Raw genomic sequence first — 72089 nt, forward strand, 5'->3', positions numbered from 1 at the left:
AACCAATGAATGTAAAGCACATCTTGAATTCACAATGTCCTGTGTGTGTGTGTGTGTGCGCGCGCGCCTGCGTGTGTGCTCATATATGTTTATCATGCAGGTAGTATCGAATGTTGACTGCACCCAGGAGACGAACGCTTCAACAGAAAGCTGATTGCATCACCATGGCAACTGGGTCCTGTTTTCCCTTTCCCTTGTCTATGTCAGCTTGAGTGGCGGTCGGTTCGATATGAGTATCACCCTCACATGCATAAACATGCTGATTTATGACTCTTTCTCGTCTCTGTCTCTCTCATACACACACACACACACATTCCCATACATATAAAGATTAGACTTTACACTGTGTATGTGCGTGTTTGTGTCACAGACACAAAGCAATCATGAAGTAAACATGAATTCTTACATAATGCCCATTTCACTTTGGCTGCTTTGGTGCTCCATCCACTCATCCATTCACATTTCATTTTAAAAGACTACAACTCTCCCACTGATTACTGTCATTCAGACCACTGATATAAGACCACACATATAAACACATACGCACATAGCAATGAAATACACATATATATAGTGATGGCCATTCATCCACTCTTTTCTCCCAAGACGAGTGACAGGCTGGCGAAGAGTTCCCCAAGCTGTTGCCTTGACAACCCTGAGGAATATTTCTTGGTGGCCATGACAACCGATGATGCACATCCGGTGTGGTTGGCGGGTTTTTATTTAGACGCCTAGCAGGGGGGACGTTTCGTGTGTTTCGGCATTTGCGTGTTTATAGATTTGCACGTTCATGTAAATACCGTGTACTGTATGTGAATTCTTGCAACAGCTGTCACAGTGAAGGCCTGCATATGTCTGTATGTGCAAATGTGTTTATCTTATACACAGGGGAGTTTATGACTGTGAGTAGGGAAAGTGGTTTTGAGCAGTGGTTTTGTTGTTTTTTCTACACTATGGGAGCCCCAGAACCAAGATATAGATGATCAAGGACACAGGAAATAACAGTTGTACTTTCTGTGATTTTCTGTATCGAGATGGTGTCTGCATTAATACATTTTTAAGTGTCCGTGTTCCAATTACACTGACTGTTCCAACTGTTATGTACATGAGCATCCCTTACCTTAGAATCCGGACGTATGAACCCTGCTTCCAGGGTGATGACTGTCAGCCTCTCTCTGTTTTTATTGCCACTATTCATTTTAAAGCGCAGTTTTTAAAACCTTACGATGTAACTATAGCCCAGCACACGCAGCAGTATATTAATGACTAACCTCGTATTGTGGATGGATTATCTCAGTTGTTCTCCTGACTGAAGTTTTGTCCGTTTACAGCATCCTGCCATGAGATTGAATTTGTTCCTAACCATCAGGAACCCTTATGTTAACTTTTATTGAGTGGAAAAAAGTTAGCGTTCATCCTCTCGCTTCACTGTTTATATTATGCTAACATAGCTGTGTCGCTAGCCACCATGTAGCACATTGTTGTATACCAGCTAGCCCAACTTCAGTTACCCTACAAACGTCACTGCTGTTTAGTTTCCTGGCTTTTTGCAGACGATACAAACATTCTTTTTTCTGTGAAATGTATATATAAATTTATACACTTACAAGAAAGCTATAAAAAAATATGCACAATACAAAAAAGAGCAAATAGGTTAATGCATAATGTTTGGAACTGTGAACGCACAAATAAAATTTTTTTTAAATCACAATTATGATTTTTTTGTACCATTTTGTACCATTTTAAACCATACAGGTGATGTTCAAAGCAAGAAATAATATGCGTCTAAGTAATATTCTAAATTTAATTAAGAATAGAGAGGGAAAAATATAGAGGAAGATGCAACTGAAAGCAGCCATGTGTTCTCAGCACTCTTAAAAGCAGGTCCATTTATCGAGTGACTCTGTGGAATGGATCAGAAAAAGAAATTAAACTAAGTAAAAATGTTGCAGAATTTAAGAATAAATATAAGCAATACATATTTGATGGGTATAAAAATGAAATATATATATATATATATATATATATATATATATATATATATATATATATATATATTTATTTATTTATTTATTTATAGGTATACGATTAAGAAATTGTAGGCAAACTTATGGGCAGGACTACATAAGCCACTGCTTCTTCATGCTGTCTGTCAAACACCTTTTCTTGTTGTTGTACAGACTATTTTGTTGGACATTTTTTATTTATCTTTTTTATTTCCAGAAAGAAAGAAGGAAAAGAAAGAAATGCATTTCAGATCCTGCGCTTTCTCACCTTTACTTTTACTTTTTTAACACAAGAAAGTGTTCTTCTACTTAAGCAACACGTGTGAGCTAACTATACTATAGCTGTGTCCCAAAACGTCGGCTGCATCCTCCGGAGGCCGCATTTGAAGGCCGATTACATCACAGCCAGGCGACGAAGGCTGTCCCAATTCGTCGACTCCTTCAAATGCGGCCGACAAATGTGTCCTTCATTTCCCCGAATTTGAAGGATGGGTCATGTCACTACCCGATCTGTACCGGAAACCCGATCGGTACCCCGCATGCGCGAAAGGTGTCTACTTCCGGTCAAAGCGTTTTACGATAGTTACGGGTCAGAGTATCTGTTAAGATGTTAAGAATAATAAGTATCTCTTAAAATGTTTCCAATAATGAAACATTTGAATATAATGTAGACAAAAACGAAAAATAAAAAGATAGTTACGGATCAGGACTCCCGATCCTTACTGCGCATGTGCAAAGTCGGAACCATACAAATCGGGTCTACCCGATCCGTTCCGCGCATGTGCAGGGGTTTTCTTCTTCTGTTCGTTTAATGGCAGTTTACTGCCATTGGTGTCAAAGATCTTGGAAAAAACAGTTGCAGAACAACTTAACAACTTTTTGGAGAAGAACAATGTTCTGGACATTTTCCAGTCTGGTTTCCGCAAATTGCACTCTACTGAAACCACTTTGCTTAAAGTGTCTAGTGACATTCTGATGGCAGCAGACTCTGGAGAGTACACCATTCTGGTTATGTTGGATCTCAGCTCTGCTTTTGATACTGTTGATCACAGCATCATGATGAATAGGCTGAAGGACTTGTTTGGGATTACTGGTGTTGTTTTAAAATGGTTTATGTCGTATCTATCTGAGAGATCCTTTACTGTCTGTATAAATCAGGTGCTGTCGGAAACATCAGTTCTGCCTTCTGGGGTACCTCAAGGATCTGTTTTAGGTCCTATTCTCTTTTTGCTGTATATACTCCCTCTAGGCCACATTATCAGACGTTACAATAATATTTCTTATCATCTCTATGCTGACAGTGTTGGGTAAGTTACTTTAAATTAGTAACTTAGTTACATTACTAGTTACTTCTATCAAAAGTAACTCAGTTACTTCAAGTTACTCGTTACTTTCAGAGTAACTAGTTACTAGGGAAAGTAACTTTGGTTTTACTCAGAATTCTCTTGTTAATGTGTTGCTTCCGTAACTGGATACCCAGCCAGACTGCCAGTCTTCTAGCTTGCTAACTTGCCACAAGTGCACTGTGCCACCTACCAATAGAAAGGAAAAAAATAATGTACACATTTCCACGAGAGAAATCCCACGCCTGGACCGTCGTTGACCGCCGCATGATTCTAGCCTGCTTTTTACATCCAACACAAAAACTGCAGTCGTGGTGCTTTCGATTGTACTCAGAACTCGGAAATTCTGCCTTCTGAATAGGAAGATGTAGGTAACACCAGACTGCAGATGAGCTGCTTACAGGGCTGGACTGGGACAAAAAAAAATCATCCTGGGGAATTTGACCATTATAGGAAAAATCATAAAGCCTTTGAATGAAAACAAACGCTGTTGTGACAGTGATGTACACTGTTCTGATGGTATATATGTATCAATCTATCAATTGTTTGTTGTAAGACTCAGATAATTATTTTTTTTTAAAGCTAGACATTTTAAATGAGAATAAGAAAGAAAAGTATTTCCTTGTGCCCCCCTCTCCCCGTTAATGCCCTACATGGACTCCTGGCAACACTTTGCTAGACCCGCCCCTGCACAGTTACCAGCTGTCAGCTACTTAGAAAAGGATCCTGGTGTTATTTGTCTCTCAGAAACAGTTCATGACTTCCCTTCAACTCATTCATGTCACCTAAAAGGTAAACCTGTTTCTCCATCACAGCTCTGATGATTCAGTAAGGACATCTCCTGGTTTCATCTTCATGTTTCCCTCTCACCGCATATCCAAACCGACATCATGACCAGCAGCTTTACAGCTGTGGCTCCAGCAAACATCAGCTGTACTAGAAATTAATATTAAATAAATTCTAACATCAGCAAGCTTAAACGTGCTGCTGTTGTTTAGCGCGACATCCGCGGTTTCCTCTTTCTGGCGCAAAGTGGGCGATAAATAAACAAGAGAGAAAAGCCGATCAGCTGATCATTGATCAGTTTCATGATTGAAGTAGAAACAGGAGAGGGAGGGGGAAAGAATGAGAGGAGAAGAGGCAGCTGTGCAGCGTAAACACAGAATAACTCCAGCTTTGTGTCTTTTTCATTGTAGCTGAAGTCCGGGACAAAATGTTCCTTTTCACCTCAATACGAAACGCGTAATATTTTCTCTGAATACGAGACGATTCTGTTTTTTACGGGGTGGTTGGCAACTCTAATAATTAAACATATGAACAAAATAAAGTTCAACATCAGTAACATAGCACCCACCCAGCTGTATAGAAACTCCGTCATGCTAGCTAGCACGCAGTACGAAAAAGTCAGCATAACGAAAATAAACTCCACCTAAACTTGGTTTATATCTGACTCAGATACACTGCAGGTCATAACTTCTTACCTGAAGTTCAGTTCACCTGATACTCGGACCACCGGCCGCTTCGGGTCTCTCCTCTTGCCTCCCTTTTCCTTCATCCACCTGCTGGCCTCCACCACTTGCTAATGTTATTGAATCTGTGGAAGCTCCGCGATAGCCACCACACGAAGTAACGAATAACGAGCCTATTTAAATCCCAGTAACGAGTAACGCGTTCCCGGTTTTGGCATAATAACTAGTTACCGTGCTCGTTACCACAATAATAACGTAGTTACTGTAACGCGTTACTTAATAACGCGTTAGTCCCAACACTGTATGCTGATGACATTCAGTTGTACTGTTCTTTCAAAGCTTCTGAGTTGTATAAATTGTCTTGTTTAAAAAATTATCTGTGAGAAATCAAACAATGGTTAAATGACAATTTCCTTCAGTTAAATGCAGATAAAACAGAAACTTTGATTATTGCACCTGATCACATGCTCTCAGAAATTAGGCAGCATATCAGTTTTTTAGACCCTTCATTTCAGTCGAGTCTCAGAAACTTAGGTGTTATATTTGACAGTTCAATGTCTCTTGAGAAACACTCTAAACAACTTGTCCGGAACTGTTTTTATCATCTAAGAAACATTTCTAAACTCAGACTACTGGTGTCAAAGGCAGAACTTGAGATGATTATTCATGCTTTTATCTCTTCTCGTTTGGATTATTGTAACGGTCTTTTTACGTGTCTCAACAAATCAGCTCTGGATCGCCTTCAGTCTGTACAGAATGCAGCGGCAAGACTTTTAACTGGTACAAACAAGAGGTCACACATTACTCCAGTTTTGGCTTCTCTTCAGTGGTTGCCTGTAAATTTTAGGGTTCATTTTAAAATTTTAGTTGTAACTTTTAGAGCTCTGCACGGTGAAGCTCCCCAGTATATCTCTGACCTGTTGAAACCTCATGCTTCATCTCGAGCACTTAGGTCTTCAGGTCAGAGGCTACTGGTGGTTCCACGTACTAGGTTTAAAACACATGGGGATCGGGCTTTTCAGGCACTGGCACCTAAGCTGTGGAACTCTCTGCCATTGTCTTTACGCTGTCTAGACTCTACTGCCTCCTTTAAAAAGCAGCTGAAGACATTTTTATACAAACGGGCTTTTAATTAATTTTAACTTGTATGTCTGATCTTATTGTAAAGCACTTTGTGATTTTTATCTGTGAAATGTGCTATATAAATAAATTTTACTTACTTACTTACTTACTCCCCAGTGTGCGAGGATACTGCCACCTGCTGACTGAGTGAATGAACCCTGTTGTTATTAACCTCTGTCTCTCTTCCACAGCATGTCTTTTATCCTGTCTTCCTTCTCTCACCCCAACCGGTCGCAGGAGATGGCCCCGCCCCTCCCTGAGCCTGGTTCTGCCGGAGGTTTCTTCCTGTTAAAAGGGAGTTTTTCCTTCCCACGGCTTGCTCATAGGGGGTCATATGATTGTTGGTTTTTTTTCTGTATCTATGAAGCGCCTTGAGGCAACTTTTGTTGTGATTTGGCGCTATATAAATAAAATTGAATTGAATTGAATTATTGTAAACTGAATTAGCGTCATTGCAAACGTGTGTTAAATTTGATTTAGTGATAGTCGAGTGTGTTTATGCTTGTCTCTGTGGAGAGGATTGATTAGAATAGTGATGATGATGTCCGCTATCACTGTCAATTGTCAGTAAACACTTCATCTGGCTGATGAATCTTCATGTGACATATTACAAAGTCTGTATTATTAACTCTGTAATTAGGCGCCATTCTTCATACTTTACGGCGCTGTTGTTCAATCGGGGAACGCTCTCTTTTGAGGAGAAAAGCATGAATTTGTTTGTATACGGAGGTATCCATTGTTTAAATGTCCCGGTAGTCGAAAAGGAGGCAGAGCTGTTGAGAAATGCTAGGAGCTAACCGGGCGCTAACCGTATCATTCAAATATATTGAATGTCGCAATGTTGGCAAAGAGAGGAAGTGACGTAAGATTTGCGCATGCGGGGTACCGATCGGGTTTCCGGTACGGATCAAGTAGTGACAGGTCGGGTGTGTCCTTCGTGGCCCACCATATCCCAGAATTCATAGCACGGCCCAGCGAAATTTCAGCTGCCAACAATGGCGGCCGCTACTAAGTTTTAAAATTACTCTTATTAATCTTTCTGGGTCACAAAATAAACTTTTAACATATTTTAAGGCGAGAAAGTAGCTGTGTAAATTACAAATATCTGCTTGGTTTATCAAGACATTGCATATTTGCAAAAGTTTTCGGAGACGTCTGTTACCCACCCGCTCGCTTGATAGCAAGCCGGGGGGGTTCAACTGTCACTCCAGCCAGTGAGACCAGCGGACTCCTGGCTTCATCGTTTTCATCGCTTTTTTGCTACTCAGGTTAAACATGATATATTAGTCACTCGGATAACATAAAAATGTAATTGTTTTCCTTTTTTCGGTGTTTTATTTGTTCCGGAGTAAATCGGTTTGGCTGAGATCAAAGTTATTAGATTATTAGATTAAATAAAACTTTATTAATCCATCGGGTGGGTTCCTCCGGGATTTTCACACAGCTGAATAAACGTTAAACAGAAAACTGATTAAACAGAAGTTTGAGACGGTCGAGAATGTACACCAGTGTCCACTGTTATATTTTAGATAGCAAGGAGCAGACAGCCGAGTTTATTAAACTCCACCGACACAGCGGTGACGCAAATCTGAAGGCTAGACCGTCCCATTTCACAGCCTCGCACTTCCGGCCTTCTCGGTCTTCGAAGGACCCGGCCCACGTAGACCGCGAAGGCCGGGTCCTCCGAAGGATGCAGCCGACGTTTTGGGACACAGCTTATGATTACTATCTATAACTACAAGTTCAGTTAAATCACAACAGAAACTTCCATTAATGTATTGTTGTGGTCAGTGGGTGACTGCTTACAGATGATTGCTGCTATAAAATACCTGCTGACTTTATGCATGAAATCAAAATGCTACTTGCTGTGACATGCCTTGTATTTTCAGAGAAGTCTTTTACTAAAATTTACCCATAAAATAAAGAACTCTGTTTCTTTTCTTATTATTCTTTTTAGAAAACATAAGGAAAATTTGCACAAGTACCCATAGGGCTCCACGGGGTTTTGTGCTTCATTACACATGCTATCCTTGGGCAATAGGGACAGAAAACACAGCAAACATTTTCATTGCTATGCAGATGATATCCAATTATATTTATCTATGAAACCCGATAACACAAAAAACAGGCATACCTTAAATACAAATGTAAATTCTTGTAATTTCCTCATCTATCTCATCCTCATCATCTGTAGCGGGTAGGCTACAGTGCAGGCTCTGCTTAGATTCAAGAAAGAAGTATAAAAAAGGATTTAGGGAGATACTTGTTGCAAAAGTCACACCACTCTCTGTGCACAAGTTTATTATATGAGGTCAAAAAGATGTTTACAAAACCTCTAATACGATGCAGCCAGTAATAGTTCTCTATGTGTTAAAATCCATGCAGGTCATTATTGATGTAAGCGGCAGTAATAGTAAGTGCACCTGTATGTGGAAAAGTCTAATCCTCACAGAGACTTTTATAGTATATTAGTTATAAGAAGACAGTATCTGAGTAAGCAAAATACCTCAGGGTAGACAGACAGAAATCAACACAGAAAAAGCCGACCTTTTCAGAAACACCTGTGTGTGTGTGTTTATGAAGACCACATGTCGTGTCTGGAGGGCTTGTCAGTACACATATTACTTAATGATAAGCTACAGACAGTGCTGGCTGCAAGCAAAGGTGAAGAGACAGGTCCCGAGGAGGAGATTGAACTCCCTTCTTTTCGATGATCACCGTTTCCTCCCATCTCTTTTTCCCCCTCTCTCAAGCTTATGCACACAAACAGACACTCCCCCTACACCCACGACCCCGCTGTGTGTGACACTGAGAGTTCCTGACAGCCATATAAATAATCTATAAGTTCAGACTCCCACTGTCGTGCACATTCTCACTGAAATCTCCTTTAAGCAACTTTACATCAAGTGTCAAGCTCAAACATCTACATGCTGATATGCATTCACACGAGTACCTCACGCTTCAATCCAGCCCCAAAGTATGTCGATGGCTTCTGATGGACGAGAGGGGAAAAGTAAGTCATGGTGATGAAGAAGAGCAGAGCTTTCATGTACCATGCATGCAAAAAGACAAAACAGCAAACTCTAAAGTGGAAGCTGAATTAATGTCAGTTTGAAGGTGTGGGACAAGTGCCTGTAAGATCTGATGAATTGATGGCCACAGGAGTCTTCCAGGTTTCTTTATTAATGGGATGTTTCGTTTAGAATAGAATAGAATAGAATAATCCTTAAATTGTCCCACAAGGGGAAATTTGGTTGTAACAGCAGCCAAAAAGACACATATACAAACAAACAGTACACAGGACACAGAACAGAAACATACACAATTTTTCTTACATATTTATTTATTTGTTTGTCGTTATGAGAGCACATGTGATCCAACCTTAAATTATTTCATTTGAGCTTTTAATTTTCTTCTTGTGGTATTAACCTGATAAGTAGGGATGGGTACCGGTATCCGGTGCCATGATGGCACCGGTTCTGACATAAACGGTAGTAACCAGACCGAAAAGCAGCGCACATTTCAGTGCTTTATTTCGGTGCTTTTTTTTCCTGAGCTGTGATACACTTTAGATTCTAGCCAATCATTTTACGTTTCCGAGGATAGTAGGCGGGTCCAGGTACGTACGTTCTTTTAGAGCAGAGCTACAGATTAAAAATTCCCAAGGCGAAGCGGTCAAAAGTCTGGCTGTACTTCACAGCAAAAGATGCAAACTCAGCAGCAACAAGTGCTTTAAGCTGATACTGTGATACTGTCAAAGGAGGTAACACCTGAAATCCGATGAAACACCTGGCGACGCATAGCGTTTTTTTTAAAAGCCGAGAAATGCGCCGTATTTGATAGCTTGCTGCGAGACCTCACACCGTGCACATCTACTGCGGGTGGGTTGCCAGTTATCGGACCCGGAGCAACATCCCCCAAAAACCCGAAGAATAGAGTCCTGGCCCCTAGCCCTGCCAGTGTAGCAGAAATGATGACGGATGATGATGGCAGCAGCCGCCGTTCTTCTCTGCGTGAGTAGCTTAATGTTGTTCGTGTGTAATTTACGTTGAGTAGGGCTAACCACGTTATTACATTAATGCATGTAAGGTGAACTAGCAAACATCATCATAGCCACATGCGGCTGTCTTCTTGTTTGATGGCAGATACTCCCTTCACCCTGGCCAAAAAGGCTAAAATGACCAAAGAAAAAGTGGAAAACAGTTAAACATGAGAGGTTTTTGGACAAAGTTTGTGTTTTTTCCATTGTTTAAGCACTGCTTCCAGCCAAGAGTGATACCATATATGCCCCATAGCTGCAGAAAAGGCTAACATTGTTATCTTTTTACAAAAAAACAGCTGAACATGAGAGGTTTTTGGACCAATTTTGTGTTCTCCATTCTTTAAGCACCGGTTTGAGCACCGTTTAAGCACCGGCATCGTTTCAAAAGTACCGGTTTGGCACCGGTATCGGATAAAACCTAAACGATACCCATCCCTACTGATAAGGTCATAGCCAGACTCAAACCAGGGCAACCCCCACAATCGACCACTTGTAAGTAGATCAATTTTGCTGTCAATCCAAATGAGGCTTCCTGGTTCCTGTTTACTCGATGCAACTTCATTACATACATGAAGGCTCCCAGAAGTCACTAGGAAAAGCATAATGCAACCCCCACATTCTTCAGAAATCTACAGTATATTGTAAATGTAACATATGAATGAGGTATTTCTTCAATACAGCAGCTGGACATCAGCAGAGCCAACGATTGCTCTGTTGCTATATAGCGCGCTGGTTAACAGCGAATAAATTGTCTATGTTTTTTACTCTTCTGTAGAGGCCAGGAGCCTTGAGCCACATGTGTCTGCCAACGGGGAAAAACTAGCCTTTAGTCAATTTAAAAATGTTATTTATCAATACTTTGATTCTTTATATTCTTCTAGTGCAAAAATGTGTAACCTATACAGTGGTCCCTCGTTTATCGCTGGAGTTACGTTCTAAAAAAACCCCGTGATAGGTGAAAGCCGCGAGGTAGCCAACTTTATTTTTTACAATTATTGTAGATGTTTTAAGGCTGTAAAACAAAAAAATTAAAAGATAGTTACGGATCAGGACTCCCCGATCCTTACTGCGCATGTGCCAAGTCGGACCGTACAAATCGGTTCTACACGATCCGTACCGCGCATGTGCAGGGGTTTTCTTCTTCTTCTGTTCGTTTAATGGCAGTTTACTCCCCTGAGTACGAGGATACTGCCACCTGCTGACCGAGCGAATGAACCCTATTGTAAACTGCGTCATTACAAACGTGTGTTAGCGTCATTACAAACGTGTGTTAAATTTGATTTAGTGATAGTCGAGTGTGTTTATGCTTGTCTCTGTGGAGAGGATTGATTGGAATAGTGATGATGATGTCCGCTATCACTGTCAATTGTCAGTAAACACTTCATCTGGCTGATGAATCTTCATGTGACACATTACAAAGTCTGTATTATTAACTCTGTAATTAGGCGCCATTCTTCTTATTTTACGGCGCTGTTGTTCAATCGGGGAACACTCTGTTGAGGAGAAAAGCATGAATTTGTTTGTATACAGATTATCCATTGTTTAAATGTCCCGGTAGTTGAAAAGGAGGCACAGCTGTTGAGAAATGCTAGGAGCTCACTGGGCGCTAACCGTATCGTTCAAATATATTGAATGTCGCAATGTTGGCAAAGAGAGGAAGTGACGTAACATTTGCGCATGCGGGGTACCGATCGGGTTTCCGGTACAGATCGGGTAGTGACAGACCCAGCCTTCGCGGTCTACGTGGGCCGGCTCCTCAGAAGGTCGGGTAGGCCGGAAGTAAACGGCTGGGGAAACTGGACGGTCTAGCCTTCTGTCTCGGTGGAGTTTAATAAACTCAGCCATCTGCTCCTTGCTATCTAAAATATAACAGGACACTGGCGTAAATTCTCGACCGTCTCATACTTCTGTTTAATCAGAAGGAACCCCCGGGTGGGTTCCTCCTGTGTAAAAACCAAGGAGGAACCCACCCGGGGGATTAATAAAGTTTTATTTTATCTAATCTAATAACTTTAATCTCAGCCAAACCGATTGACTCACGAACAAATAAAACACTGAAAAAAGCCCAACAATAAAATTTTTAGGTTGTCTAAGTGACTTATATATTACGTTTAACCTGAGTAGCGAAAGTCCGCGGTGATCTGAAAATGATGTACCGGGAGTTGTGCCGTTCTCGGCGGCTTCAGTGACCCTCGAGCTCCCGACTAGCTATCGAGCTGGTGGGTAGCAGACGTCTCCGAAAACATCGAAGCACTTTTGCAAATATGCGATATCTTGATAAACCGAGCAGATATTTGATGTTTACACAGCTACTTTCTCGCCTGAAAATATGTTAAAAGTTTATTTTGTGACCCAGAAAGATTAGTAAGAGTAATTTCAAAACTTAGTAGCGGTCGCCATTGTTGGAAACTGGAGTTTGGCTGGGCCGCTCTATGAATTCTGGGATATGGTAGGTCACGAAGGACACACCCGACCCATCCTTCAAATTCGGGGAAAAGGAGGACGCATTTGTCGGCTGCATTCGGAGGAGTCTACGAATTTGGACAGCCTTCGGCGCGTCACTGTGACGTAATCGGTCTACAAATGCGGCCTCAGGAGGATGCAGCCCATGAATTTGGACACGACCATAGTGCTTTAGCCGCGAATGTCTGGTCAGGTTGTCAACATAGAACATGTTTGCAAAAGTGCTCAGATGTTTTCAGAGATTTCACTAGCTCTGCTAACAGTCAGCTGACAGAGTGCACCGAGCTCACAGCTCCGGTGTTCCAGCTTAACTGTTTATTTTGTGTGTATTTGTTTGTTTTGGGGGGGGGGGGATACGTTAACCGGTTTGTTTAGATATTCCACTCTCTGTGTTCCACATGTTGCATTCGCAAATTCTCATTTTCACCGAACGATCGTCTCTTTCCGCCTGGTCTTGTGTCTCTGTGTTTCTGTAACATAAAGAACAAGCTGACGTGTTTCTCACGACACCAGCGATCAGCTCAACAGGCCCTCAGTTTACCTGCATGCATCCTCCTCCTCCTCACCTGTCAGCGGTTGTTTAACACCTGCTGCTAATTCAAGAAACACGCCCACGTTACCTGGTGATAGTCACAGTTTAACTGGGCAGCCGGTGCACAATATAACGCAATGTCAGCACATTTTTCTGCACAAGATAAGTAAATATAGTTTTTCCCCGAGCGCAGAGCTGCTGGAGCTTGTTTCCCAACAGAGCACTTTATAGGCGAACCCACTTTATCAGCGGCTGATGTCCAATCACCGGCACACATCTTTGAAACCTCAGCTGAGTTTTAGCTCTCAGTGGTTAAACGCTGGACTTAATTCACTCAGGTTTTGTCTGTTGGGTCACGTTTACTTCGCTGTTTTATTTACAACTGAGCAAATCGGTTTGGCTGAGGTTAAAGTTACGTTTCATAACTGCATAGTTTTACAGACGTTTAATGATTCACTGGCACATGTGTTAGACTGAACCATTCGCTTTTCTTTATCTGGTGTGTTTTGGATTTAACAGTGAATTTTGAGAGTAAACTGACTTATAAAATGTTTTAAAGAAAGAGAAGAGAAGGCGCATTTCCACCGAGAGGAGCAGAGTTTGCAACAGCGTTTTCATCATGAAGACTGCAACCTGGTCAGAAATATTATATCATCTGTTTTTTAATAGTTATTCAACTGTATTCTAAGCACCAGCTGTCTGTTAGAATTTTTAGAGTTTACTTAACTAAAAATAAATGAGGTTAACATATAATTTGTGATTTTTTTTTTCTTTTTTTTCCTTTTTTTTCTTTTTCGGTCATGTTATGGATAATTGTCAAAGGCTTGTTACAAACTATGAAACACATCGTGCAGACTTCTGGATGTTAGAAGAAAACTAATACTGCTCATGAATAAGACTAAAGACAGGAAGGTGTCCTTTAAAACTAAACATGTTAATAGGACCTCCCTATTTATATCATAGGTATATAGCACGTGTATTTCAGTAATAACCTACTTATTTCAGTGTAGTGGTGAACAGTCACACCACTCACATGGGCGTTATATGTGATACTCCTTAACTATAATTTATCCAAGTTAACTTCAGTTAACCATTCAGACAGTCAGACAGTTCTGACTGTTCATTCAGACAGTTCTTTTGCAATGAAAAACATAAACACCCATGCTCCCGGTAGGTTTCCTCTGTGCCAGCTGTTTACATTACAGCTGCTTATGCAGTAGCCATGGTAACCACGGACTCTGAGCGGCTGGATCGACGCAGGTCAGACAACAATTTTACATATATGATCTTAAGACAGGACATAGCCACTGTACGTGCTGGCCTCATATCAAATGTGAACGCAGACTAAGTCTATGTTTGACGTTTGCTTTATGTCTAATCTTCCTCTCAAACATTTAAACAGCAGCGAGTCTGCAGCTGAGGGAACACAAACTCAAATTGTCGGAACAGGTTTGCTCGTTTCTTGCGTGTATTCATTTGGTGATTTATTAAATGTATAACTGTTATTCTAATCTGCTGCTGAGTCTCTTACGCTGATGAAAATGCAGAAAACACAGATCACGGACACCTGTTCAACCAATCACTTTCATTCCACTTTGATCTGCGACAAACTGACGGTTCATCTGTGTTACAGTGTTGCGTTAGACTGCTATATTTTTTTGTTCTTTATGCTGTAGATTTTCACGTCTCTGGAATAGTTGGCAGTAATAAGGATGATTTTCTGTAAAATTATATTGATATGAGCGGTGACATATTCGTAGATGACCGTTAGATTAGTCAGCTGGGAAACTCTGTGTTAACTCATAGAGCTGAAGATATCGTGGATATGCTGACCTCGCTCTGTGGTGTACAGGTCCGTTTACCCTCATGATTAATATTCACAATAAAAATATTAGCCGAACATCATGAAGTCTGTATGTGTGTCATAGTGTCGAACAACCTTTGTACAGTTAAAGCCAACAGTTACTACATGACAGAAACACCAACGTTATTTCTTTTATGCGTTTATACGCAGGTCACGCTGATTACTGAACAAAGACCCAAAGATCAGCTGTTAATCGAATTTATTTGCTCTCTCTCCTCCTTAAACATGTTTTTAATGTTAGTTATAATTCAGAATTGGCGACTGAAACACGTAGGACACATAAGAACATCAGGAAATAAAACCCCAATAAATATAACCTCAGTAAAAGAAGTCAGTGTCAGCGGGGGTTATTACAGCTGTGTACCGGGGCCTGCGCTTTGTTGGTGGTAATAACAGTTCGATTGCTTGCGAGGCGAAGGGGTCTATCCCACGCTTTGCCGTGAGACTGGGCAGACATCTCCGAAATCATCGAAGCACTTTTGCAAAGAGGCTGTATCTTGACAAACCGACCAGACACATGAAGATTAAACCACTACATTCTTGGCTAAAAAAATATTAAAACGGTATTTGGTGACACACAAACAGGGTTTTTCAAAGTTCAGTTCTGTTAGTTTCCACATGCCGGTTGTTGTGTGCTAAAAACAATGGCCACCAGGCCAAAGCAATGGTTTTGACTCGATCAGCGTTAACCCCGCCCCCTGAGTTTGATGGGTGAGGTTGACAGATAAAATTATTTCATGGTGAGACCTGAAGGAGTCAACTGTGCCAAAATGAATTAATTAAATACACCATTAAATAATTATTTAAATGTGGCAATAATTAATTAAAATGTGAAATAAATAAATAATTAATTAAATGTGTCATTAATTAATTAAATGTGTCAATAATTAATTAAATGTGTCAATAATTAATTAATTACATGTGTCGTAAATATTTATGTAATTAATTATTTCCGATTTTAATTAATTATTGCCACATTTAATTAATTATTTAATGGTGTATTTAATTAATTCATTATGGCAGTCCTGGCGTTCCATACTTCCGGGCCCAAAGTAGTCTGCGTTTAATATGGCTTTTGTGTTGTTAACATGTTTAATATTTTGTATCTTCTTCTATTTAATTTCAACAAGCTGCTAAAAACAGTCAGTGATCACTGTTGGCCTCTCTCGGCTTGTATTACCCCTAATCATTTTAAAGCTCAGTTTTTAAAACCTTCCGATGTAACTACAGCCCAGCCCATGCAGCAGTATGTTAATGACTAACCTCGTATTGTGGATGGATTACCTCAGGTGTTCTCCTGACTGAAGTTTGGTCTGTTTACAGCATCCTGCCATGCGATTACATTTGTTCCTCGCGTTAACTTTTATCGAGTGGAAAAAAGTTAACGTGTTTATATTATGCTCACATAGCTGTGAAGCTAGTGGTCACGTAGCACATCATTATATACCAGCTAGCCCAACTTCAGTAACCTTACAAACGTCACTGCTGTTTAGTTTTCTGTCTTCATTTATGTCGGAAGTGATAACAGAGCCGTACGTTTGAATTTGTTTCCAAAATCCTTCAGTCAGGACATGCTATATTGCATTTAGATGGAAGCTAGCGAGCTAACTTCCTGCTAATTTCTGACTCCGTTAAATGTCATAAATTCTGTTTTCATGGATGCCTGGATGTTCAACTTAATTGTTACACCTGGTAGAGCAGAACACTGATCATTTTATTACAGATGAAAGACTTTAGACAGTTTTTCAGCTCTCAGTGATGCCACAATGACCGTTTGATTTAGGGACCTGCAGTGGAGTTTGAGCCCAGACAAGGCTAGTGACGTCAGACTTAAAGACCGGATAGAGAGCATCTTAGTTTGCTAATAATAATTTTTGGGATAAAACTTTCCATTAAAGAGAAGTGTAACAATATACCATAAATACACAAACATATATTCACATATACTATTTTGCTAAACACGTTCATGGCTAGGGATGGGTATCGTTTAGGTTTTATCTGATACCGGTGCCAAACCGGTACTTTTGAAACGGTGCCGGTGCTTAAACGGTGCTCAAACCGGTGCTTAAAGAATGGAGAACACAAAATTGGTCCAAAAACCTCTCATGTTCAGCTGTTTTTTTGTAAAAAGATAACAATGTTAGCCTTTTCTGCAGCTATGGGGCATATATGGTATCACTCTTGGCTGGAAGCAGTGCTTAATCAATGGAAAAAACACAAACTTTGTCCAAAAACCTCTCATGTTTAACTGTTTTCCACTTTTTCTTTGGTCATTTTAGCCTTTTTGGCCAGGGTGAAGGGAGTATCTGCCATCAAACAAGAAGACAGCTGCATGTAGCTATGATGATGTTTGCTAGTTTACCTTACATGCATTAATGTAATAACGTGGTTAGCCTACTCAACGTAAATTACACACGAACAACATTAAGCTACTCACGCAGAGAAGAACGGCTGCTGCTGCCATCATCATCCGTCATCATTTCTGTTACACTGGCAGGGCTACGGGCCAGGACTGTACTCCTCCGATTTTTGGGGGATGTTGCTAACTCCGGGTCCGATAACAGGCACCACACCCGCAGTAGATGTGCACGGTGTGAGGTCTCGCAGCAAGCTATCAAATACGGCGCATTTTTTGGCTTTTAAAAAAAAAACGCTATGCGTCGCCAGGTGTTTCATCGGATTTCAGGTGTTACCTCCTTTGACAGTATCACAGTGTCACCTAAAGCACTTGTTGCAGGCTGCTGAGTTTGCATCTTTTGCTGTGAAGTACAGCCAGACTTTTGACCGCTTCGCCTTGGGCATTTTTAATCTGTAGCTCTGCTCTAAAAGAACGTACGTACCTGGACCCGCCTACTATCCTCAGAAACGTAAAATGATTGGCTAGAATCTAAAGTGTATCACAGCTCAGGAAAAAAAAGCACCGAAATGTGCGCTGCTTTTCGGTCTGGTTACTACCGTTTATGTCAGAACCGGTGCCATCATGGCACCGGATACCGGTACCCATCCCTATTCATGGCAATAACACCGGATCCCTGAAATCATGGTAGATCAAAGTAGAGAGTTTACCAAAAAAATCTGAGCTGGCCTGATGGGCTCAGAGAAGGCTGTTTTAACTTTAGGTGCTACACTCTTAAAAGTTAGGTCACCTCTTGCTTTACAATATGAACTGGAAAAAGATGGCAGCAGCTCTGCAATTTATATTCTAACCAAAGTGTTCTACGCTTTTGCTGTTTGGAACAAAATTATTTTTGTTCATCTTAAAATATTTATGCAAAACATGTGTGCCTCTGTGCGCCCAGGAAAACTATGCAAAGTACATGGTCACTGGGAAAGATTGGACCCCACATGGTGCTCTGGAAACAGTTTATCATGTTTATCTATATACATATATATTCATAGATACAATGCGGTTCGATGCACAGCTTTCCAGCTTGATATCTTAATCTAATTTGGCATCTTGATATTTTTTTTTATAAACTAGATTCCTGTAATGAGGTGGAGCATTGAAAAATAGAGATAAGCAAGTCTTAATTGTGGCTGAAAGTTATGAAAAAACAAACAAAATGTAGTTTAACCTAAGTTCAGAAATGTAAAATAAAATTCACGACTCGGGACATTTGCCATGGTTTTCCGGGTTTTCCATTAGGTCATAGTACCTGGTACCTAATGTAACCTGGTTACCTGGTACCAGGTACTTTTTTAATATCTGCTCGCCCGGGGTTCCAAGTAATCAGAGTGTCTCGTTCACAAAACACACAGCCTAGGTACTGCCGGAAGGGCACAGCAGTATGTGGGCCTGGCATCCCCTATAATCATGCACTTTTGGTGGAGTTATTCAAGACCACGGGAGTCCCCCTGATGTTAGGTTCATACTCAGGGGTGAGTCATGGTTTCAGTTACACAGTCCTCTTTATAAAGGAGAAAGCCACCTGCTGTCGTTGAAAACCCTCACAGTCTCCTGGGTCCATTCTTTTTTTAACAATACCCAAGTGGGAAACATGGGAAAACTGATGCTGTACTTACACATCAGGTAACAAGGGAAGTGAAAACAGGAGGAAAACTAAACACAGCTGAACAGAATCAAGGTAAACAACACAAAAAGGGGGAAAAAAATCTACAGACAACACACAAGATAGTGTTATTAGCAAAGTGAAACAGGAAATGAATGGAAACGCTGAACATGAGTGAATTTAACCCAGGGAGAGATAAAAAGAGACGCTGGGGGATCAAAATAAACTCTAATATAAATAGAAACTGGGACTAAGAACTACAGACACAAAAGGCTAATGAAATACATGAAGATAAAAATGCAAAAAAATAAACAACTTACTCATATAATTAAACAGAGAACACTTAAACATATATTTAAATATGATGAGCCATTGTTTATATACACTGTATGGTTATCTTTAAGTTATGAATTTAAATATGCTGTAAAAAATATCCAAAATGCATAAAGAAGTTAGAAGCTATTTTTGTTCTACTTTCTTTATATAAAGCCTTTAATGCAAATGTTTTCCCCAATCAGTGGCAGTCTGTTACAGCAGATTTTTTTTTTAAAAAAAAATTAAAAATATCTATCTATCTATATCTATACATATATATCCCTGTCTTGAATATTGAACCTCGAGCTGTGTTATACATTGATTTATTTGAATCAATACACTCTCTGGATTCCTCCATCAGCTGACGCAATTATTTGGATGCAGACATTTGACCATTCACTGTAACCAATGACTGCTATGAATAATATGTGCATCTTTACAATCCTCTGAACCACTTACTGGACATGCAGCTGTACACTTTCTTTCTAACATCTGTTTGAGTTCTGAGGCCACAAGGATAGATATAGAAACTCAACACAATAATACCTGCATTGAATTACTAGATTTTAAGTAAAGCTTCTTCTTTTACATTTTAATTCATTTTATTCTGCTTTTCACTTTTTCCTATTTTCTATTTCACTGAGTGCTTTCCGTCTTTGTAACTATTATCTTTACTTTCTTTACTGTATTCGTTTTATTGGGCTAGTTGTTTTTTAAATGCCTGGGCAGTTTGGTCATTTCCAAACCTTTGGGATAAATAAACCATATATAATATTATTTTAATGTTAGCCAAATGTTATTGGCACTGTTTCCTTTTTCACAGTATTATCCCCAACTTATCACTTAGCCGTTTATACTAAAATGTAATTAATAATCAAAATGCTCCCAGTTATTATAATTAACAGTGTATACCCAGTCGTTGTAATGTAGGTGGTACTGGTGCCAACTGTTTGAATTTTTGGGGATTTTTTTTCCTACAAATTCCCGAGGATTTCAGAGTGTTAAAAAATTTGCTGACTGTTCAGTTCTGAGCGGTGTTAGAACGGCTTTCTCTGTAGACTCCAACCTCTGCTGGCACCTCTGCCTCGGACTACTGAATTAATTTAGAGAGTGTAATTGAGCTCGGCAATTCGATCCAAATGTTTTCCTCTTTCCAGCCACTCAGTGAAAGTATGAGGTGAGATGTGTGAAGTGAGAGTCTGGCCTTCTTTCCGTGAGAAGTGCTGTTGTCTGAGCTGTTTAATTATGGCTGTTTGACAAGCAGCCGCACTCTACTTATGGCGTGGAGAATGCATGGGGGAGGATGAGCAGAGTGGCACAGGAGGCAAGGAAGAACGGAAGAAAGCCAAAAAAAAAAAAAAAGATTAAAGGGAAACAACTTCAAGATTTACGGAAGAGAGGAAAGAGTGAGAGGTGGAGTGATATGAAAGTAGAGAGGCAAAGGAATGGAGTGGCTCTCCGCTCCAGCAAGCGATGCCTCGTTGCCATGGCAGCACCGTTTCTCCAGTCTCCGTGGGAACAACTGAATCCTGTTGCAGCTCGACTTTGCCCCTGGGCGAGTTAGGGAGAGAATAAGAGGGGGGGGGGGGGGGAAGGAGAAGAAAAGCAGTAACAGAACGGCGAGTTTAGCCCGGGGCATTTGGGCTGACCTGGAAAATGTTGGGCGTGTGCTTATTCTCTTTCCATCTTTCCTCTCTCTTTCTCTCTCTGTCTATTTCTCTTTCCCGTCTTTGTCTTTCCTCTCACACCTCTCCTCATCAGTAGACAGTTAGAAGGTGGATGTAAAGCCTTTAATCCTCATTCTCTTTCTCTGTGATCTTGTGTCTCCTTGCACATCCAAGTGTACTTGCACATGCAGACTTTTTATGTTTAAAACTGTGTTTAGCGGCATGCACACACACATATGGTGCTGAAACACATGCCCACTCCAGCCTGCTTGTTTGTCCGTTTGTGGGTTTCTTCCTCGTTTGTTTGCGACCTGGCTCCAGCCCATTCACGACACATAAGTAGCCCTATTAGCAGGCCAACTAGCCAGGAAAACAGATGATCTCTTCTGACAGAGGTCCTATTGTTATGATCAGCTGCAAACAATGCAGCTCTGTCTGTATGCCACAGTGGTCAATTCACCCCCCTGTTCAGTCGCTGGTCACTTCTTTATCAGCACGGACACGGGGGGAACAGGGAGGGTCCTCAGAGTCTATATTGTACATGCAGGATTTGTGGGACATAGTTGATTTACGAGAATGCTATGGGGAGGGTTATGGCACGTTCAAAGGATTGCTTTCATAGAACAGCAACAGTTTCATTACTGAGCGATTTACAGGTTGGTCTATGAAAACATAAAATTCAACTGATGTGACATTTCTTATCTGGTTTTTAGAACGGGGGGATAAATCAGATTCAATCTGATATCGACATTCTTTGTTTTTCATCTCTTTTTTCTTTAATCTCATTGCAGATCTCAATGAGGTTCATTTGTTGTTTGAACTTGAAGTTTTATAGAGGTTAAAAACACACTTGGCTGACAGAACAAGGAACTAGTGTTATTTTTAAAGCCTTTTTTCCTGGAAACCTGGCACCAGTAAAATCTGCAAAAACACTCAGCAATTATATTTTTGGTGTTTCAAAAGCAGTTGTGCATATTTCAGAACATCTTTCTCGTCTCATGTTTTCAGTTATTCGGTGAGTCAATAATTGCTCATGGTGTGATAATATTTGATTATTAAACATTTAACTGTGAAGGACAAAGAAAATATTGATTGTAATTGTAAGACTTACCCAAGTCTAATCTTAAAGTCAGCGAAAATCAAATCCAATGTTTGGTTTATTGTTTGTTTAGGATGATATCAAAATTTTATGTAGGCTATCTGTCAGCACTGATATCTCCAGGTGTTATGAATCTATTATTCAACAATGCTGCACTAACGTTACTGTTGCCATATCCGTTAGAATGGGTAAATCACTTAAAATAATTGAGAATCGCTTCAACTCAACCACAATTATTGTGACTTTGTACAAGCACCTTATTGTCTTGTTGCCTTCAAAATGGTTGCTTCGAATACGGGGAGCAGGTTTGTGACCACTTGCAGTTAGCTGCCATCCTTAAAGCCACTTCAGTGTGTCCAGATGGTGATAAAATGACAGTAGGTTCGTGATTAAAAGGGGTAAGTAGGCAATTACATGCAATCCGATTGAGATAAAATGCAATTAATTTGGATAAATAAGAAAAAATTGCAAATCTATTGCTATATACATATACAAAAATTTGCATTAGGGTAACTATATGTGTGTGAATGACTCGGGCTTTTAGTAAAAAGCACGTTGAGTGCTCAGAGTAGGAAAGCACTATATAAGTAGCGGTCCATTTACTAGAGGTTGGGGGGGATCAGTCCAAATATTGACAGTACTGATACCAACACTGGTACTGGTGTTGGTACTAGTGCGACAGGATGAATACTTTGTTTCTGTTCACTAAGCTCAGAATGTGACACACTGAATCAGGTTAAATAATTTTTCTTAAACGGAAAAACATGCACTATGAAAAATGTCTGAACCTTCTTGTGTTGACTGCCACATCTATTTTATTTATAGCACATTTAAACAAGAGAAACTGACCCAGGATGCTTTGGAGACAGACACATTTACATTCCAGGTCTCCAAAACAAACAAAGGCTGGTTTGTTTTAATTGTTATGGAAAGTAAAAATCACAGTGATTTAGTGATTAAAATGTGTTCAGAATTTGTAAATTCATTAATTAATTAATGATGAGTCATCTCATAAATCATGATGCACTGCTCTCCCATGTATAAGCTGGCTTTATAGGTTAAAAGTGTCTGTATTGGTATCGTGTAGTGGCCCTTTATCGATACCAACATTTGCAGTATTACACACCACTGCTATTTACTCTTTACTTTAACTCCTTCTATTAAGTCGAGCTAGATCCTCACAACTTTAGAAATTCCTCCTCAAATAGTCACGCAGTGGCTGCAGGATGGCAGTGTCAGTACAAATGAACAACCTTGCTTTTATATAGGAATATAACCAAAATCACCATTTGAGTCAGGTCCCCTACTGCAAAGATATGCGTCGCTCATCAGCTCAGACTGATGCAGATTGATTGCAATGTGTTGGCAATCTGTCTGCATTTAAAAATTATATCACACGAACAGATTGTGTGATGTGACTGTTACACTGCCATATTGCAGCAATATTCTGGTTAGTTAAAATAGTAGAAAACGCCAGACTTCTGCATTGCTTTTGGATTAAAAACAAGTAACAATAAAATAAAGCAACAGGCAAACATCATCATTCAGCATTTTACTTTTCAAAGCATGTTGCATTGGATCATGGGAAAGTTTCTCTTTTAAAACCATAGTAACCATTAATATTTTCATGGCTGTGTGAAGTCAGCTCTGATTTTTCTATTCGTATGTATATGTAAATCTTATCCAGGGATTCATATGTTGAAAACCAAGTGCTTGACATGTTTGTTACTGTTTTTTTAAAGGATACAAATTAATAGCATGAGCAAATTTCAGTGTTAAAATATTAGGGTCAGGCTTGTTGTCACAACATCAATGTTCCTGGATACAGGAGAGTTGGCAAGATAGCACGAGAGACGGAGATTATACGTCTGACAGGATCCTAAAGCTGACAAAAGGCTCTGAAATACTGGATCTGTTTCTGGCCTGTGCAGGCAGATTAAAAGGAATTATGAATTCCAAGCACAGAGATAATAGACTGGTAGCTTACGCTGATGAAGAAGGCTCTTTTAAACTTTCAATTTAAAGAGCAGCAACTTGGTAAAGTTAATGGTAAAAAGCACAGTTTCATATTCATATTGCCGTTTGCATTCAAATTCTAATTACAAATCTTAAGACAAGTAAACATAAAATCTCGTGCATGACAGCATGCAAGTTGTGCAAGTTTTGTCTATAAGCATTCATTGTAATCTGGGTGTGTTTTCCTCTCTGTGCTGTCGCTGCATGTGTGAACTCTCTGTGCTGTATGGGTGAAGTCACATCCATTGAATTCATTGTGTCTTTATGCGTGAAATCATCCTGTTAAGATGTCACCCAGCCACATATCAGGGCACATGTTTATCCACCGTCTTATACCTGTAGCCTATGAGATTAAACCCTGATGGTTAATCTTAATTCCCGGTAATCTGAGACCATTCTGCAGCTCATGTGACGTCAGGATTTAATACTGTGCCGATAAATGGCACCAGGCCACTAATAGATTACCTTATTCTCTCATGTCAAATGAAATCCCACAAGTACATAGGCTTTCCTTTTCTCTTAGTCAACCTGTGTCTCACTGAGTCAGGCTGATAAAAAAAAATGCCAGTATTGACATTTTTTAATGTAACAGTAACACCTATTTATGAGACAGGAAAAAGCAATGTTTTTACATGAACAGTGTTGCAGTATTTCATTTCTATGTAACAGTATCATTAGGCAACAAGCGGTTTAGAAAGTAGTGATTATTAATGATTAGTATTATATTACAGATTTATTAATGAGAGGTAGAAAAGGCTACAGAGAACGTCTATGTCTGCAGAGAATACAGTCAGAAAGCCAAGAATACTCACGTGGTTGTAAGCAGCTGGAAGTTGCTGTAAATAATCACTAAAGCCACAGTAAAACACAGCGAGACACTAGTGACCCCCTAGTAACCACTAGTTGCTAGAGAAAAATGGGTATTCCAGGATCAGTTAGCAAGTAGTTGTAGGAGGTTGCTTGCTGTTGCTAGGTGAAACTGGTAGCAAAGAAGTATACGGCACTGCAACAATCCGGTCTTTAAGTGATGACGTGATGAATTGGGCTTCCGGGCCCAAACTACTCTGCGTTTAATAAGGCTGTTGTGTTTTTAACATGTTTTAATGCTTTGTATCTTGTTCTATTTAATCTCAACAAGCCCGTAGAAACAGTCAGTGATCACTGTCGGCCTCTCTCAGTTTTTATTACCGCTAATCATTTTAAAGCTCAGTTTTTAAAACCTTACGATGTAACCACAGCTCAGCCCATGCAGCAGTATATATTTTTTTTTTTTTCTTTTTTGCCTGTCCCGTTTGGCTCTTTTGCCATCAGAATTATTGTCTAAAGGCAAAGAAAGATGCCCAACGGATTTACTTTACCAAATTGACCATCCCAGCCTTGCCGTAATGGTCCATTTGATTCACCTTTTATTGTTTATTTTATTTTCACTTGCTGAATACGGGACAGACTTGACTGGGGGAAAGAAGGGGAGAAAGAAAGAGGGAAAGAGAAACAGCTGAGAAGAGGGACAAGGGCAAAAACCAAAAACCAACAGAATGGGCAGAAAAAAAAAAAGAAAAAAAAATGCATCTATCGATCACCTGGATCACCTGTTGAGAAAGAAAAAAGAAAACAAGCAGAAGAGAACAAGAGTAATAGAATAAACAACATCACAATGATATATGGGAATATGACAGTAAATACTAAATATTAAACATTATTGTGCAGCACATAAGATCAACAGAACACAGTGTGCTTTGAGGTAGGAGCCAAAAAGGGTGTAGTTTGTGGGTGTGATCACCCGTGTGTACACCTGTGAGCATGGACGCGCTTGTTTTTTTAAAAGGTTCCTTCATGTAATGATCTGCTAGAGGGTGTGGGGAGCCACTGCCCCATCCTCCAGGGCATGAAGCAGGTATGGAGGAGATCAAAACTCCAGACATCCAGAGGCCCCCAGAACACAAGAGACCAAGGAAGACCAACAGAGGGGCAGCCTCTTTCTGTCCCAGAAAGAGCTGAGGAGAGTCCCAGATGAGGGCTCACTCAGCAGCCGCGGAGCAGAAGCCAGGGAGGGTTGCAGTGACGCGCCCGTGAGCTCCGCCGGCAGCCAGCTGTGCCTGAGTGACCGAGCCCCAGGCCGAGAGGCCGGGGGCACCCCACCTCCGAAGTGGCCCGAGCGAGCCCCAGGCTCCAGGCCCCGATAAGCGGCCGCCAAGGAGTGAGCCGCAGTATATTAACGACTAACCTCGTATTGTGGATGGATTATCTCAGTTGTTCTCCCGACTGAAGTTCGGTCTGTTTATAGCATCCTGCCATGCGATTGCATTTGTCCCGAACCTTCGGAAACCCTCACATTAACTTTTATCGAGTGGAAAAATGTTAGTGTTCATCGTCCAGATTCACTGTTTATATTATGCGAACATAGCTGTGTCGCTAGCGATCACGTAGCACATTGTTATATACCAGCTAGCCAAACACTACAAAAGTCACTGCTGATTACTTTCCTGTCTTCATTTATGTTGGAAATGATAGTTGAGCTGTACGTCTTAATTTGTCTCAGAAATCTCTCAGTCAGAACACGGTATATTATATTTAGATGGAAACTAGCGACCTAACTCCCTGCTAGCTTCTAACTCCGTTAAATTTCATAAATTCTGTTTTCATGGATGCCTTGGTGGTAAACTTCATTGTTACACCTGGCAGAGCAGCAACACTGATCATTTTATTACAGATGAAAGGATTTAGACAGTTTTTAACTCTCTGGTCATGAAATGCTAAGTTAAAGTAGAATTAGAAAGACAGAAGCATGTAATTTGTGCTTTTTTCTGTGATCACATTTGCTGCCAAACACCTCTGAAGTGATCTTGGAATTAAAAATATTAAACACTAGAACATGCCAAACCACCTATATGCGCTCATAATGTGAATCTAACCCAACTCTAAAGGTAAAAATCTGTATCATTTTGCTCAACTTAAATAAAGTTCAAATAAAGTTACAAGTATATGTGTTTCAACTTGTTTAACTTGATAACTTATAGTCTAAAAATAAGTTTTGTGTTCCTTCCATTCAACGGAATAAATCCAAACTAAATCTGCATGCTGTGTGTGCATGCTGGGAGAGATGTTACGTTTTAAATATCGTGCCTGTCTCATCTATGGATCAGCTGCAAAGAAGGTATTTGAAGTATGAACTGAGAGCCATTTTTCCTTCTCCCTGTCCACTTCATTCTTTATCAGCGAGACTTGGAAAATTCAAATCAGCTCCCTCCTCTCTCTTTTTAACTCGCTCCCCATCCTTCCAGCTCCCTGTCTTCCCTTTTTTCCATCAACCTATTTTCCCGCACTGTCTTTCTGTTTCTTCATTCTGCATGCACACATGCTCTTTCGCAGTGAGCATCGTTTGAGTGTGGAAAAGAAAATACATGAGTCTCTGTCACATGTGAAAGGAGAAATAGGTAGTTTAGCATTGAGTTTTAGCTCTTAGGACCGAGCCTGCACATACTCACGGTAACAGAGACCACTTCAGCTTCCATTTTCAGAGCTGGGAATCTGAATGTTTAATCATTCCCAGCTCTTTGCTTGGAAGATGCATGAATTTTTCACATTGTGGATCGGGGAGGATGACGGGAAGTCTCAGCAAACGCAAGCCAACCCATGCAGACATGACATGGGGCATGCAAAAAGATGGCGTAATCTGATTGTGTAATTAATTTGCTTTTATGGTTTTGTGTGATATGCCCTTACTGACATCATTCAGAATTTATGCTTACTCTAAAAAGCCTTAATGTTTGGCGTTTCTTTGCCAACAACTGCCCCCACCGCTACACTTTACACTGCAGCTGCTGCAATATTTCTACAACATTTCCCAAACATGTGAAGCTAATCCCTATTCTGCTGAAAATAAGGGAACTCCCATCACTGCAGTGATGCTACCATAGGAGGTTTATTTGCATTTGTTTACTTTAAAATATGCAACTCATGTCTATATATACACACACAATTACATGCCCCCTCTCTCTCTCTCTCGCTCTCTCACACACACACACACACACACACACAGAGCGATGGCACCCATACACTCGATGCATTGTCCTCAGGGAGATAATAGGCCATATTGATCGAGTCTGCACTGGGGATATTAGTTGAGAATAAATGGACAATGTACGTTCACATACACGCGCGTACAAATGCACACGCACATGGATTTTGGCAGGGCGACGCAGGAGCTTCGTTCTTCCTGACACCTCTCCTCCTCTTTCCAGTCAACTTACTTTATTTAGTTTCCTTTTTACGTCCCCTCACTTCCCCCCAAAACCCTTTGTACCACCAGGAGCCGGTAACAGCTGGCCGGAGCTGAGATACTCAGCTGCCATAAAGACACAGATTTAAAGAAAGTAACACACTGGGAACATGTGAATATGGCACATTGGTATTTCCTGTTCATCTTTATCCTTTTCTCCCGTCATCCTCCGTGCAGTGACATCATGCACAAGATAACTCATCAGTATCTGGTGAGATCATATAGAAAAAGGTGAAAGTTTTTTGGCCAGAGACGGCATCTTATGCAGACAAATTTAACTGATAAATCAATGTGAGGTTTGCTGTTTATTGTTGCCATAGTTACCTGCAATATAGGTACCGCCATATTTCATGAGTGTTTGTTACCCTGAGACAAACCAGCCAACTGAATGTTTTGTGTGGCCTTTAAATAAAAAGAAACAGAGCTATGTTTCTTTTTACAGCCTATCTATGCTTAGGCTGTAGATGAAAGATGAACATGATCACAGCGCCATTGGTTTATGAACTCACAACAAATTCTTGTTTTTTGTTGTTTGTTTTAATGTATGGCTTCATTCTGCTGCTCACTTCTTCGCAAGGTGCCACAATTTTTTTTCCCAAGCAGGGTGTCGTTCCTGACACAACCCCCAAGGCATCTGTGTTGCCTGTGTCGACCTCAACAGCTAAACAGAATTAGGAGATAACTCAGGACGCCAACTTCTTGATCAAAAACAGTCAATTCTGGAAAGATGGTGAGTTAATCCACAAAGGTGATATCACGGCTCATCTTGCTTCTGGAGTCGACCTGAAGTGGCTTTTTGAGAAGCTGCCATTTTTGTGTATTACCCCCCCCCCCCCTCAGTTTTGCACAGTATTCAGGATATTTCAGCTCAATGTACTGTCTTTCTGACATTAGAGGTTCATCTGGTCCTTCATAATTCTTCTGGCTGCCCCTCCCTCAGCCTGGCTGACCCAGAGGTTTCTTCCTGTTAAAAGGCAATGTTTCCTTCTCACTGTTGCCAAATGCTTACTTATAGGGTGTCGTCTAATTATTGTGGTTTTCTCTGTATTATTCTTGGGGTTTACCTTCCAATATAAAGCAGCTCAAAGTGACTGTTGTTGTTTACATAAATAAAACTGAACTGAATGGATTTATTCATTCGGTTGTCAGGCCATCATTCTACTTCTCCCTCTATCCAGGACTTTGTACAGTAGAAAAAAGCTCCAGGTTTTCTGAGATGTGGAAACCTTAAACAACTTTCCCCTGGAACAGTGTCCTCACTGCAAAGCATACATCATCTCTTATTGAGTATAAATAATACAAATACAGTTTTCAGTTTTTAAAACTAACTGGTTGGCATACGATGTGAGATTTTATTTCTTGTTCGTTTTTGTGTTCTTCCCTTTTCGTCTCGCTCATTCATACATCATTGCACACTCACACACTGTACACTTAGAGGCATAGAGACAGACAAGCTATTGCCAATTCATTTCCTCCCCTCTCGTCTGCTCTAACCTCTACCCCCTCCTTCCTCTCTTGCGCTGTCTTTGCCTCTCTGTCACTATCTCTCTTCTAATCTCAGTGGGAAGCCCTGGAATTAACCGCCAGTTTCAATCAAGTCCAGCCAAATTCACCCTCTTCTGTAGCCAGTGACCTGCATATTACACATACACACACAAGCGCGTGCATGCACGCTCTGTTGCTTAGTCAGAGATCAGGAGGTGAACATCACAGTGTGACAAAGTTGTCCATGTCACAAACCCTTCTCCCACTAATGAAGGGAAAAATTAGATTTTAATCCTGAGTGTGTACGTGTGCCTATACTTGTGTGCATGGTTGCATACAAGGATGTGTTTATGTGGGAACCAGAGCCTGATGGACATCAGTCAAATGATAGACACACTATATGTGAATCGTTCCTGCAGTCTGAGCGATGTATATCACAAACAGTGAAAGATACTGCAGATACAGTAAAACAAAGTCTTCTTGAAGCGTCACAAACCATATGAAGCTTTTATATATTTAGATTTGTTTTATTATCAGCCAGACTAAACCCTAATAATAAGAATGGGCATTTTTGATGCAAAAGAGGTTCATATATTCTGAATTTTTCGGTACTTTCTATTACATACGATTAATGTGTACAATGCTGGAGATACCGCAACAACAATGAAACTATTCGATAAGGCTTATAGCAAGGAAAAGATTATACTTTAGGTTGAAATGCACCTTTTGCATTGAGGCCCTGTCCACACATGCACAGGTATTATGGTAAAAAGATTTTTTTCTATGTGCTTTGGTGCCTTTCTTCCACACATAAAGGCCATCAGGTATTTGCTGAAAAACTCCATCCAAGATAAAGATTTTAACAAAATGAAGATTTTGCCTGGCAGTGTCAAAAGTGTCCACTCAAATCTCTGTTTTTCATGTCAGTTTGTGTGCTGTGTGTGAGCTACTGTGTGTTATTGTTTGTATGGTTCTGATGGGCCAGCATATCTATACACTCAGCGTTAGATCACTACCTGTTAATCAGCCATGCTCCCGACAGTGTTCGACATTGGTTTTTGTGTTCATCACTGCCAAAAGGCAAATTGTGTATAACTGAGACACACCAGCAGCTTTCATCCCCATTAATGAGAATGGCTTGAAGAGGTCTATGTGAATGCCAACATCCATGTGCATCCACAGATTTTTGGGGAGACAATCTAAAGAAGCAGACGTGAAGGGATACTGGACTCAAGTTAGCTGACTTTTATTAAATTTTTATACACTATTCCAAACAGACCCAAGAATATTGCACTGAACGTTCACATTAAAGAGATTTACAGTTGAGTACAGCAGAGAGTTCAAGTATGAAAGCAACCCTAAAATATCTTGTTTTTGGCTATTTTCTTTACAAATTAAGGAATTCCACTGAAGTCTCCTGAATTGGAATTGGGATTGGGACACCATCCACAGAAATGTAGGTGCATTACATTAGTCTATGTCCCAAACCTCACCTCTAAAGTCAGCAGGTCTTGTTAGTGACTGAAAAAAGCAGCTGAAGATTGTTTCGTTCATGAAGGATGGATTCAGCCTGGGATAAAGAGCATGGACATGTGGAGAGACCTTTTTAGGTGCACTCTACTGGGAAGAGACCAAATGTTAGATCCAGAAGAGATCTGAGAGACCTGATCTATTCTAACCTCATGGCAGATTTCCAAAACAATACTGGAAAACACATGACTTCAGATAAGCAAAAGAAAATAGATGAACAGCTCAAAAGATCGATGGACAAGCCTCCTCCAGTATAACCTTCAGATTGTTTTCAGATAGTTGTCTGACTTCTTAATCACTCAATAAAAGCATCTCGTTCAGAGTCACTTCAACAGCAATTTTGGAAACAGCATCTGGCCACAAATCTGCTTCTTTGAAGATTAAATTTACAATGTTCAGAACAGAAGTACGGACCTGTATGTGACTTATCACATCAAAGTTTACTTCACAATTCACTTCACAGAACTGTAATAAATATAAATTCCTGCTGCATGTTAAACTGATTCACGGTTCCTCACCGATACCGGTAGCAGGGAGAAAGACTAAATACTGAGGGGTGAAGGTAATGGTGAATTAGCCATGCTATGAGATTATTTTATGATCCATCCTGCATACAGTGCAACATGCCGCTTTCCTGTAATGGTGTATTTGCTGAGATGAGGAAGTAATAGCTGTGTCAACACTGTGGTTGCCACGGAGACAGTGGGGTTTCCATAGCTGTGCACTCTTTCCCAGTGACCCAGTTTTACCATTGTGGCATTGAAGTCCAACGAGAGCTCTCAGGTCTCCACTCCTCTGCCTTTTACCTAGCCACTGAATCCTGCTGATTGATGTACGGTTTGAATAGAAGCTATGAGTGTCGCAGGCCTTGAGTCGGCGCTGTGCAAAAGAAGCATTCGGTTGCGTGCATTTGTGCTTTTTCCACTGAAATGGAAAAGGAAGATGAATTAAGAGCTGTTGGTGGTGGAGGCATACACTGGGAATCAAAAACTAAAAGTCCTTTGCTGAAAACAAGTCAAGGTAAATCTGTAAAGGTGTGAAAAGAGCTAAAATGTTTTCTTTTTAAATCTCACTAACATTTACAATAAAACTATTGCTGTGACAAATTCACTGTGAATAAACTTTAATAGTCATTCCATCTTTTATTCTATTTTTCGATATAAATGTAAAACTTCTTAAAGGGTTATTCAATAGGAAGCAATTTAATGATCCAGTGCCACAAGTAATGCATTTGTATCGAGGCAGAGGGCTGAGCCTGAAGATCATATTTTCTATGTTAATTTTCTAAACTGTTTTTACATATTTATTTATCTTTGTAATCAGAAATATTCAAAAGATTCTGTAAATGCCCTGGGATTGGGGCTTGCATCTTCAGACCCATTTGCCCATTTGGCTTAGGCATCAAATCGCTCTGTTTAAAGATTGTAGTTTTGTTTTAATGCTGTTTTTCAAGTGTCTAATCAAACTGCAGCTGAGTCTAAATATTACCAAGTCAGTAAGCCCAATGATCAGAAGGCGTTTAGCGATATGCTCCCACGATCATGGGGAGAACACTCAGGACCTCTTGTGCTGACTGCTAACTACTGAGCTTCCAGCTAGCTTGCAAAGCTCATCATAGTTCTTCTCTGGATATACACTCTCTCGCTTTGCATGTGAATCCACAGAATCTGTAGGCAAAGGACAAAATGTTTCCTGTTTCCCTTTGTAGTCCACTTGCAGTACTTTTGACCAATCATATATGAGCAGGGATTTAGCTAGTGGCATCTGCTAAAATGCATTCCAAAAACCCTCCACAGTCACGTGATGACAATTTAGCTTTTTACTAGAAACATAGAGGCAGACTGATTTCATGATGATCACAATTCTCAGGGAGCCATAAATCCGTTGCAGGACTTCTCGATTATTGGGACTAATCCTCGGTTAATTTTGCTTAAGGTATGAAACTTTTACTTTTTAGTTTGTACTTTATGTCCTTGTCAGTTTTGAAGATTTCTGCTATTTTTGCCACAAATTCACAGTGTTAACAATTATAGCACTTTGGCTGTTTTGTATAGTTTTTCTGTCTCTGGTCCTTGAACTTGCAGACAGAAATAGCTTTGGCCCTGTGGTTTTTATCAGTGTTACAAACAAGCAGATTGCTGACTTACTTCCACGTGCTTCTCAGAGCTGATACAAAAATATAAACAGCAACAGTCACACCTTATGGAAGCATATTCTTTACTCATCCAACATCTCTATATGTGACAAACATCTAAATCCGTCCGATGTCCTGTTGGATCAGTTTGTTAGGCTTAAGGTGTGTCGGTTAAGAAATGTGTTCAACACTGGGGCAAATTAGGAAGCTGAGACATGTCTAAGAGAAGTTGTTCATCGCCAAAATGCGTGTCAAGTTCACCATTGAAAGGCATGCTTCACCACTAGTTTCCCCCCTGGATATTTGTTACTTTCAAAGATCATCTGACTGGCATAGATAATTATGCTGCTAGCTTGTTTTGGTCTCTTTTTTCCCCTTCTTTGAATGTTATTGCCCTGACATTTGAATGTTTGTGAAGACCAAAAGCAACAAAACTGCTGCAAAGCATGCCCCAGGGTTTCCACCCATGACTTCCCTTTCTTCAGAACCAAATATCTAGGACTGCTTTTTGCATTGTTGAACTTTATTTGAACTCCGATTTGAGATTCAAGGTTATACCAGGAAACTCTTGGATAATACTTCAGAGAAGATGCACAGTGTGGACAAAATTGCATTGTTTCATAGAGTGGAAAGCTGAGAGATAGCCAATTGATGAAAAAGATAAACTCTCTTTTAAATGAAGGAATCTCTGTATGTGTTTGTGTTACAGCTCTTTCTACAGTCAGATTTTGACCGGGTGTATTACTGGAGGAATGTAGTCCCAAGTTTTAAAAAATTCAATGAAAGACCAATGAAGGGCATTTCAGTTTAGAAAAGTTCAGATAACATAGGTCCTTTTCACACCTCAAATTAGGAGACATTTGCAAAAGTCAGGTTGTGGTGTTCTTACACATTTGTCATTTTTCATATGTTGAAGAAACAGTTCTTCAGACATGTTCGCACTCTTAGAAATATTCTGTGTGGCTCTGGTTGCGAGATGCCTGATAGTTACAGTTACAGTGAATGCACCAGACCAGCGGTCCCCAACCTCCAGGCCACGGACCGGTACTGGTCTGTGAGTCGTTTGGTACCGGGCCGCGAGAGTTGAGGCTCAGGTGTGAAACTTTTTATAGCTTTTTATCATTATTTTTTATTGTTTATATCATTAACTCAGATTCCCTGGGTCTTTTCCGGTGTGTTATGAATATATCTTCTTTTTTTTGGCACCGGTACTGGTTTTATTTTGTTGCATTTATCTGTGAGACCTTAAAGGCCGGTCCGTGAAAATATTGTCAGACATCAACCGGGACCGCTGCTCCATACTATTAGCTTCACTGCTCACACATCAACACAAATCCATTCTCACGAGGACTTTATACTAGCTGGCACATCAACAACTGGCTAATGTCTGATCTGACTGCATCAGACATTTATGTTAACACATGTACCCTTGTCAAATCATTGGTTAGTAAAAGTATGAAAAAGCATTTATGGAAACATTATGGAGCCTCAAGCTAAGCATTTTCGCTCTCACCATAATTATTTAAAAAAAACAAAAACAAATGTAACAAGTGAGAGGTGAGTGTGACTGAGATCAAAGTCATTGGCAAATGACTACGTAACCACAGGCTGATAGCCAATAATCTTTCTTTCTGGCTCTTGAGCCACTAAAGTCATTAGGGAAGGATTTACCGGGGTCACAATGAACCAGAGGGCCCCCCCAAGATCATCTGCTTTTTGTCTAAGCTTATTACCCGTTGAAAACAGTTACTATACTATTCAGTTCAATAATTAGCCTGGCTTTGTTCAAATGCAATAACATCCCTCTATCAGCTAAAAACTTAATTAGCAACTTTACTGCAGAGTTGTGGTTGTGAACATCCCCAGAGTCAGGCCATGATCATCAAGTTACCAGAAGACCAACGCTACTTTGGAAAGTTATTGCACACAGCCAGGAAAATACCACACAAAATATGTAACTTGTTACAAGTCCTGTACGTACAACATAAAAAATCAAAAGAAGAAGAAAAAACAAAATGTGGTAATTGAAGAGCTTCAAAAGGTAACATTAGCCATGCTAGCTTCCCTTTGTTTTTTTAACATGTGCTAATTATCCAAAGCTGACTAGCCTAGCTGCTTGCTACAGCTTTATGTTTGCTGTTCTTATTTAGAGTGATATCCTCTCAACTTGCACAACTTTCTCTGGATTTCTCTGCTACAACTGATTATTCTAATCATCACTAACTATCAGCTGAAGGTACATCTTAGACCTGAGATGTCAACGTGATCCCTTTTTTCTTTTGGTATTTGAGGAGAATTCTTGACATTTTTCTCCCAGTCAGCTTCACTAACAGCGGCCAGTGGTTGCTGCAAAAATGTAGAGTTACCAGAATCAGAATCTGTCTCGTCTGTCACTTCTCTAACCTTCCTTCACACACACACACAAACACAGACCACAGGCTGTGCTGCAGCAGGAGCTCTGTGGCTGTAGGTTTGGCAGCAGAAACCACTGCACAGACACTGTTTTTGTTTGTTTTCCTGCAGAGCCCTTGCATTTTTTGTGTGTGGCCTTCTCTTGAAGGAAAGTAGTAGGTGGAGAAAGAAAAAACAACATAATTGAGATCCTAGCTCATTGAAAATCAAATGTATTTGTAGTAGAAAAGACATGCTTTGTTTTTGTTTTTTTTTACAACTGTGACCCGCATGAAAATGGGATCACAGTCAAATACTGAATGAGGACACTCAGCTGCTGCTCGGCACTGCCTGTCAACTATGCTGAAATGCTATTACAGATGTAATTGCACTGTGTTTCTGATAGCGGTGACATTTACACATAATCATCACTGTCCTTTAATGCTCCTCGTATCTCTCAGTTGTAGCAGCATGACACTGTTAACACTAAAACTCATGATATCCCAGGGCCATCTCCTATCCTATGAACTAAATGCTCATCTATCTTTTTTGTGTTTTTCAGCATCACGTGGAAGGGTTCGCTGCCATGTGAATCTGGAAGGGTTCTGAGAAGGACAAAGGTACAAAAAAACTCAAAGAAATGCAAGAAAATGCACAGACACACTCAATCCTGAGGCATCTTTCCTCTCACAGATGGTGTGTAGGACTTGAGGCTATCATTTGCTGAAGGGGCCTTCCATTTTTCCTCAGCCTTCTTCCTCCACATTCTTCTTATCCTCCGTTTTAGAACACAAGTGATCACCATTACTTAATAAATGACTCATGATTCACACATGAATTATGTATGTATTCTTGTCCTAGCATTACAGCATACAGATTAGTCCTATAAAATCGAAAGAGCTGTAAACTTTGGTAACAGAAAGCAAAAACACTCAGATTCTGTTTGATCTTATATAGAATGAATGAAGTTAAACAAAAAAAGACCAGAATGACATCTTTTCTGCACAATAAAATGTAATATCTCAATGTGTGAGCAAAAAGGTTCTAGATGATAAAGAATCTAGAAAGTTTTCAAAATAAAAGACTAAACACGTCAATTTGTGAAGTTCTGTTGATGTGAATTTATATCACAGGCGCGAACTCTGTATATTCCTGTATAGTCCTTGTGCACAAATTCCTCTACCGGTCTTGTAATACTTTGCAGTGTGCCACCACTTTGTGTGCTTGACTGCACAGCTGAAACCAGTAGAGAAACTGGTCCAGTTGTGTTTGGTTTCTTTTAAATTAGTGACACACTTGGAGCCTTCTGGACAGAGTTGAAGAGATGTGCTCTCTTAAAAAAATGTATATCTTTGTCATATCTTAAATATGTCTGAATGATTCAATGTTACTTGTGTTTTTCTTACATCAGAAGTAGAGAGTGCAAAGATGTCCACATTAATGCTGTAGTTACATTAGGGAAGACAGTGGTTGGAGACCACAGCATGACCAAAGTTATTGCAATTAATAAACTGCTGACTTTGAAATAGTTGCTTCCAAAATCTGGACCACATCTGCAGCCTGCCCCAGTGAGTTCTCATCTTCAAAGCAACTTTGGTGCACCAAGGCAGTGATAAAATGGCAATCACACAGTCTTATATTCACTCGCTGGGCCCATTTTAGGTTTGACAGCATTTTAGTAGGTAAAGGTGAATGGCTTGGACATGAATTGAGCTGTGGTTTGGGGAAGACCTTGAAGGGGACTGGCGACGGCTCCCGGGCCTGGCAGGTCCCCATTTACTAAATAGAAGTGAAGAAGTAAAAGAATTGAGAACAAGGAGGGAGGGTGGGGCACGCAAACGAGAATGAACAGTTTGCAGAACTGAGGGAACCTATATAGATGACAACCGTAAGGAGTGTGTTTGGAGGCGTGGTCCCGCTCCTGAAATTCCGATAGATACATAATCTCCAATAATGCAATCTGTTTGTGGCGGCACAGCAAAACTCCAAATCGGTCACTGCGAGTCGCACTGCAAGTGTTTGGAGACAAACTGCGCAACTGTCTTGTGATCAAAAGTGGTCACACAGAGGTTATGGGTGTGGCACGCTTAGCCTCTGGGTGACCAGCCAGGTCACTGCAACTACTTGCAACTGATCACTGAAAGTGAAAATATTCAATGTGGTCACTGAACAAACACTGATTTTTTTGCCAGTCACACGGTGGTTACCATGTGACTGGCACTTTTAAACATTCTTACGATTAGAAGAGTTCGATTACTTTGTGGTTATCTGTGGCTTGAAAGTGGCAAAGGATAGAGCTTTGTCAGGAGCTGACATCCCCATTTCTAATCCCACCTATTAAGCTTTGAATGCTAATTTGTTTCTCTAATTAAAGGAATCAACATCCAGCGTGCATCACATCAAGCCTACTTGAATAATTTAATCATTAAATCGTTTAACAAATCATGCAATTAAGGAATTACCAGTCCAAAAAAAGGACAACATAGATTTAACTTGACCTACTAGAGGCATCTGCACCTGGAAGCAGATGTCTGCCCCTCCCTGAGCCTGGTTCTGCTTAGAGGTCTTTTCCTGTTAAAATGGAGTTCTTCCTCCCCACTGTTGTTTATGAGTGCTATCAGAGTTTTTTCAGTTACATTATAAAGCAATTTGAGATGAATGTGTAAATTCAGAATGCATGAGAAATGACAGCCTTAAGTAGAGACTTGAAGGGTGAAAAATAGAAACAGAGGAAAACAGGTGGGGAGGGATCAGCAACTACTCATGCGATCAGCTGGCAGGTCCAGTATCATAGCTGTCGGTTAGAGCGTTGATTCTTACCCTCCTAGTACATGACCCAGAAAATTTAGCTGGGATGGCAACTCTTGAGAAATCTCCTCGAAGTCTTAGGAGTGTTTATCCAGGTTTTGGCACCATTAGAAGTGCCAATCCTCCGGTGCCCTGATCCCTGATCCCTGTTCTGACTCTCACCAGGCTCCCCTAAGATCAGCTGAATGGATATGAAAAACAATGGAAGCTTTTTGTACACAGTAGCGCTAACTTGGCAGACGGGGACACAAACAAGTAAAGGGGATCGTGAACAGTAAGATATGGCACTGCACTCATCTATCGTTTCTGTGTGTGTGTGTGTGTGTGTGTGTGCGCACATGCAGGCCAGCTCATACGGGCGAGTCTGCATCCTACAAATTATGTACAAATTCCTAAATCCGCTTTACCGCATTCCCAAACGCGACCCTTGTGCTTTCTTTTAAAGTTAATTTAATCATCTCAATCAGACTTGCTTTCATTTGCTTACGTGTTATAATTTACTTTTTCTATAGTCTATTTTGAAGTTTTTCATTTGGCATTCTTTGCTTTCTTTTCTCCCCTGCCATTCTTCCTGTGTGGGATTTTCTTTCCTTTTTCTTCATCTTCTCTTTTTCCCTTTCTGTTGTATAAATTCCATAAATTCCGTCCTGTTTCCCAGTGAGGTTTGTTGTGTCCTGCCAGGGGGATGTACAGACTGGACATTCCACAGGAGGGGGAGGAAGGAAAGATGATGGGATGTGTTCTGAAAATGCAAAAAACTCTGTCACATTTCTTTCTTTTTTAACCCTTTTCGTATATAAATAAAAAAAAATATATAGCTTTGCTTTTCTTGTTTTTTTTATGGGATTCTTGTAGCTCTCCGTTAAAGTGTGTTGTTGTGCTGTAAAGCACAGATACTACTATCTTGTGTTCTGAAGCTGACAGGTTATTGCTGATCTTTGAGACAGCGGGGCAAAACAGTCTCAATTCAAGTTTTAGTTTTCTTAATTGGGAGCTTTTGGCCATTTCACACATAGCAGATAGAGACCGCTTACCCAGCATCAACACAAAACAAGGTGGGTACATTTGTAAAAGCATCTTGTTCTCTATGTTTTAGCACTCCCTCCAGACAAAAAAGGCAATTTTCTCCCCTAAAAGCAAATGTTTCTGAAACACAGAGTGGTATTATATGTTGTATTGTGTATGAGGGAAAAGCAGCTCTATAGAAACACTGTCACTGTCAACAAAATGTGGCTTTAAATTTAGGTTGATATCTGGTTGTTCTCCGTGGATTTGGTCTGTTATTCATTCACTGAAATCGTTGTGCTCTGCTGGCAATAAATAATAAGAATCAGAATACTTTAATAATCCCTAAGAAAATAATATGGGTTACATTTGATCCAAGACAAAATGCACTCATGATATCAATCTATAGAGTAGTCACTTCTTCTTCTATGGTTTTCTGTGCCCGGTTTGCTGGCACTAGGATGAGAGTTACCCATTGTGGCGTTTAAATGTGTCTAAGCGTGAACATCAACAGTCTAAAAGATGGATGCAGCTACTATGACGTCATCCACTGGTTCCTAAAGATGAGCATTTTCACTGTCACCATCTTGGACAGTGAAACTGCCTGCTCATTGGCTAGCAGCTTTCCAGTCTCCCATAGACTTCCAAAGAACCAGAAGACTTTCCACAACTAGATAGGCTGAGCTTTTAAGATACGTCCACATTAGTTTAATTTTTGCTACCCAGAAGCTATGTCCATGTTTTATACCGTTTATGGTGGGTGCACTGCAGTTATGCAGTTTGTCCGAGGACATGCAGATGCACTAAGGAGTAGATAATGCTTTCTAAGATTCCCATACAGCTATGGGAAAAATATATGGGGCGTTTGCCTCAAAAGCTTTCCGCCTGTCTGATAAGCAGTTCTAATAAAACATACTGGCAGCTTAAGAAGACCTTGACTTGATATCTACCAACTGCTATCAGAGATTAACTCAAAAGCTTAACACTTTACTTAAGGTCCTACAAAATCCTTTAATGAAAAATTCCAACATGCTTACAACTTAGCAATCTACTGCTATAACAATGGACTGTACATAAAAGATGGAACTGTGATCTCATCAAACTTATTCTCAGTGCTTTTGATAACAAAGAGTATCAAATTTGTATAAATTTAGCAATGCGAAGTTTTTCACTTGCCAAAACTGAAACATAAATTTCTTGTTCAGGCTGTGTTATTGGCAGGAAAAAAAATTCTTAAAATGGTTCTAAATGCACTTCAAAGACTGTGGATAGGTCAGATTTAGTGATTAGGTCTAACAGTGGTTAGGTCTAATAGACTGGCTAATACAATGGCTACAGTTCCCTGTGTCCAGACACCTGTTGGTCAAAGCATCCGGTGCTAAAGCGAGGCGATGCTCCTAGCTTAATTTTTCCATTCTAGCATCATGAGAAAGTTGTCATAGACAATAAAAAATATATGAAAGATATAAAATACAACATAGAAAGACTGAAGCTATCCTTTTGGTCATTGTTTGCAGAGTTTGCAGACAAATCAACCTCTTCCATGTAAACTATGGATGACCTCATCAGTCTTCTAGTGTTTTGTTGTAACCCCTTCTTTGCGAGTAATTTTACCCAGTGAGAGCGAGGGACCTAAACCACTCATCAACTACTCAAGGAATACTGGTTTTCCCCCAGCAACTGGAGGCTTCCAGAGGTCACCAACCAATCTCTAAGTCTGTGTGACTGAAGCCAGAGGGACTTGGGGGGGTTGAAGCTTAAATATACTGCCAAATTAGAAGGATGTGTTTGATATGCGACATGAGGAGGGTAAAACAGTGCAGCTTAAGTTGCCTGCCTTTACTAGCTTGGATCCTTTGTCCTTTAAAAATGCACATCTCTGTTTATTTAATCAGCAGTTATTGATCTGATCTGATCTGATTTGATTTTTCAGATGCTGAGTGAGTTGTCTTACATCTCATCAAACACATTTCATTGTGATCTTGGTCCTGTGTTAACTTGCACAGCAAAAAAAGCTGAAACCATACTGACGCTGTTTTGTTTTTGTTATTGTGTGACAGCAGTGACCTAAATAACAGCAATGAGGAAGTGATAGTTTCTGAAAGTGTTGCAGATGAGCTTCCTATAGACTCCTGTACATAGAAATCCACTTATAGGGAGTAGGGTGATGGAAATGAGTGCATTAATTTAGACACAACCGATGTAGACGAGACCAGAGAAAATAGCTGTTGCATTAATGTTTTAAATGCTTCCAGTGCTTCAAATGATAACTTTTTTTTTCTGGAGGAATGAATTATTCTTTGAAAAAATAAGAAACAAACAACTGATCTGACCTACTGCACTACAAAAATACTAACTTGAATGCCAGTAGTACCGAGCGTGCTTCACTTTCCCCCTAGACTTCCACAGCTTTGACTGATACTTACAAGGTCTGTTCCCTCCAGCTTTGAAAAACACATTCCATTTTAATGCAGCCGTCGCTCACAAGGTCATTTGTCACTTGATAATGACAAAGCAAACCCAAGGGCATTTCACCGCTAAGTGTGTGTATGTGAGCGTGTGTGAGAAGGAAGCAGGAGAGGTGAGGGACTGGCGGCATCCTTGTGAGCCCATCGATTTGTTTAAGGTTTAAAGACATGAAGAAATCCTGTAGACTGCTCCTGTTTTTATGTATGTGGAGAAAAACATATTAAGCAGTATTATATGATATATATATTTTTATGCTATTATGGTGGATACTCATTTTAAACATGGCCAAGTTTCAAACATTTAGGTCAGAGTGTTGTCAAGTAGCCAAAAGGTCATCCTTTGACCTCTCCAGATACTCCTTTGAAGACAGTTTTCTACTTCTCACTCTATGATGTCAAAGACAGTGGATTTCTACAGTGGCCCTCTAAGGTCAAATGCTGTGCAAACGCTCCAAAAGCACACACATTACAATGGAAGGTGGATAAAACACAAGAATTCTTCACTGTTGTGAGGCAGAAAAAGATGCAGGTCCTGTGTGTTTTAATTAATTTAATTTTTTTGTTTTATTCTTTTCCTGTAAGCTTTTGCAATGATTATTCCCACTGTGTGTGTGTGTGTGTGTTTAACTTCCGTATTCTTTTGACCCTAGATTTCCCTAATTTGGTCAGCTTAGAGTCCCTGCTATGGTTGTGAGTGCAGAAGCTCCACCCAACTGCTGCTCAAACCTTTTGATTTTGAAGGAGAGCCAATCAGAAGAATGCTGACCTGAATAAACAGTAAAAGAAGCTGAACTCAAGCTCATTTCAGACAGTGGAAGGTAAATAAGGATTATTTTTGAACTGGGAATCAGTTCAAAAATGTGTGTTGAGGGTCTTTAGCTTCTGCACATAACAAATCTGCATATCCAAGCTTGTAAGAAGTAGGTGTCATTACAATCATGTGTTTTTAGCATGCAGAGGATTTGACATCCACGAGGCAGGTCTGCTACTTGTAAAAGTAGAAAACCAAAGAATTTACAAAGAAAACATCTTTTTATGCCTTTATTGCATTTTTCGCGTTTATCCTGAGCGTGTCATTCCACTACGTCCTGATAACTTACATGAGGTGTTTATATTTAGACCATAAGGCCTCCAACCTTCAAACTGTATCCTCTAATTCCTTGGGTGCCCGATGTTGCAAAACAGTGTGTGAGATTGTGTGGGCGGCTGTTTGTGTTTAATCATGAGTGAGCCTGTGAAAACAGTCATGTATGAATTCCTGGTGTATTGGTGCAAGCATTATTAAGTGCATGAGTGTGTGTGTGTGTGTGTAGGTCTTATTATGTTAATCCTTGCCAGTCCTATTTGCTGGCCCTTCTGGTAAGAGGGGCATGTGGACGGAGGGGACCTTGGTTGGCAGGACTGGCATAAAGACAGATTACAGTAAAGCAGAACAGTTGCCACATGGCCTGAGCTGCTCTGAATATGCCAGCTGCTGCTTATGGGCACTGGCTTGTTTGTACAGGTTTGGGCTGGTCTGGCTTTTTTTTCTGGCTCTGCTATTAGCTGGTCAAATTTGGTTCCGGTTTTGGGTTGATGCAAAAATTTAAATGTCTATCTTTTTTTCTGAGTGAGGTGTGTTTAACCCTTTATAGCCGGTCGGAGCGGACACGCTCCATTTTGCGTAACTATTTTTAAATCCCGGTAGCACTGCAACCACGTAAGCTAGCGCAATAATTTATTTTGCATATGAAACCGGAGGAGTTGTACTTACATCTTATGCCATCAGCTTGTCCTAGGTCACGGTTTCCTTCCACATATGGCTTTGCAAAAACTGCATAAAAAGCACTTGCAGCAACAAAAACATAATATTCCAGAAACACGCTTTGCCGATCTGATCAGCTGTTCATAACACTTCCTACGTCCATCAGCGTGAACTATCGCATGTCCGCCATGAGCTGCCCGAAACCGGAAGTGACGTCATTTTGCGGAAATTTAGCTTTTTACCATCGGGGCCTTATGAGCATATACTTGTGTTTTTAAAAGTTATGTTTGACTTTATGACTTTCTGTGTCGTTTCTGGGATGCTTAGGACTCATATTGCACTGCTGGAAATAGTTTATTTTGATGCATATGCTGTTATTTTGCAAATTTGCATTATAAAAGCCTTAGTTGTTATTTTTCAATGTGGAGCTCTAATTTAAACCCCTTGTGAATGACTGAACCTCTCAGCCTATTGCTAAGGCATCCACCTTTCAGAGAAAGCTTATTTCTACTTGTGTCCGTGGAAAGATGATGCCTAGATTAGGAGTGCGATGATGCGCAGTCTGGTGGCAGATGGCTCCATAATATTTAGGAGTCAACAATTTAGCAGTATTGGGCACTAATTAAAAATTTAATAACTAGATTAAATAACTAGTAAGTCTGTATCAAATAGTGAAAATAGCAACAATTTTTCAGCTAGTCGACTAGCCGCACACACCCCTATTTATGACATAGTATAAACACTTCCCTGATGCCTTTTCAGGCTAGCTGGTAGCCTGACTAATGTGTTGTTAATGACCATTAATTAACCAATAAGCGTGATGTGACCCTAGAAGTCAGATCCATACCAACCTTGTGATGGCAAAAACACTCAGCTTGAGCCTTCAGTCCACATAAAGAGTGATTGGTGTAATTGGTGTACTATACTGTAAAGTCTCTTTAGTCACAGTCAAAACTACGGACATCAGCACAGAACCGCTTGCTCAACACGTGATGCCGAAACTGTTGGATGCAAGCAGACGTATAAACTATAACACCCTAAAAACAGCTCAAATAAAAGCCAAAAAGGTGATTAATATATTTATATAGCTAAATATCAGCTTCGTGAGTTTTAAAATAAAAGAGACAAAGCTTGAATTAAATTTTATGTGTAAACTTAGACAATCAAGATGGAATTAAAGTTGTTTACCCACAGTGTTATACTGCCGAACTCAAATTTCCAGGAACCAAAAAGGTTCAAAATAGTTTTTCTTTCTTGTCAAAACCTGTTGTGTTATGATCGTTATGGATGACGCTACAGTCACACTATGGTTGCTTCAAAGATTACATCAAAGTCTGTGACCACTTGCAGTCAGTCGTCTTCAAAGCAACTTTAGTCCATCGAGACATCGAGACAGTGGAAAGAAGACAGAGTCAGTCTGTTTGCAAGTGAATAGGATCAAGTGGGCAATTACATGCAATCTACAGTATTTGTCATAACGTGACAACTGACTATGAGAAATCGGCAAACATTGCGAAATTTTCCTGTCTATGTACACAGAAATTACATTAAACATGAGATCTAATTTAAATTAACTATTTAAATGAAGAGTGCAGCCAGAAACTCATTGGTATGAATCAAAAATTCAGAAAAATTGTCTTCTTCTAAATCAAATCAAATCAAAAGACTGAGTGAGATTGAGTGCAATGTGCTGGCAATCTCCTTTATGAATTAGATGGTAGTTATTTGCAAACCAAGCTGGATCGTGATAGGTTGCCTCCCACCAGATGATCAGTGCAATTGCCTTGGTACCCTAAGCAACAATGAGGTTGGGGGAGTTGACCAGTTGGTCACCACAACTACATCCAATCAATCTCTGATCTAAAATTAAAAATTAATGAAGTAGTTGGACTGAGCCATTATGAAGTAAACAAGCCTGGGTTCAACAAATAAGTGACACTTATCTTTAAATGCGAAAGCCTCTTTAGCCTTATCTCCAGTTTAATTAAAGAAAACTACAGTTTTCCTTCCACCTAATCAGAAGTGTAAATGAAAGGGTAAACAACAGCCAAACGAATGAGTCAGTGAAGACCGATGTTATTGAACCTGGTCTAAAAATTCTCAACTGAAACTGAAAAACAGAAACGAGGCACAGAAAACGCCACTTCCATTTTAGTCACTGTTCCACCAGGCGGCCCGTTCGGTGAATGAGCCATACTCGGCAACCTTCATAAAAAAAGGCACTTGTTGTGTGCGTGTGTGTGTTTTTAAATAACAGTTATTGCCTGGTGAAGTGTGAGACTTCTCACTACAAAGCAGCTGCAAAATCTGAAAGAAAACTCAACGACAATAACGTCAAAATGAGCGGATAAGATAGCAGAGCTTCTTGGAGTTCACTTTTAACAAGTGCAATGTAGGAGTATAAGTGATGGAGACTCCCACATTTTGCAGAGGCTAACAAATGTGCATAATGAAGATGATCACACAGATATTCCCTGCAAATTTACAGTAAGCTGTTGCATACGCAGTGTAGCAAAGAAGGATTTGGGAAGCTGAAACATTATCTTTCAGTCACTGCAGATGGTTTTTGCTTTTGTTGTTTTAAGACAAATTACAAAACATATATCATCTCAGATGCTGAAAAATCACTTTAAAACACTATCAGATGTCTCAAATAACTTTGTATGAATCCTAAAATATTCTTGAGCACATTTTGAAATGGGAAGTGAGTAAGCTTGTTCATTTACATTTAAGAAATGTAAGTTTTTAAATCTGATCCTTTTTCTCATTAATGTGATTTTTCATGGGTTTTTATAAGAGGTTGTCAATTTCAAGCAACGTTTAAAACAATACATTATCAATACAACTCTCACCATTTGCAAATATAAAGATCCTCCACGGCTGAAAACAATGTTGTGATGTTTGAATGGAGACATTCCTTCAAACACACACACACACACACACACACACACACACACACACACACACACACACACACACACACACACACACACACACACAGTGTATTAAATGAGGAAAAGTCTATATCTATACCAAACCCCCTCCCTGAGAGTTTCAGTCCCTAGATACGTGAGCGCCATTTGAAGCGCTGCATCCACACAAGCTCACATCCGCCTGGATACGTGAGCGCCATGTCGAATTCATGACGGTTGTCATGGTGCCCACATAGCAACCAGCTATACATGTACTGGCTGCTGCCTCCGGTCGACTCAACGATGGGGTGGGGGAGGTAGGGGCACAGAGGGGTGGGAGGTTGGGGGACACAGAGAAGAGAAGGGTGGGAAATTGGGGGGTGTGCATGTCAATTTGTGCTTTTTTTTAGTACGTGTGTGTGTGTCTATGTATGTGTGTGTTTTTTCGTTGGAAAGGAAGAGGCAAAGCAAAAAAAAAACCAAGACAGACAGAAGAAGAAAGGGGGATCAGCTGGTCTGTAAACCTCAGAGAGATGGGGAAAAGACTGAAGAGAGGAGTGAACTTACGCTTGACAGCTCTCTGAAAAGCCACGAGGCTTATATGAAGAGACAGACACCTAAAAAAAAACAGCACTTACTGTTTCACTGTAACAATAGTGTCTGAAAGACTGAATAAATGTGATTGTGTTGAAATGGGAAAAACCACTGATTGAATGTTTTACCGCAAAGACATTTAATCTATCGTCAAAATGGTGCTTCTCTACAAAAACATGGCTAAATCGAAATCTTCCAACATACTCGCACGTGTATCAAGATGATTCAACTGCTGCTTTTGCATTTTGATTTTCAAAGTGAATATGAGGCCAAAAAAAGGGATATCTGTAAGAGGCAGATTGCACTGCATATTATTAGAGAGGAGAAGAGAGAAGCATGTTCCGCTAATTCCTCCTCCTCGGTGGGTCGGTCGGTCGTGTGAGCGTGTGCAGAGCGTTTCATGGGTAATTGATGTGCTGAGTTTTATTTTGGGAGCCGAGTCAAACGACAGGGCTGTGTGCATCACCTGGCAAAAAAAGAGAGAGATAAAAACAAAACAAAATGCTGGACATGCATAGCTGCACGCAGAAGTATGCATCCCAACATACAGACCTCTTTACGCACAGTTCCACTTCATCCTAAAGACTCACATATGTAAACACGGACCAAGAAAGGGTACACGTGAAGTCGCGCTCACACAGAGACACAGGCACACATACATGAATATTTCAGTTTGATTCAAAACGTGCAAAGCAACCGCTGCCCATCCCCCCCACACACACAACCATCCATGACCAACCAACTCTCAGCCAAGGCTTGGATAGCAGTGCTGGAACAGGCCATCAATGATAGAGAAAGGCAAGGAATGAGGGAGGGGAGAGGACATGAGGGAGAATATAGACGTCAGGGTAGAGTGGCAGCTCTGACAGCTCGAGGGGAGCAGTGGAGGGGGGTGCGTTACAATACAATACACCCTCTTTTTTTTAGGAAGGTGGTGGTGTTATCTTGTTGTTGTTGGTGGTGTTATGCAGTGAGAGTTTATTTTTAGAGCTCTTTCAGGTGAGCGACCATGTGTTCATCCAGTGTTTCATGATTTAGTTGATCCCATAAAAATACTCATGTCCTGCAGAGTAAAGCAGTTCCTTCTCTGCTATCAATGCTCTGACTGACTACCAAGACCTGAAAAACTATTTTTTAAGTGCAGAATACAGTTACCGATGATGGCCCAGGTCTAACAGGCTTAAGAATATTAGTGCACAGTCCACGGGTGAACTATGGTGAAGGCACCATTAATGCTAAATATATTACAGTTTGATAGACAAGATTTGGAGCACCATGAAGTGCCCTCGTTTGCAAACTGAGTAAAGTCTTTTTTTCTAAGAAGATCTTGCTTATTTTAGTATTTCAAACCACATTCTAACAGCACAGCTCCATAGCAAAATAGCCTGTGTGCTAAATGGGCCTGCCTCTCACTTCCTTTAAATTATGTGGCACAGTGCGATCTTAAAGTGACTCTGTTTGCACTTGCTAGGATGTTTCTTTGTAAAAGGGGACATTACTGACCTAAATCAGCTAATTAAATGCTGATTCTTAGTGAAAATTGGCTGACTTGGCATACGCATGTTATAAGGCATCAGTATGCCTTGAACTAAGTGCTTCTCAAAAACATTCCAAAATTTTCTTTCTGCCTTTCTGACATGAAACTGTATCTGAAAGGCCAAAAAAGGAGACCAATTAAATCCCAAACAGCTTATTCTGCTCTTGTTTAGTGTCATTTATTGGATTAGATCATTCAAGTCTGATGAACCAAGTCGTATTGGTGATTTTAAAATTCATTTAATAAACAGGGGCCTCAGTAGCATGTGGAAGAACCATACACAGCCACAACAGCCTAGCACCTCCTCCTCCACGCTGGTCACCAGCTTGGTCACACCCTGCTTTAGGCATGCATCCCATTCTTGAACCAGCACTTGTAAGTCAGCCAGTGTGGTTATGTTGGTCACTCTGACACGAACAGCAAGTTGATCCGACGTGTTCAGTGAAGTTGAGGTCAGGACTGCAGACAGGCCATGTGATTCTATGCAGTTCCAAGTTCTGGAGGTAGTCTCTGAAAAACCCTGCTCTGTGGAATCTCATCTAGATATTTCTCTGGATAGAGATTACCTCTAGTATGACAAGCCATGTTTGTCGAGTGAGATACTGCTCCAGACCATCACCATGCCTCCACCAAAAGCTGTTACACTATCATTGCGGCAATCACCACTGCTTTTCACTTCTTTTGCACACTTTTACCCTTCGATCCAACTGCTGTAAGTACAATCTGGACTCATTGCTGAAGATAATGTTCCTCCATAATATCAGGTTTCACTGCATGTGTTGCCGACACAAGTGCAAACAGGGGAGTTGGGGCTGGCCTCCTGGCAGTCCTATGAGACCGGAGATTGACTATGTGCATTTGAACTCTACCCAGACAATGTGTTCCGGGTTGTTTGGGTAGAGTCCGGCCATGTCATATCAGCCAAATCTGCAGAACAGTGCCTTCAGTTTTTAAGTGTTGATAGGGTAAGAAAATGGCCCTGTGGTGTCGTCTTCCTGGGACGGGAACTAGATGTTAATAGGGTTCACTCCAAATAATGCTGCAACTTGATGTTGCAGACCACAAGCTTGAAGTTGCTATATGGCCTGGGCCTTATCCAAATGTCAAATGTGGCAAGCTTGGAGCAGATGCCAACTGGGCGTTGTAGCAGGGTTCACCCTCACAGGTGCTGCTAATCAGGCACCTGATTGTCAGCACCTGGGTACCAGAAGCTCAAAACAAGAGTCAATAGCAGAATAAGCAGTTTGGCACTGCCAGAGATGATTCGGCAAGTTTTTAATGGGCGTAACCGACAACTCTGCTTAACCCACAAATGCATTTTCTTACAAATGTGGCACCATTCTAGGAGAAACAAACATGCTTTAGAACGGCATAAGATTTATTGCCAAGACGCATTGCAACAACAAAGAAATAATCAACCAAACACAAAATTAATAAGTTTACTTTTGGTGGCTAAACTTAACCAAACAGTCACATATAGCAACAATTTAAAAAATGGTCACTCCAGCCTCAGTGTAGGCAGTTTGATATGCCTCTACTCTAGCTCCCTGTAAGTGTGGACTCAGGGTTTATCAGACACTACTCCAGAATTTGGGAGTGTATAGAATCACGTGCCCTGTCTGAAGTCCTGACCTCAACCCCACCGAACACTCGGATCAGCAGGAGAATTGTAAAAACTCCTGTCATTGTCATTTTAGGAATCCTTGCATTACATCACATTGGTTCCTTGGGTTTTCCTACATGAATTATTGTTTGGTGTTTACCTTACCATACTACTGTTAGTATTTACAAAGAGAGTGCAGTGACAAGACCACAGCATATGTATTTCTAGAAGTTCCATTCTCAAAGCACAAGGGAGGAAGGAGCATATTTAAATCGTAAATTTTATTTAAAACTATTTGCGACATGTGAAACTTTTTTTTGTGTGTTTGACATTAAATCAACTGACATTGAATGACTATGAGAGCTATTTGGGGATTCTGCTCGCATGTGATTTTGTCCTGTTTAGTAAATCTGGCTCTTAGTTGGGCTTGTCACTGTCTAAATCGGGCAGCTACAAACAAAGTACAGTCACATCCACCTATTTCACGGCAAACGCTCTGACTTGTCATAGAAGGAAAACTACAAGGGGAGGAAATCACATTAGCAATAGCTCAGTCCCATTAAATTTTCTTATAAGATATGTGCTCGCTTCAGAGCACAAGTGGATATTTTGCAAGTGGGAATTCTAAAAACATCTGAAACCTTACCACGCATGATGGTTGTGGAACACCCACTTGTGAAATGCAGAGACCTTTATTTGCGAGTAACCCATAAAAAGACCCTAGAACTCACTTAATGGAATGATTATAATTTTTATAAAGCATACCATACTCCTGTGGTGATATGCTTGGAAAGTGGCATTAACATACAGACATATCACTAATTCAGTGGTGAATACCATCACCTATACTTTGCTTAGGACTTATATATGAGTTTGATACCATGAAACTTATTATATAAAACATATGCAGATCCATTTCCAAAACCTTTCCTGGACTGATTTCCTAAAATCTTGCTGTGTTCCTTTAAGATGCTCAGCTTTGTGAGTGTGTAGGCCTACATGTGTGGGTGTTCATGATGCAAGCCCGTGACAGCATGAGCTAAATGATAAAAGCCAGCAGACCCTTCAGCCGTGGTGGCATTTAACTCACACACCATGGATTCGGATGGATGGAAGTGAGCTTGTGGCATGAACGGGACAGCTGAGATTCAGTTGGCGCGCACAAGACAGAGAAATGTTTTTTAAAATGTACTCAGTGTGTTTCGAATGCAAATATCCACACATAGACTCATTAGCCCCCTGGGGGAATTGGTGTTTCTTCCTGTGAGGTGCTCGGTAGGCGTGGGAGGAGGTCAAAGTTCAAGGGGAAGTCAGGGTGCGCGCATGCACTCGATCTTCCTCGCAGAAGACAGAACGACCCACTCCAAGACATCTCACTCACACATGTGCCGGTGAATCCACACCTCATTCTCTGTTGCATGGGTGTTAATCTCTCGCTCCATTTGCACTCATCAGGAGATAACGGCATCATTAGCACACATTAACATGTCTGTGTTATCATTCCCTCAGAGGCCCGTAGTCCCTGTGCAAACTATACGTATGTGCGCGCGCATGTGTGTGTGTGTGTGTGTGAGTGAGAGAGAGAGTGAGAGAGAAGACAAAGAGCTGTGAATGGGGATGAGGCGTGAATATGGCTTTTTCAACAATTTCAGTCTCTCACAGTCTGTCACTGAGATACGCATGTGTAAGCCAACACATCCATTTACACATCAGCCAAGATTTTCAACAGCAAAAAGTACTTGCTAATTACACCATTATGTGGACGGTTGACATAAGCTTTTTGTCATTATGACAATGTTGGAGTGGGAGAGATTTTCTTTTTTTAACCGAATCATAGTGGGGAAGTGTTTATTGGCGCTTTTTGTTTTCAAGCGTTTAGAAGTTAACAACGTAGGAGCTATACAAACGTCACATGGATGTAAGAGCCATTTCGAACCCCTCAAACTGCTTCGTAATTTCATGTTTGTGAATTTTAAGAGTGCAAGGAAAAGAGAAGGACTAAAAAAATTTTACTGTTTTTTTCTTTGTTTTTGGATTTTAACAGTTTTCTGCCTATAGCTGCTTTGGATTGATCTGTCCAGCTTGTAAATATGTTAGAGGGTTAGGCAGGAAACCAAATCCTGAAAAGTCTGCAAGCAATCTGCAACAGGACAAGCAGTCACCCCCTGTGGACGCAGCATAAAACTTAACAAAGTCGGGTGAGTCACCCGCTGAAGTTGTGTTTTGCAGAGAAAATTAGCTCTCAAGTCTAAATGACCCCCTTTTTTTCCACAAGGCTTTTTCCTACTTTAACATGTTAGTCTGTGGGGATTGACTCCCTTTTTCAGCCAGCCTCAAGTGGCCATTATAGGAACTGCAAATTTTGACATGTTTGTATTTCAGCTGGTTTCTTTTTCAGGCCCAGAAGTTGATGCTTTACTAAAACACTTCAACATACAGCCTAAGAAAGCAGCATTTTTCATTCAGCTGCCATAAGCAGTAGCAGAGAGAGCTCTCTCACCACAACCGAGCAGTATTTCACTGCTTTTTATTTTCATTTCAATCCAGTGTTCTGACCAGACTGCAAGCAAACAGCTTATTTTGTATTTTATTCTGTTGATTGTGGCTTAGAGGCCCACTCTAATTGGAACCTGTGTGCTTTGTTCAAGGTCACTTAGAAGCATACATTGTTTGCCCTTTCCAATTTTATCCCTCTCTGGACCGTCCTGCTGCCAAAAACAAGGTGATTGTATTATATTCTGAATGCACTTTTTGCTGTATCTTTTTTCAGGCAGTCTGCATATTTTCTTTAGAAAGATCCTGCCACAGCCTGATCATTTCCAGTGTCAGGGTCCTTGGCCTATCCTGATGTTTAAGAATGATCACAAATCAGATCCATCTGGGAACTTGAAGGATGGGAATTTGTTGCTAGCTACGGGTCTGTCATGGATCTGGATTCCCACTGGACTGAGAGCCATCTATGTCAACAGCTGATATCCTGTGCCTCAGACACTCACATGTGTGAAAAGAGAAGAGTCAATAAACATAAAGATGGAAGGGTTAATGGATCAAAGGACTTCTTCAAATAGTCTGCAAAAAAAGAACAGATGACTTTAACAGAAAATGTTTAACCAGGTTAACCAGCAGCAAAAGTCACTCAGACAGAAGAAAAACAGGTGATTATTTAGTGTAGTGGTTAACACATTTGCCTAGCACACAAAAGATTCTTGGTTTGAGATGAGGAGGAGACACAAATCATTGGGAGGGTTGCATGTGTATCCATCAGCTTTGCAAGGAACTTTATTTATGCATTTAAAGAAGGGTCTACTTGCCAACTAGCCAACACTTGTGTTGGTGTACAGGTGTGCCTTCAGGGTTTCTTGGTAGAAGAGCTCTCTATCTCAGGTAAGAGCAACAGATTGCACAAAGAGCAAACCCAGCACACTTATCATATATTAGAAAGCGTTTCTGTTAAAGTCACCAAGAGGCAATGATAGAAATATGTGGAACAATCAGTCCGTGGGCTACTCTTGTTTCCACAGGCACTCCAAAACATGGAAATGGCTTCTGTGCTGGAAAAACAACATCAAAGAAATTCCTAAAATCCTGCATTTCTATCTGAAGGCCACCAGGTGGCGATAGCTGCGGTTGCAAAAAGACTTTAGATGCTTGTCAAACAACTTTGTTACTTGACCTCTGTAAACACCTTAAGAACTTTCCTGCATCCTTTATGTTACTAATTTTGGGTCCTTCTGAATAAAAAGTATTTCGTGCAGATTTCGGACATACCGTGTTTGAAATTGCAGGATTATCTATCATACAAAACATTGGCTAAAGACTGCTCCTACACATCACATTCATTCATGTGTTTTGGGGGGATTTTTACTGGAGGGGGAATTCTGGGGACCAACAGGTGATAGCTACGTCCATCTTTTATGCTGCATATGGTGCTTTTGGTGAAGGTTGAAGCTACAATACACTTATGTATGAATTATGCTTCAGTGGGAAATCTACGTTGTGATCTACAACGTAACTGGAAACCCCTCTTAACAAATGCACCCATCTAACTAAATTCCCCAGCTTTTAAATTACCAAGTTGTTTGTACAGTGATATCAACTGAAACTGGTACTATTTAAATTATCCATGATAGAAGCCCATTTTGCAGGTGCAGCTGATATTGTGGATCTAGATTCAATTATAAAGAATGCCATTATATTTTGGAATTAATGCTATGCTAAAAGATCGGTTTGTGTGAAAACTACATTAATGTTGAGCAGTATTTTCTGTTATTTTCTGCTGAATATTTTCATTTTATGAGCAGCATCTTTTTTCCTCAGTCAATAACGTTGGTAGATAGTGAGCCTGCAGAAAGTAGGATTTCTGTGGCGGCTAAATTTATTTATCTCCTGAATCCTCTCTCAATCCATGATCCATGACGTTCCTCAAAAACCTCTGGCCTGGCCTTTTGGTGCGCATCGTGGGCCCTCAGGAGTGTATGTGTCCAAGCTAAAGCTGCCTCTCTCTGCCTGACCTCACTGTGCCTGACTGCCTGCCTTCCTGGGCCTTAATCCTGATCAAGCTTGTCTAGACCTCTCATTACCAGCACATAATAAGAGAGCAGGGGAAGGACAGGGCAATAGGGCCAGAGGGAGCTGGATGGTTGGAGAAGAGGGAAAGATACAGAGAAAGTGACCCTGACTTTGACCTGCTCCTTCATTCTAGTGTTTACTCTCTCAGTAAACAGACTATATATTCATCCAATACACAGAATGGAAGAAGGATGGCAGGACAGATGCAAGGCTGTGGGGAGAGGGGCCCGGACACAAACGGGATTGCTGAGAGAAAGCAAGTCAATAAAATAGATCTTGAAAGTCACAAAATTGTTGAAAATTGTTGCTTACATTCGAATACTTAAGTTTGTAGCGGTAGACTACTGTTCCCATAAGGCTGTGTGTGGGGGGAGCTTCCGGGTTACGAGTAAAGTTGGAAAACATCACCCGAACACGCTGCGTCCAGTGTCATCATTTATACGTGGTGTCAGAAGTGCGAACGGCGGTCTCCACAGTTTTTTTTTTTTCGAGTACAGTACGGTGCAGTTAACTGCGAGAGAAGTTTTCGCATCGGTAACCCGAACAAGACCGGCATGCAGGTGAAGCGCGGCCAAGGCTGTGACCAGCGCTAGCAACGGGGCGCGTGCGCGCGCGTGGTCGAGCACGAGCCTCACATGTCGGAGGGAGGAGACAGGGTCGGCGCACCAGAAAGCTTGGATTCTGAACGCGACCACGGTACAAATAACACCCCCAGAAACATTTGACTTTTCTCATCCCGCCGAATGGCCAAAGTGGATCAGAAGGTTCGAAAGATTTCGCATTGCAACCGCTCTTGATAACAAATCAGACGAGTATCAAGTTAACGCACTCCTGTACGCTATGGGAGACGCTGATGATGATGTTTTGGCAGTTTTACCACTGTGCGATGCAGATAAAAAGAATTATGCAACTGTCAAAGAGGCATTTGACAAACATTACGTTGGAAAACATAACGTAATTTTTGAAAGAGCACAGTTTAACTCCAGACGGCAACAGGATGGGGAAAGTACAGAGTCGTTCATCACTGCTGTGCACAAACTTGCAGAAAATTGTGCATTTGGAGCACTCAAAGACGAACTCATAAGGGACAGAATTGTAGTTGGCATAAAAGACAAAAGACTGTCCGAGCTGCTGCAAATGGACTCAGAGTTGACTCTTGCTAAAGCCATTGAGAAAGTTAGGCAGAGCGAAACGGTAAAGAAACAACAATCAATACTTCACAGCAGCGCGGCAGTGGAGAAAACACTGAACATGGACACAATACGGACAAATACAACACGCGGGAAAACGCAGACATGGCAGAAGAAAGAACAAAAGCCAATCAAGCAAAGTGGAAAGGAATGTGGCCGCTGTGGTCGCAAGAACAAACACTCATGGAAAGAATGTCCAGCCAAAGGGGTACAGTGTCGAAAATGTCAGAAAAAAGGGCACTTTGCTGCGGTCTGTCGCAGTAGTGAAGCTACAGCGCTACGCGAAGTGACAGAAAATCAGAAAGATACAGACAGCGAGGATTGTGTGTTCTTGGGTGAAGTAGAGACTGGGAGGTCACAGCTCTGGGTGCAAAAGGTCAAGTTAAATGGGGAAAATGTATATTTTAAACTCGACACAGGGGCGGATGTTACATCTATTTCAGAGGGTTTGTACAGTCCAGACAGGGATGGTAAGCTGCAGAGACCCAGAAAGAAGTTACTAGGGCCGGGCAGTAACCCACTCAATGTTAAAGGCTGCTTCGAGGCACAGCTAGCAGTGAAAGGGCGCAGTGTTTCTCAAGACGTCTACCTTGTGTCAGGTCTAGTACAGCCACTGCTAAGCAGGCCAGCGTGTGAGGCTCTGGGTCTTGTGTACAGAGTAAGCACAGTAACGGAATCGGTGACAGATTTCAGGGCAGCATACCCAGACGTTTTTAAAGGTTTAGGCGTGCTGAGGGAGCCTTATCACATTGAGATAGAGCAAGGAGCTGTACCAATAGCCCTATCTGCCCCAAGACGTGTTCCTCTTCCCCTCAGAGATGCAGTGAGAAATGAGCTGCACAGAATGTAAGAAATGGGTGTTATCTCCAAAGTCACTGAGCCTACAGAGTGGTGTTCTGGCATGGTAGTGGTCCCCAGACCAGCAGGAAAACCCCCCAGAATATGTGTGGACCTCACACCCCTGAACACAGTAGTCAAAAGAGAAAGACACATCCTCCCAGCAGTAGATCAAACATTAGCGATGATGAAAGATGCTAAAGTGTTCACAAAGCTCGACGCCCGGTCTGGATTCTGCCAAATTCTGCTCACGCCAGAGTCAAGGCCACTCACTACCTTCATCACGCCTTTTGGAAGGTTTCAGTTCAACCGCCTTCCTTTTGGCATTGCATCGGTGCCGGAACATTTCCAAAGGCGAATGTCACAGATGCTGGAAGATTTTGAAGGGGTGATTTGTCACGCCGATGATGTGCTTGTATATGGCAGAGACAGGCAGGAGCACGACCAGAGGTTGCACTGTGTGCTCCAAATGTTTCAGAAGGAGGGTCTCACTCTGAATGAGAAGTGTGAGTTTGCTAAAAGTCAAATAATCTTTGTGGGACACAAAGTGTCAGCAAAAGGCATTGAGGCTGATCCCAACAAGATAACAGCAATCCAGCAGCTGCCGCAGCCTCAGAGTGTGGAAGATGTGCGCCGTCTCATGGGCATGGCCAACTATCTTGCCAAGTTTATGCCACAACTAGCCACAATCACCACACCATTAAAGGAACTGCTAAAAGACAGAAACGAGTGGATATGGGCGGAGCCACAGGAAACAGCGTTTAGGAGACTAAAAGGGATATTAAGCTCTCCAGAAGTGCTCGCTCAGTACTCCAACTCAGCAGATACACGAGTCGCTGCAGATGCATCGCCATACGGTATCGGGGCTGTTCTCACTCAGAAACAGTCTGACAACTACTGGCGACCGGTCACATATATCTCAAGAGGTCTCACAGACACAAAGAAACGCTACGCGCAGATAGAAAAGGAGGCGCTCGCTGTAACGTGGGCGTGTGAACGACTGTCATCTTACCTCATGGGCTTACAGTTCACTCTAATCACAGATCACAAACCCCTGGTCCCTCTTCTGAGCACAAGAGGCCTGGACGACCTGCCTCCACGCATCCTGAGATTCCGCCTCAGGCTGCTGCGCTTTACTTTCACCATTGTCCATGTTCCAGGGAAGAACCTCGTCACTGCTGATGCTCTCTCATGAGCACCGCTGGCGGGGCCTTCTTCTGCTGGGGATCTTCTGCTGGAAAAAGAGGTGGAGGTTTTTGTGGACGGTGTAGTTTCCCATCTCCCAGCAACAGATAAAAGGCTGGAGGAGATTAAGTTGGCGCAGGAAATGGATGACCTGTGTAGAAAGGTGGTGTATCAATGTGGGACAGGCTGGCCAGAAAAAGGTAAACTAGATCCAGAGTTAAAGGGGTACTGGCAATACAGAATGGACTTCAATCTAGTCCATGGTCTTCTCATGAAAGGGGAGAGACTTGTGATACCACCTCAAATGAGAGCGGAGGTTTTGTCACATTCGCATAAAGGCCACCAGGGCGTTTCAAAATGCAGGGCCAGAGCAAAAGAGTCGGTGTGGTGGCCGGGCATCTCAACCCAAATACGTCAAATGGTAGACAGGTGCGAAACATGTCAAAAACATTGGTTACAGTGCCGTGAACCAATGCTGGCAACTCCTGTTCCCGACCGCCCATGGCAAAAAGTCGGTATGGATCTGTTCGAGTGGTCAAAGAAACACTTCCTGCTGATTATTGATTTTTTCTCAAGGTACATTGAGATAGCTGAACTGAGACACACAACTGCAGAGGTCACTATTAATGCTGTAAAAGAAGCCTTTGCAAGACATGGAGTTGCCGAGACTGTGGTATCGGATAACGGGCCGCAATTTTCATCAGAACAGTTCAAGCACTTTGCCAAAGAGTACCAGTTCACACATGAAACGAGCAGCCCTAATTACCCCCAAGCCAACGGGGAGGCAGAACGCGCTGTTCGTACCATTAAAGACTTGTGGAAAAAGGACTGTGACTACACCAGAGCACTGCTAGCGTACAGGGCCACCGCACTGGAACATGGGCTCTCGCTGCCGCAGTTGCTTATGGGGAGACACCTGCGGACCACGCTGCCACAAGCTGTGGCAAAGCTGGTGCCAAAGTGGCCTGACCTACAGGCTTTTCGCAAAAAAGATGAGGAGGGGAGGCGTGAGCAGGCAAAACACTACAACCACAGACATAGAGTCAGACCGCTTCCGGAACTATCGTCAGGACAGAAAGTGTGGATTACCACTGAAGGAACTACTGGAGCAGTAGTTGGACCTGCCAGTGCTCCCAGATCCTATGTGGTAGAAACAGACAGGGGTTTTCTGGGGAGAAATAGGAGCCACCTCAGACCAACAGGGACTATTACCAGATCTGGTCGAGTGGTGAGACCTCCTGAAAGACTGGATGTGTAATTCTCTGAAGTTATCCATTCATGCCCTATTCAAAGATGGGTTAAGCTGTTAGAGATGTTTACAATAATGTGTTTCGTTTAAATGTAAGTGAACAAATGAGGGATGTGTATAATTTTCACGTTTCATGATGCTCCCCATTTCTGTTCTAGTGAGCTGTTTGAGTCGTTATGAAGTATGTCTTTAGCTAAAAGGAGGAGGTGTAGCGGTAGACTACTGTTCCCATAAGGCTGTGTGTGGGGGGAGCTTCCGGGTTACGAGTAAAGTTGGAAAACATCACCCGAACACGCTGCGTCCAGTGTCATCATTTATACGAAGTTAAGCTAGCAATCTCCAAGCAGCTTCATGTGGACTGTTTAAATACAAAGGTGTTCTAACTTGTCACTCTGTACTAAGCATGTTTCCTGATATTTAAATGTACCAAAATTGCAGTCTAGATTACTGGTTTACAATCTAGGCATTTATTTTGTTGTAATTTGACAGGGAAATTCAGATTTTCCTTTCTTTTATCGAAAGACCGCTTTGCCAGTGACTATAATCAAACGGGAAGGCGCAGGCTGATAAAAGAGAAGAGGCAAATATCCTTGATGTCACTGGATTTACCATCATGAGCTCAATCCCATTTCCACACATACTCAACGTCTGCTAAGCCACGGCTCGAGTCGAGCAGCTGAGTGTGACATGCTGCGATTACTGAACAAGAGTAAATGTGATGAGGGGCTAAACGCGTGAACTAACGACATGACGGGCGTCACTGGCCGTCCACGAATGGGAATGACTGCACAAAACCATAAGACAACACAGAGCCCAGAATATTGATTTGGGAGTGTTTTAAGCATACACAGGCTAGATATATGTTGTGAGTGTGCATATCTTTGAGGTCTTAGAAGAGTTGCATGTGCTACATGGTGCCATGTGCAGTAGCGTGATCACATACAAAATTCCCTGCTTTGCACGATGTCTCCCTGCAGCTGAATGCATCCTCTGACATTCGTGCTCCCACACACGTGCACAAAATCCACTCTATATATGATCAAACAGAATGCCTAATGTGTGCACCTGCACGCAGCCCCATATTCACAGTCTATGTCCTATAAATGCACAACCAGCTGTGTTACTATGCACAGTGACTGGAAGCCTATTTCATCAAATTACTGAAACACTGATGCAGGCATGTATTTAGTCTCATCCCAGTATTCCTCTCTGTTTCCACCCCCTCACCCTCGCCTTGCTGCTTCTTCTTCTTTCCTAACCCCCCACTCCCACCCCACCACACACACACTTTCTTCTCACACTCATAATTTAGATTCCTCTCTTTTAAACACACGTATATTCCTCATCTTGTCCTACTCTCTCAGCTTCCTAATTGCATCCGCATTCATTTTTCAATTCTGCGCCCGAGACTTTTGTCATTGCTGGCAGCACTTGAATGCTTTCCTGCAAATTCTTAGCCTTATTTACATACGAGGGGGGCTTAACAGTGATGCTCTAATTGGCTGTCTGGACTGTATTCAGTATGCTAATTGCTTGTCTGCGAAAGTGTCCATACAAGGGTCGACCAGTGCCATGGGAGGAGTTTATAGAGTGGGCAGTCAATAACAGCCAACCAAGAATGCTTCTATTGCAATACCTTAAGCAGTGAGAATCTAAAATAAATTGATTGAACCTGAAAGAGATGCAAATATGTGTAATACTGTAAAACATTTAGCACGTGCAACAAGGCTTGAATGTCAGATACACAAAGGGATGTTAGCCTTCATTCTAAAATGAGGCTAATGTTACTTAGTCCAACAAAAAGCTATTAAAGTGGACTTGTTACGCTCGTTTCCAGCTCCATGTGGACATCACTTTATCCACTTTCAGGAACGAACAACTTTAATCGTGTAGTAACTTTTGGAATTTTGGAGGTAATTTATCTTAATGCAACTATACAATATACTGACCTTTTATGTTGCGAGAGTGTTGAAAGGTACCACGGAGAATGAGTGACTCATGAATATAACAAATATAAAATAAATTCCCCAGCAGCAGGATTTATAAGGGTTTACAGTGAGAGGATTGAGGATTTTTTTTCTGTCATTCAGTTAGAGTAGAGTTTCTCTTTGCAGCTCACACACATCCTGGACATTTCTTTCTTCTTCTTCTTCTTCTGTTTCTTCTCTAGAATCTTCTACAAGGAATTCTTTTCAGAATTTGACATAAACACGAACTCTGTTCCCCAAACGTGGTGGCAAAACTCTAATCTGAAGTATACTACCATATTAAGCAATAAGACAGATGCTCCCACTCAGCTTATAGTGAGTCATGTGTAATAATTTTCACACACTGGCTGTGAATAATTGCACAGTGTTGTTAGTGGCTCACGTCATATCTTTAAGTATCTTATCCTCCAATTCTTACTTTGTAATTACACACTATTTTGGGATTTAGGCAGCAATACGTCTTATTCTTTATTCATTTATCTTTTAATGTGATCGTGTCTTTTAAAAAGTTGATGTTTCCATGTCACTGATAAATGCTAAAGCGATAATAATGTTTTGATTTTTATGTTAAACTTCTTAGTTCAAAACTGTCGTGGTCTCCATGTCTCCCTGGCTGGCTCAGCATCCGGCCATGTGTTTTTGTTGTTGTTGCTCTCTCTCCTGTCCTCTGTCTGCCTGGGCGGAGCTCATCGTGGGCTCTCGCCCTTTGCCCATGCACGTCCACCTGCTGCTGGTCTACCTGATTACCTGGCCACTACTTAAGGTGGTGGCTTAGTGCTTCTCTGGTCGTTGAGTAACCTGAGTTAGTGGACCCCTGGCAAATCTTGAGCTCGTGTGAATTTTTAGCTTGCTTCTGATCGTGCATTTCTGTACATAGAAACCCTGGACCTGTTCCCATTTACCTTTACTGGATTTCCTGAGTATGGAAGAGTGACATGATGCGAGAGGAGCAAGAGCATGAATGTTTGAAGAGGAATGTGGAGTTGTTGAAGAGGAGTGTGGCATGTGGACCTTTTCCCCCCTCCTTTCCACGGATCCCTGGAAACCCCGACCCTTGCACATTGTATATATTTCACTTGGTGTTTTTGCAAATAAACCGTGACAAAAACATTTTAAAAATACATGGAATATTTAAATAAGTCACACCACACCATACCAAAAAAAGAGGAAAAAATGAAAAAAATATCAAAGCTATAATGCATCTTCAGAAGAGTGGGTTTTTTTTTTTACTTTCTTTTCTTTTTGGTCTTTAGCTCCAGTCATGACTCTTTTCTGGTCCTTTTCGGGCACAGTTGCTGCCTACACAAGAAATTAACCATGTTACACCCTGCACAACAAAATATTTGATGTTAAAGCTCCTCAATCTGTTTATTACTAAAATACTTTAAAGGTGCTCATTACTTTAGAAATACTTACATATAATTTGATCATTTTTTTCTTTATCGACTGAGACTCACTGCCTTGTTTTACTGTGTTTACCTGTGAAATATTTCAGATGGAAATTACACCCTAAATTCAAAGAATGATAAGATGTGTTTTCTCAACATTAATCTTAAATCGCGGGTTATATTATGAAGGTAATAAATTGAATGTGAGCAAATGTCCGATTTTAATAAGGTTGCTAAGTCTTATGTCAAAATGAGCTGTAACAAAAGGCAGATTACTGAAAACAACTGGCTTTTCATGTCCATCCCTTGCGTTAATTTAAATGATCCTTCCCTATCAGCACCATCACGGTGTTGACTGTGTTTTATCTGTAATTTTGGGAATGTTTGCCTGTGAATCCTGCAGCTATTGCACTGTGTGTCCTGTGATAATTTAAGATTAAACGCTGAGAGGCATTTGGGCTGCTGTTGTGTTTACCTTGTAGTCAAAAAAAAGCAGCTCATTAACATTCTCGTCATTGTTGTGTGCCACTTCTCAGGCACTGCGTTGCATCTCAATAGGCTTTTCATTGAGACAGTCCAGGAGTCAATTAGCTTATCTGGCAAAGGGCAATATCTACCTTGATGTTGTTGTTGTCATACACAAGCAAAGAGCCTGTCCACACTGACTCCGAACAGTTCCTTTACACAAAGTCACGTAGCGGCACGTCAGCCACTGATAACACCAGGACCATCTTGAAAGAGACGGTTCCCTCGTCTTCCATCCATGTACACATTCCCTTGGGCTTTAAACGAGAGCAGGGTTTCCCCAACAGATAAACAGGATTTATTGATTCAGTGTAATTTGACTCACTCGGCGCCATAATGACATTATAGGGGAGGACCAGTGACTGTGTTTGTGTGGATGTAAGCATGCATATATGCATGTGCGCGTGCACAGACGCTTAGCACAGTGACGTATTATTCAGCCAGAGGAATTTAGCTGATTGGAAAGTGATATAGAAGAGAGCAAGCCAGATGAAAAGAGGATAGGAGAAGACTAGAAAAGCACCAGCAAAAGATGGTCTGTGTGTGTGTGTTGTAGATGAGGAGGTAGCAGTGTGAAAGGCGAAGTAAATTGTGCTGCTCTCACGTGTCTTTTTCCACGGGCACCGTGCCATAAATACTGCCAATCTGTGTAAAACCCCCAGGCGATCAATGAGCCATCGGAATAATGTTTTACTTGCTAATCAAAAGGAGGAACAGTAAGAGAAAGACACAGTTCAATGGCGAGTTAGTAGATAAAGTCTTGAGCTGAATTCCAATCATTCCCAAATCAGTCTAGAGTTTGACTACAGATTTGGAAATGCTAATCAGCCATCTGTCGATGGCCGACAGCAGATCAAGGCCATTCCCCACTTCTGGTGGATAGGCTTCAAAAATAGACACTCATCTGAAAGGCATTTGTTTGGTTTCACTTTGGCGCTTTACGCTTTACAGAACATAAAGATATTGTGGTGAAAATCTAGCAGGATCAGACGTACAAATATGCATGTTAGAAAATGTTTGTTTAACAAATAATGTTAAATTGGATCTGCCAGTGACTTCAATCACAGTTTACACGTTTCTGTTGCTTCCTGTAGCAGCATTTAGCTAATAACACTTGCTTAATAGTAGTGGTAAAATGCATGCTTAGTATTGTGAAACCAGTTAAAACACTGGTACTGGGCTCAATTCAGCTTAGGTTAAAAAAATATAAATAAAACTCTAATAAATATGCTGAACATCTGTATAACTGTAATGTAGAGTTAAAACGCAGATACTTTACAGCTGTTTTGAAATGCTTACAGAGCTAAACGCTACCAAAAAAGGTCAAAGTAGCATGCTAATATTTAACATTTGTAGTGTTTCCCAATTCCATTAAAGTACAAGCAAGTCTTTTAAGTAATTTAAATTTATCTACAAGTAAATTTCTCTTTTCTTTTGTGGTGAACTTCACATATCAAACAACCAGTCTACGCTTCTCTGCTCCCTGATGTAATCATTATAAACCTTTGATGTGAATAGTTCAGTGTCAGTAAGTTTAGTAGCATGAGGCATTTTTATTTAATTTTATTTATTATTATTAACTAGCACCATTTTCATTTTCAAAGTATTTCTCAACCTTGACTAGATGCAGAGAAAAGACCACCAGATGACAGTTAGCCAGTGTCTAAAGAGGTTAAAGCTGCATATGAAGAAAAACTTAATCAGTTTGTTTTGGCTTATTGCCTTAATCGCAGTTAGGATTATTTAACGTCAAAATGTATGCTAGGTTGTTTGTCTATTTAAAGCTAAGGATTTTAACTTATACGATTTTGGAAATAATATGGACTGAAGTTGGTCATTAGTATGATTCGGACTAGCATCATCATGGGTGCTGCTTCCTAAATACTCTGTATGACTATATCTGTCATTGGTGTTTCAGTCATTGTGATGATGTTCCATGATTATTGTTGTTTATGTTTTTTGGGTTTCTTTGGTTCTCTAGTGAAGGTTTAGTTCTGTTTTCTTATTCTCCTCATTTAGTCTCCGTGTGTTGTGTGCTTAGTTTTAAGCCTGTCATGTTCCACGTCTCTGTGTCTAGTCTGTTTTTGTCTCTTGCTTCCTGTTTTATTTTGATATCTTATTGTCCAACGTCAGTGTATCTAGTTTTGCTTCCCCTCGTCTCATTATTTCTGATTAGTCCCAGCTGTGTTTCCTCCTGTTCCCCACGCTTGTGCGTTTTAGTCCTCAGTCTTCCCCTGCTTGTTGTCTCGTTGCTCCATCCTGTGTGTTTCTTCCCTCCATGTTCCAAGTCAACTCCTAGTTTTGAGTTACTGGTTTATTTTCCTGTGTTTTAGTTTGAGTTTCTAGTTTCTAATTTCTAGTTTTTCTTTGTATTTGAATGTGACGTTTTCTAGCATTTAAGCTGCCATTTTGACTTTATACCTCTGTTTATGAGTCCTGCATTTGGGTCCTACATCCTGCCTGCCACACAGAAAACCATGACAATATGGTAGTCAGGACAGTCTGAGGCATAATAGTCCCCAATGTGTGCTACATGTAAGAAAAAACAACTCTGAAAAAATGACCCCACCTGATTCTTCTGAAACTGACTGAGGTCAATGTGCCAAAAATGCTTTTGACTCTTTATTGCTGTTAAAATTAAATATAGAAATAGAACCACTGCAGCAAATTTATGGCAAACCTTCCATCTATCTTTATGATATCTCATTAATGCTGCACCCAAACTAAGGAAAACAGCCTTTAGATCTTGGCACGCCCAAACTTATTGCAACTGTGTGCAGTGAACTTCCAGTCTTGTTGCCTTTTAAATGGCTACTTTGTAGACATGACTAGCAATGTGTCCATTCACAGTCAGTTGTCATCTTCATACTGACTTTGGCTGATCAAGCCAGTGACAAAACAACAATAAGTCTGCTATCAGTCAGCTTTCAGTTTGTGAATGAATGGGGTCAATTACATGCAATCTGTTTGTAATATTTCAGCAAAGAGCTGTCAGAAATGAGCAAAAGTCTGCATAAACAGTAATTCACATTCAACTTCTTACCTTAAGGGTTCAGTCAGAATGTCATGTTTCTGATTCCTCCATAAAAAGTTATTTAGGTCCTGCAGGATAATGCAGTATAACTATTATACAACCAAATGGCAACCAGCTGAGTCATGTCTACTATTACAAGAGATATGGTGCATTTAACGTTAATCTAATTTGTGTAGACTGACTCAGACAAATTGCAGGACGTTGCCAATTTGTCTTTTTTGATGGAAATTATTTGCAAATTGTTATTATTTACAATAAATTATTTATTGCACTTTGCCAATTAGTCTGAGAGTGATTGCAGTCAACTTGATTCAGGTCCCAACTCTTTGGAGACAGACTATGTCCAACAATCCAATCTGTGCATCTGCTTTGCAATCGAAAGTGGTTGCGTAAACCACTACTACGTGCAATCAGAAATAAATGCAATTACTGGATAACCTCAGATTTTTTTCTAGTTGCACAGAAGTTACCATACTATTTTCACACTAGTGTGGCTGAGTCATAAAATCACAATGGTTAAAATATTTTACTTTCGTTTATTCCTGTCAGGACCATGAATGTCTTTCCAAAAATTGGCAGTTTTTGAGACATTTTAGCCTGTACTCAAGTGGCAGAGCATGTCACATTTTCCCAGAGACCACATTGTCAGTAAAAAGTCAGCAACATCCTGACACACACAAAGCAACAGATCAGAGATGTGTATCCCAGCCTCAGTGAGTGCTTCTAACCCCCCAGTGGTGGATGAAGAAGCGTTTCACTGTCATTTTGACTTCCTCTGGCTTTGCTTGCCTCCACTTGACAGGCTGAGACCGAGGTAATTGGTGCCACATATGATTCTGTCAGCTTGGACAGCAGGTAACAAGAGACGGTGAAAGACAAAAAGAAATAGACAGACAGAAATTTACTTCAGGGCCCCCGGTGTAACTGGGCTTCAGTGAAAATTTGTCTTCCACTGCGACCTTAAATTTAATTCATCTGTGGTTTGTTAATGCAAAAGTGGCTTAAGTGGCTTAGTGTGGAAAATTATATATGTGTGGGTGTGTGTGTATAAATTGTCATATTTATGCAAATTAGCCAATTTTCCCTGACGTCTTTGCTTTCTACAACCTTGTCTAAATTTCTCAAAAGTCAAAAAGTCAAAATATTTAACCACCAACCCTGAATAAATTGATTTGATTTGTTTTAGAAAATGCACACATACTTTGCAGCACCAGCTCTCTCCCCCATCAGCTACAGCCATGCATTTTTAAGCAGGGTGTCAGAAAACACTGCATCATATTCACACATGTACATATTACACACGCGTGCACAAGCTGAACACACAGAAGCATCCCCATCCTCAAGTCTAAATATGTGGCACTGATAATTCTGTCTACTACACAAGCAGCCATCGCACAGAATTAGGTCAATTCACACAACACCCCTCCTTCTCTCTCGCTCTGTCTTTGCTGATTACCAACTCATTTGCCTCATCTTTCTTCCTGGTTATCAGCTCTCTTTACCGTAATTTATATAATCAGCAGTTTGTAGAGCAATAACTCCCAATCCAAAAGTTGCCATACTGTGCCTATTGTAAATATCACATTTTTTCCCAAGGGTTTCAAAGGTGCACAACCTGCGTTGAGACTTGAAAGGGTCTCCAAAAAATGATCCACCAGGAATCATTTCTGGATTTGCTTAACGTGTGATGTGTATTTCTTTGATATGGAATTTTCAAAAGCTCGGTCTGTGATTGCTGATGGATGGCAAAGCTGCAGATGTTCTGATCTTTGCAGATGAATTATTCGGCACAGTGCACCTAGTTTAACAGTCTGGCTCATATACAGCCTTTAATTTAACAGGAGTGCGAGAGGCAGACTGAGCTGTGCAGCCATCTTGCCATCCCCGAATCGCACACTCTTTTCAGTCTCATCCTTGGGCATGCAGCCTCCCTCCCCCCACCACTCCATGTGCCAGCCTAGAGGGTGTGCTGGGAGGGCATAACCAGTGTGTGTGTGTGTGTGTGTGTGTAACCAGCGTGCATGTGTGTGTGTGTGTTGATGTGAAGGGCAGCCTTGCTACTGTAGCTTTTCAAGCTTTGCTGCCAGTATGTCAGTGCTGCTGCCCTTTTCTTACACGTCTACATTTTCCCTCCAATGCTGCCTTCTTCCATCACCCATGCTTGACCTCATTGCCTCACTGTCATGCAGAGCACATGCTACACAAACTCATCTCATACTGAGGCTGATGCAGATTCTCCACATTCTTTGGAAACAATGTGACCTGTCTGTGGAGCCCTGCTGGGATGTGTTGTGTGTTTTAATGTCTTGGATTTACATAGTATGCCTTTATTCCCCCCTAACCAGCTGACTGTCTTATCTTGTGTAAGCAGCACTGTAGGCTAAAACCCCCATATGGCTGCCAGAGAACCTGTCTCACCTTCCTCGTCTGTTTATTCACACCAATGGAATGATAAGATTTTATGCTGCTTACAGTCACAAATACAAACAAAGACCCTGCATTCACCGCATTAAATGCTCCGTCTGGCCTACTTTTCATGGGAGATGGCATCCCACTGGTGTGTGTTTTCAGCGTGTAAGGTCTCTAATGGGAATATTAAGGGGCCAGTGTCAAGCCACCCTATAAGAGTGCACATCAAGCCAACCTCCTCGCACCGACCTATCACAAGCTCTCAGTCAAATCACATTCTAATTCTCCACACTGTGTATGTTTGTGTGACTCCTCTCCCTGGTGATATGTGTCATCGTGACTCTTGGAGTGTGTTTGTGCATAACACACATCTATCAGACTATCCTTGGAAAGTGTTGTGCATTTAATCAGATCCATATCTCTTTAATTGAAATACTGTTTCTCCAGTTCTCTACCGTACTTATTTACTTGCTACTTTGCATGTCTCAGTGTGTTCATGCTATCAAGTAAGGCTGCAAAAGTAGTCTACAAGCACGTGGATTGTGTAGTAAAAACCGTCAAAAAGTTAAATGTGGAACAAACGTTGTACATTTCTCATAGTAAAAGTTCTCCATCTTGACTACCAAGCAGAAAGACAGGAACCACCAAAGAATTGTGAGACAGTATGAAAGAGGAAGAACTGTCAGCAAGAATGATGACTCGAATCCTAGGAGTCATCATGTCATCAGAGAAATGCTTTTTTGTCTGTTAAGCCACTTCAAACTGCTCTACAAATCATTCAGGAACTAATCTTGTGTCTACACTTAACAGACAACTTAGCAAATAACCAATTTTACATTCTTTTATCCTTAGGTACTTTGTTACTAGTAACTAGTAACAACAACAATTATAACAAGGTGGTTGCTGAAAAGCCGTTAGATAAAAACATGGCGTATCTTGGCATGCTGTGCAGAGTGTCCTTACAATATATGAGGAAACTATACAAGTGGAGTATAAAGGAAGACGTGGCAGACGCAGGAAACCTCCTACAGCAGATGAACAGTATCTGAAAGTGGTGTCCTTAAGAAAGAGGAAAAAGTCAAGTAAATACCTAACAAAGAATCTGAGAGATGCATTGAGCTCTTTGGATGAACCATCTACTGTTTGCCACATCAGAAATATTCTCAGTTGAAGGGAGGTTGTGAAGAAGCCATTCGTAAGGAAGGGAAATAAGTGGACAAGGTTGAGGTATTCCACATTACACTAGATGAACTGCTTTTAGCTTTTAGCTTGGCCTCCAGGTGTCTCAGAATTCCTTCTTAACCTTGATGGCTTCTTTCAACTTCAGTGTCCACTGTCTGGTTTGGAATTACCATCACGACAGGTACCAACTACATTACAGCCACAACTCTGTCCAGCCACCTCAATAAAGGAGATGCACGAGGTTTAGACTCCATGTCCCCAGGCCCCTGGAATACTTTATGGAGTTCTGCTGGAGGTAGGAATTGAGGATACCAACATAAGGGGCCCCTGCCAGAACACACTCGGGTTCAGATCAGGCAGGCCATTCCATGTCGCACGTTCAGGTCTCACTGCCATTGCACACATGGGAAGCTGGAGATGGGACCACCCTAGACTGCCACCAAACACAAAATGCAGCCAATCCCTATGAGGCCTCCTGTGGATGGTGAGCCCATAGTAAGGCAGGGCAATGTCAGCTGTTCATCCGACGCTCTCCCTTGTGCTCCCTCCAGTTCCCTCCCTGGACAAACTGGTCTTTTGATTTGTACTTTTTCATATCAAGCAACTCTTTCTTTGTCTGGCCCCTCACCAAATTTTCCTTGGAAAACCCTACCAGAGGCATAAGGCCCAACATTACTGCGTCTGGATCACTGGGATACAAAACATCCTCCACCACAATAAGGTGGTGATTCATGGAGGGGATTAATTGGGGGCACGTACTAACAAACATATTTCATTACCTATGTCAAACAGCTTACCAGTATATTAGCCTCCCCAAGTCTGCCTTACTGATCAAGACACAAGAATAGTATCACTTGTCTCTTGAAAACGAATAACTGTGTTTTCTAGTGATCCCTTTAAGAACAGTTTCAAAAAAGTCGAAACTCTTCCAACTAGCTTTGACATCTTAACATCTCTGGTAGTGCTGCATTCTGCACCTGACAGTGAGGCTCTCCACCTTTACACTGCTGGATCAAATGAAACTCAAAAAGGAAATATCCATCCATGTGATTCACTCTTACTATAAGACCACAAAAGAGATGAGAGTGAAATATAGTTTCATTCGATTGATCCCTCACAGAAGTTGGTTACATTGAATCTCATCTTTTTACAGCTAATATTTAAGATTAATTTAGATTCTACATGTTAGAATTATGTTACAAAATATCAAAACTACATTGGCTGTTTTGTAAAGGTCAGGCCTACACTGAACTCCATTATAATGTTTTATACATGAACTTTTGGCATTAAGAACTTTTTTTTTTTTTTAAACATATTATGGGGCTCATTGTCAATAGATTTGCCATGCTTTATGCTTGAACTGAAGTGCCTCTTGCCCACTCTGTCATGACACAAGGTTCTGAAACTCATTAGATTTTCAAAGCCAAAAATACATCTGACAGATTTAGAAACCAAGTGTGGGCAAAGCTTGTGAAACCTGGTTTATGTTTCCTGTGCTGGCAGAGCATTACTTCCTCCATTTCATGACCTTTAACTACAGAAAGGCAATGATGTAGCAGAAGTGTGCTCATGTGAGATTTCCTCACTTAAACCAAGCATATACCCAGGAGTATAACAATGGAAATGCACATGATGCATAAGTCATTCAAAAAAGCCCTTGTTGCAACATAAGGGAGTGTTAATTTCGGTAAAAAGGGCTTAGTAAATTGCACGTATCAGTGTGAGTTTCTGTGTTTCATCAGGCCAGTTAGAGCCACTGGCAATACAGCTGCAACATTAGTGGGTCAGTGTGCCATCAACCCATTCATCAGCACTTCTTCCTCTCTTCCCTCTGCCTCCATCTCCCCTCTGACTCACCATCAGTCCGTCATTCCCTCGCTACCTACCGCTCACTCCCTCTCCCGCTCGCTTAAGTTGGTGAAGAGTGCATATGCAGAGTGTTTTAAAGCTCATGAATGAATTCCTTTAGACAATTCCAAATGAAGTGTGTAAAGGAACTTTGCTAATAAGGTGCATTTTATAAATGCAGCAAGTATTTGACAGATAGAAAATTAGACAGTCAAGAAAAGTCGAGATTCTCGAGATTTGTGGCAAA

At 41.0% G+C, this 72089-nt stretch overlaps 1 long non-coding RNA gene across 1 annotated transcript; it reads left to right on the top strand.

Annotated features, from left to right (window-relative positions):
* Positions 1-32018: 32018 nt before the first annotated feature.
* LOC146362471 (uncharacterized) lies at positions 32019-37063 on the top strand. The gene is made up of 3 exons (XR_014799299.1): positions 32019-32262; positions 36330-36387; positions 36461-37063. It is a non-coding gene; the product is annotated as an uncharacterized LOC146362471 (long non-coding RNA).
* The last annotated feature ends 35026 nt before the right edge of the window (positions 37064-72089 follow it).

Source organism: Perissodus microlepis, chromosome 22, assembly GCF_051167445.1.
Source record: "Perissodus microlepis isolate ML-2025 ecotype Zambia chromosome 22, ASM5116744v1, whole genome shotgun sequence".
Classification (NCBI taxonomy): Eukaryota; Metazoa; Chordata; class Actinopteri; order Cichliformes; family Cichlidae; genus Perissodus; species Perissodus microlepis.